This window comes from Gossypium hirsutum, chromosome D01 (genome assembly GCF_007990345.1).
Source record: "Gossypium hirsutum isolate 1008001.06 chromosome D01, Gossypium_hirsutum_v2.1, whole genome shotgun sequence".
NCBI lineage: Eukaryota > Viridiplantae > Streptophyta > Magnoliopsida > Malvales > Malvaceae > Gossypium > Gossypium hirsutum.
Genome location: NC_053437.1, coordinates 63,214,357 through 63,285,075, shown reverse-complemented (window position 1 = coordinate 63,285,075; position 70,719 = coordinate 63,214,357). Strand labels below are relative to the sequence as shown.

The following is a 70,719-nucleotide window of genomic DNA, read 5'->3' as shown; positions in this document are numbered from 1 at the left end:
GTATTTTAGTCTGACTCAAACCCTAGCAGTTAAATTCGTTTGGTTAAAATCAATTACTAGTCTTTTGCTAGGCGAACTGTTGTAGAATTAGTTTATCTTCTCCGATTTGAAATTCCAAGTTCTTTATATCTTCGAATTTTGAAATTTCAATTTTGTTGCAAATGACTATTAACTGGGTTTTTGGTGAGTACTATATGAAAATAACAAGCTAACATGGCATGAGACGTATGATAATATGTTTGTCCCATCAAATTTTGGAAATAACCAAACTTAATGAATTTAACAATTATTGTTTTTTGAGGACTGAAATTTTAAAATTTTAAAAGTTTAAAAGTAAAAGTACAGGGACTGATATCAGAATTTAACCTTTAACTTTCCTCTTTGTTAGTTTCATCAATTATAGAAGAATTTGAGCATTGAAAATGTGGGTCTAAACTATATTTAGTGAATGAATTATAGGTGCTTTTTCATGGCAGATGTCACAGCAGTTTTTTCTAAACTCGAACTCAATATAAAGAAATTGAAGGTATCGACGACTCCAGTCGGGACGGTGATGAACTTGTTCTTTGTCACTGATACAAGGTTTTGTATTACAAGTTCCTTTTGGTTTATATACGTATTATGTTCGATTTGCTTCAATCAGTTAGGCTTCTTTTAAGTGACTTCAAATGTGGATTAGGAATGCATGTATATGCTTGAACTTCGTATTTTGCAGATTCAGATCGGTTTTACGAAGATACTATCTTTGATAAGCTAATGCATCTTGTATATATTTGATTGTTTTTCTCCTAGGGAACTATTACATACAAAAATGCGGCAGGAGGAGACGTATGAAGCGTTGGTAGAAGTTATGCAGGCTGCTATAATTAGCTGCAATATAGAAAAAGTTGGACCCGAAGTTACCGCATGTTCTCAAGCATCTCCATTTCTCTCATCCGCAATAACCAATGATGTTGTATTACGTACTTCTAACAACGTTTCCGTCACAATGGACAACTCCTTCAGTCCGGCTCACACGCTCGTTCAGATCGTTTGTCAAGACCATAAAGGTCTTCTTTATGACATAATGAGAACTCTGAAGGATTACAACATTCAGGTAAAATTCTTAGCCTATGTAAAACCGAAACACAAGTATCGCCATCTTACTGCCCTTGTTTATATGATGTAAACTAGATCTCATACGGACGGTTTTATCTAAAACAAGGAAGAAAGTGCGAGATCGACTTGTTTATAACACAAGCTGATGGGAAGAAGATCATTGATCCTAGCATGCAACGTGCATTGTCTTCACGGCTACAGATGGAACTGCTTCAACCACTCCGTGTAGCTGTTGTGAGCCGAGGTCCTGATACAGAGCTTCTAGTTGCAAACCCTGTTGAGTTATCGAGCAAGGGTCGACCGCTCGTTTTTCATGACATTACCCTTGCTTTAAACATGCTCAACACTTGCATCTTCTTGGTAAGCATATATGCTTTCTGGTTTTACTCTTGTTTGCTGTTAAAGTGTCGTAGGATATGGTGTACTTGACGGGTATGCCGTGTCCTCAAACATGTATAATATTCGGATTAACGTTTCGCATTCTTTCTTTTCCAGGCGGAGATTGGGAGACACGTGATCGGAGATCAAGAGTGGGAGGTATACCGAGTCCTACTCGATGAAGGAACTAGCTTATCTACTCCAAGACGAAAAATCGAGGAAGGAGTTTGGAAGCTGTTGATGGGTTGGGAACAAATATGATGACAATATCCCGGTTGTATATCATTAAAATTTTGCATCGTGACAAGTCGGTATCGAGGAGATACATGACGATGTTTATTTGAAAGTTGTATCATAGAGGTAAATATCATACGAGTATCTTGTTACGCAAGTAATCTTCGGTGGGTCGGTTTGATTATTACTCGAAAGCAAACCGACTAAATTTCTAAATCAATTTTCGTTTCCTTGTACATAAAAATGCAGAAGATGTTGAAAAGAACGTCGGAATCCGATTTCAGCATATTGCCATGTTGCATGTGAAGATTTCAGTTGTCTTTAGAACACAATAAAATTATAAACAACAATTTGATTTTTTTTGAAATGTTGATAATCAATTTTTTTTCGTTTTTTAAAAAGTTGAGAATAAATTCAACTTAAAAAAAGAATAAAGATTAAATTGATAAAATTATAAACATAGAAGGTTAAATTTGATATTATTCCAAAATATTTTCATAGTTGAACCAAAAGGTTAATAATTTGTTGCTATCCATTCAACATGTTGAACCAAATTATTATGTGTTTCATTTAGGACAAGACTTGATCTGTCTACGATCCGGCAAACCCAATTTTTATGTTTCAGATTAGAGGTGCTCATGGGCCGGGCCGAGCCAGAAAAATTTTGACCCGGGCCCGGCCCGGCCCGAAATATGGGCTTAGAATATGTCCAGGCCCGGTCCGGGAAAAAATTTATAAGCTCGGGCTCGGCCCGGCCCGTTTTTTAAATAAATACCAAAAATTTATTTTAAAAATTAAAAAAATATTTTAAAATTAAAAAAAATTAAAAAAGTATTTTAAAAAAAGTTAAAAATTTTAAAAATTTTAAAAAAGTATTTTTAAAGTATTTTAAAATTAAAAAATTAAAAAATTAAAAAAATTATTATATTCAGGCCGAGCCGGGCCAGGCCCGGGCAAAAAAAGTGGTGCCCGAGGCCCGGCCCGTTTTTTAATCGGGCCTCATTTTTTTGTCCAAGCCCATATTTCGGGCCTATATTTTTACCCAAACCCTCCCATATTTCGGGCGGGCCGTCGGGCCAGCCGAGTCGCCCGGCCCATGAGCACCTCTATTTCAGATTGGTCCGGTTTAATTCAAATTTAATTTAAATAATAAAAATATCTTAAAATTTGAATTTAATTATAAAAATATATAAAATATTTTAATGTTTTAATAATTTTAACAGTGAAATAATTTTTTTGAGTGCACTAAACTGAAAATAAGTTTGGGTTTAAAATATTTTTAAAATCGAACTATAGTTTGATCCGATCCATGAATAGGTTTAGACATGTTATGTGGGTAAAAAGCATAATTATATTAATAAATATATTTATAGAAAATAATATAAATAATAAATGAGATTTTAATTGAGTGATAAATTACGAGAATTTAAAAGAATAAAAATTTTTATTTAAATTATAATAAGGGTTTATATTTTTGTCAAATAAAGACTGATATTATAAATAAACATGCTCATAAAGAATTTGAAAGGTTCTCAAAACAGAAGAACAAACGTTAACAGCAGACAAAACCAGCTGGCCCGCATAGCAATCAATTAGTCCTAGAAAGTAACGATCAAAAAAAATAAAGATGAGCTTCATGAACCTGCAGCAGCACCTTTTCGACACCCAATATCAGCCAGACGAGCTCTCCACAGCATCTGCAACACTCAGCAAGCAACCAAGAGCAACCAACGCTTTGAAACTATTATTGGAGATTCAAGGAACCTTCTCCAACCTCAAAGCGAAACCACATGCAAAATCAGACCCTTTGACTCCAAAGCAACCAGTACTTCTTCACCGCCAGCCTCACGGACTCCGGTACACCATCAGCCCAGTTACCACACACCCTCCTCCTCCGACCTTCTAGCTCCAGGACGTGCGCCGCATTGTTGACCGTCCGGGGCACAAAGTTGTAAGTAACTTCATCAAATAATAAGTGCAATCGTTGTATATGAAAAGTAATCGGCCTAAGAACCGATCTATCAACCCCTTTCTTCTGAACATATTTGATGACTGACAGGGAATCCCCTTCCACCAACAGTCGCCGAAAGCCCATCATGCGTGCAAGGAGTAGCGCCCAATAACAAAAATATTTAAAAAAAATAATATTTTGTAAAATAAAAATATCTGTTAATTGCCTTAATTACCCTCCACTTATCTCACTCACCTTTTTCCTTTTTTTTTCTTTTACCTTAAATTACTTTGTTGATTAATTGTCGGAAAACCACCGCCGTTAGATCAACTGACCACATCCCGGCGAACTCCCTTTTCCGATGACAATCTCCAGTTTCCCGATCAACCAACGGTGACAAAACCGATGAAGTCTCCGTTCTCCTTTCTTTAGATCAATCAACGGTGACCAACATTCCATGCATGCCGATCCATTGAAAGCGCGAAATCACAGCCGTCGAATTCCTAATCTTCATTAGGATTTTGTTAACGTTTATCGTGGGATTCAATATGTTTAAGAAAATTATTAAAGGAGGGCATAAGAAGCATTCGAAATCAGATTCCATTGATGGATCTTTTCACGGGTACGGTTTACCCGGTTCCGGTCATCCGGGTTCGGGTTCGAATTCCTCTGTAGTCGTCAACTATGCTTCCTGGCCCGGACATAACGCAAAATCCTCAAATCCCTGCCCCCGTACGACACTGCCACCGATGTTCGCCGTTGAACCCTTGCCGTTATTCAAAGACGTAGCCGTTTCCGATAGGCAAAACCTGTTCCTGCGGAAATTGCAGATTTGTTGCTTCCGATTGGATTTCTCCAATACCTTGAAATTGGTCCGTGAGAAAGAAATCAAACGGCAAACGTTGCTTGAACTCGTCGATTTCATTCAATCCGGGTCGGGTAAAATCACGGAACGGTGTCAGGAAGAGATGATTAAAATGGTTGTAGTCAACATATTCCGATGTCTCCCGCCGGCGTCTCACGAAAACACGGGGCAAGAAGCCAAGGATCCTGAAGACGAGGAACCTTATTTGGAACCCTCGTGGCCGCATTTACAGCTTGTTTACGAGCTTCTTTTGAGATACATTGTTTCTTCAGATACAGACACCAAAGTTGCCAAAAAACACATTGATCATACCTTTGTTTCCAAGTTAATTGATTTGTTTGGTTCAGAGGATCCCAGGGAAATAAAAATGATTCTTCATAGGATTTACGGTAAATTCATGGTGCATAGACCCTTAATTAGGAAAGCCATAAATAACATTTTCTATAGGTTTATATATGAAACCCAGAGACATAGTGGTATTGGTGAGCTTTTGGAGATTTTAGGAAGTATTGTTCATGGTTTCACTTTGCCCATGAAAGAAGAACATAAGTTGTTCCTTGTCAGAGCATTAATTCCTTTGCATAAGCCGAAAGCTGTTTCGGTATATCACCAGCAATTGTCTTATTGTGTAGTACAGTTTGTTGAGAAAGATTATAAGCTTGCCGATAAAGTTATTAGAGGGTTATTGAAGTATTGGCCAATGATTAATTGTCAAAAGGAAGTTCTTTTCCTTGGAGAACTTGAGGAAGTACTCGAAGCAACGCAGACTGCCGAGTTCCAACGATGTATTGTTCCACTTTTCAGACAGATTGCACGATGCCTCAATAGTGCTCATTTTCAGGTAACTTTAATGGCCTTTCTGTATCTTGAGTTTGACATTATTTATCTACTAATTACCAATAGTTTAAGTAGTCAATCACCTTAGAAACCATTGTGATAGTAATTGAAATTGATGCCAACTGTGTTAAAATGTTGCCTTGTTTTGAACATTATACTTGCACTCATTGAGGACTATAGAATAGCTCAGTGTCCAAGTTGTAAGTTACTAGTTTCTATTTTCTCCCATGGTGTAGTTTATTTATGTTTGTTTGATAGGGCTCTTCTATCATGGTTTTGTGTTGGCTGAGGTTCTGTCAGAAAGAAAACAAGTGGTAAAACTACCATGGAGGCCCCTATACTAGGAGTCAGATTGCATTTTGCTCCCTCTACTCAAAACATGGGTAAATTAGTCCCCGTAACTTAGATTAATGAGCAAATTGGTCACTTCTGTTACAAATTTCATCCATTTGTATAGTTAAAAACTGATGTGTACGATGGAATAACCTGATAGAGACGTGGTCTGCTACATGTACCTCATGTTAATGTATAGGGACCAGTTTTAACAGAAGAAATGGATGAAATTTTTAACAGAGCGATTGATTTGCTCTTTGATCTAATGTATAGGAACTAATTTGACCAATTTTTTTAGTAAGGGGGACAAAATGCAATCTGACTCCTAGTACAGGGGCTTCCATGGTACTTTACCAAACAAAAATAAATTTCTTTTGCTTTATAGAATGTCTTGCGTCATTGACTTTTCCTAGTCTTCCTCTTTGTCCATAGTTAATGTCTTATTGCCAACCAATCACTTATTTTAGAGCTTACAAACCGATATACGATGATCCAAACATCTACTTGTGGTTGCTTAGGAAGTTTTCTGTTGTTTCCTCTTACATGTGTTGATCTTGCATGGCTGCTTGAATCACGAATTCATGACATAATTTCACCAAGATTGGAATATAATTTCTTCTACATATACTGATTTCTAGATATCACACTACTTATTGATTGGCTCAATAAACCTTCTCGGCTGTATATTCTCTAGACCTTGTGGCATCATCATGACTCCCTTAACTATAACTATTCTATCTGATGACTATACCTTAATTGATCGACTCTCCTTCAGTCTTTGTACTTCTTTTCCTTTTTCGTTTGGTTTTTTAGATGACATTTTGCCTTAAATACCATATAGTCAGGACACTGCTTAACCATTTTTTTATGAGCTAAGTTTCATACATGATAGCTTACCTTTTGTCAATAAGGATACAAAGGAATTTTGAGTTGTTTTGGAATTTATGGTTACGAGTTAGCATCTTACTGTGCCGATCAAAATTTAGAATTGAGGGAGGGAGCAGGTTCAAAGGCAGAGTGGGGGTGGGGGAGGTAGAGGCCTTATTGCTCAAAATGGTAAAATTACGACTTAATCCCTTTAGAATTTATGAAATTACAATGATCAAATCGCAGGTTAATCTGAAATTATTGATTTCTTTAAGACTTGCTTTTGGTCTTAGTTATAACATGAGAACTTTTCTTCAGGACTCTTCCTAAAACCCTTTTATATTGCAGGTTTCAGAAAGAGCTCTCTTCTTGTGGAATAATGAGCACATTGTGGGCTTAGTTGCCCGTAATCGGCAGGTGATATTACCGATAATCTTTGAGGCATTGGAACGGAATATCCAACATCATTGGAATGAGGCCATTCATGGGTTAACCGCAAATGTGTTGAAGATGTTCTTGGAAATGGATGCCGAGTTGTTCGACGAGTGTGAGACACGGTTTGAAGAGAAAAAAGCCAAAGCCAGAGATGTGGAAGAGCAACGAGAAATGATATGGGAAAAACTAGCGGATGCAGCAGCGGAAAGAGGTGGAGACCATATGGTTACAGTCTAACCGATTAGTCGGAGTTGGATTCAAGCAGACTCCTCAATTTTAATGGTATTCTTTCTCTTAACCCTCTCTAATAATTATTCTTTTCTTCTCTCCAAATTTTTATTCAATTTGATCATTGAAATATTGCCAGATTAAGGTGGCATTTGAGTCCTTATCATGTCCTAGTTTCATTAGAATGTGATTACCGGGAATCTGATTGCTGTATATTAAAATGTTAGAATCATAAACTTTACAGCAATTAAAGTAGGCATTTGGTACCTTATCATTTCCTCATTTTAATGGAATATGATTACTGATAAGTTGATTGCTGGTTGCTGGATATTAAAAATGTTAGAAACATAACATTTAGGTTGTTTGATAGTTTTCTTTTTGCATGAAGTCAAGGGTTCGATTATGGTTTGTATTTCACTTCCTCTTCCCTTTTAATACCTATAATTTCTGTAAAACGCACTTAAGCGCGTTTAAACTCATATTCTCCCAATTATTGCAATAACAATGGTGTCAGTCTAGTTTAAGGCTCAATTTGAGAATTCTATGGTAGATGTTAAATTTTGCTTTTATGTATAGAAAATATATTGGCTTACTTGTTTATTTTTTTTTATGTGTCTTTATAATTAGAATATTGGTTTATTAATTTAAATTGGACCAACATCAATGACTAGTATATTAAAAAACCATCAATTTATAAAAATATAAGGTCTAAAATCAAAGTTAATTTAATAAATTAGTACTATTGCACATTATTTATCAAAATTAAAATATTATAAAATCATTAATTTATATATGTATTTGTACTAATTACAGTATGAGGAGGGGATTCCTTTGGGTAAGAGGTGTTGGTAATGGTTTTAATTTTTAAATCTAATTTAATATATAATTAGATTATGTAAAGTATGTATAATTTAAATGAATGATACATTATTTAAAAAGAATAGTAATTTAAAAATTATGTAAAAATATATATAGTTCAATTAAATTATGTTTAAAAAAAAAAGAAAGGTAGTTTTTTCAATTAGGATCATTAAGTAAAATATTTACAAGAGCTCAAATTTATGAGGATTTGATTTAAATTACAATATCTGATTCCTTTTTGAAATTAGAAATATCATTATAATTAAATAGAAAAACATGAAGCACTATAAAAATAATGAACATGTTGAAATGAAGAATGGCCTTTTTGAGTTTTTAATTTAACCAAAAAAAATCAATTTTTTGTTTGTATTAGAATATAGGTTAAAATATATCATAAACCTCTGTATTTTTCAAAAAAAAATTGAATTGAATTATTTTTATTTTTAAAAATTGAGTCTTATTTTTCATATTTCAAGATTTGCGTTTAATTGTTAACACTACTGAATTTTTTTTGTTAAAATTAGTTGGTGTAATATTTTGAAATTAAAAAAAATGCACTTGATAGCCATATAATTAGAAAATGACGAAAAAAACAATTGAATTTAAATTTTAAAATTTACAAAATTAAAACTTTAAAAATAAAAATATAAAATTAAATTTCAAATTTTCAAAGATTACATGAACTTCTTGAAATTTTCATTTTTTTAAGTCTTCTCTTTAAAAGGAGAAAAAAGGCAAATTATTCAAATTGAGGTAGCTGGAGATAAAAATAAAAAAAAAACTGACAAGACAGCCATTTTTACAAGAATTTATAACTGTTAGAAATGTTATGTTTGACAGTGCAATGTCATGTTTTGGGAAACAGATTGGACACAAAGACAATTCAATGTAAATACCGATAATGGACATGTTCTTTGAATTTGTCAAAAAGAAAAAAAATAGAGATTTTTCCGGGATTAAATTTGAAATTAATGATTAATTGAATCCGTGGTTGAATAGAAATACTTTGAATTAGTTTGTTAAGTTGGGTTTAATAAAAATAATAGTTTGATAGGGAATAATTTAATCTCTTTGAATTTTGAAAGCGAGTAATTAATGATAATTAATTATGTTATTAGTGTTTTTCATCAATTGTACATAATTTTGATTGACATAATAACAAATTAAGCTCTCAATGTTTGCATATTTTATCAATTTGATCTTGATTCTGAAAAAAATATATTGGAAAATGTATAACAATTTTTAAAAAAAATCAAAAGATTCAATATATATATAAAAAGATAGAATGTGTAAATTTTGAGGGCTAAATTTGTTATTATACCAATTAGGTTTATGTAAATTTGATGAAAATATTAATGTTATTATACAATCAATTTTGTTATTAAGCAAATTGGTCCCTTTCAAAAAATTGGAGCAATTTAATCCTTGTCAATTTCAAAAGTGAGCAACTAGAGGCAATTAATAACGGTATTAATATTTTTGTCACTTGTATATAATTTTAAGGGTAAACTATCAAAATAGTCAATTCTGTTTGCCTCATGTTACATTTTAGTCACTTATATTTGAAATGTTACGTTTTAGTCACTTATGTTATCGTGTTGTAACATATTAATCACTGATCCGTTAATTGTCGTTAACGATGTAATGATGAGATGGCGTGGCACATTTTAGGTTAAATTCTACAATTGGTTCCTACATTTTTTCCATTTTAAGCAATTTAATTTTTTTTCTTTATTTTTCATTCTCTTCTGCTTCTTCCTCTATTTTTCTCCCTTCTTCATTTCTTTTAACATATAGTTTTCTATATTTTCATTTGTTAAAACTAGTTCACAAGCTCACCTCACTCAAAAAAAAAATAAATTGTTCAAAAAAATAAAAGTATAGGGACTAGTTTTAACAAATGGAAAACATAGAAAAATTACATTAAAAGAAATGAAGAAGGGAGGAAAACAGAGAGAAGCAGAATAGAATGGAAAAAGAAAAGAAAAGTTAAAAGAACATAAAAGAAAAAATTAAATATTCTCAAAACAAAAAAATATGGGGACCGATTGTATAAATTAACCTAAAAATTTTGTTTCAAATAATGATTTAATGTGTCACGTCAGCTTACCATTACACCTTTAACGACTCTGACTAAAATATTACAACGCAATAATGCAAGTGACTAAAACGTACATTTCAACATAAGTGATTAAAATGTAATTTGAGGTAAACAAAAGCGACTATTTTGGTAGTTTACCCTAAATTTAATTGGTACAATAGCAAACTTAGCCCTCGATGTTTATATATTCCGTGAAAATGTTGTGAGATAAATTTGTTAAATCAAGACTAAATTGACAGAATATATAAATATTACGGGCTAAATTTATTAAATCATGACCAAATTGACAAAATGTGTAAATTTTGAAGGCTAAATTTATTATTATACCAATAAAAAATGTACAATCGACAAAAGAAAATATTAACAGATTATTTATCCTTAGTTTCTCATTTTTTGAAATTGATACCGTCTAAATTACTCAAATTTTTAAAAGAAACCAAGTTGCTTAATATCGAAATTGAGAGAAACAAAATAAGTTTTTTACCTAATCTTTCTTTTTTTTTGGTAACAAATTAAAAAGAAATATCAATTACGAGCAGCAATGGTTGGACAACAAAAAACATCTATCTAATCGTATCTGGTCAGCAACCATTGAAAAAGCTTCATGAAAGACTCGGGTACCACCTAATCTTTTTAATAGAAGAGAGAGAGAGAGAGAGAGAGAGAGAGGGAGCATTAATTGAGGAAGTTAATTGGTGAATTCAGATAAATGAGAAGGCCAGCCATTTTCTTCTTCTTTGAAAGCTGGTACAACAATTTAGAAGTGAAACCAAGTGATTTTAAACTTGGTCCTCTTTGTCACAACATGGGTGATGTAATAGGTTCAAAACACAACAACAAAAAGCTTGACATTGCAATGAAAAGAGGTAAAAATGCAGTTGAAAACGGTATGTTGCTTCCCGACATGTCATCGGAATAGTCATCGTCTTCGTCTTCACCCGAGCCGAAATCGCTTCCATCGCCGTTGACTCCGCTGCTCCACTTCCCCAAATTGTTGTCCCTGTTTTCATCATTTCATTTCAAAATTTTAGATTTTCATCTACTTATTATTGTTGAAACATGTACATTGTCCTTTTTAGTGCTAAGGCGCCTAAGCTCAAATCATTTCCCACCAACCTTGTTGAGAGTTGGGACTCAAAGATGGTTGATGGGGATGGCCAAGGGACTAGAAAGATAATAAATTATTATGTCTAAAAGGATATTTTATTAATTTCTTAATTGAGTTGGTATTCAATTAATTTGTGTACAATTTGATTATGTACAATTAAGTCGAATTTACCGTCAACTTTTAACAAAACTTTCCTCACCCCTAATACAAGGTTTTGAGAAAAAAGCCGTAACCCCCATCAAAATGTTATGTGGGTTAACCCCTCATGAACCCAAATGCTCAAAATTCAAACAATCCGGGTATCAAATTTTTAAAATTCGAAATAATTTGAACTCGAAAACATACCTGCCGCCAACTCCAAGAACACCGGAGTGCATGGTGAGTTGGTCAATGAGGACAGCTGATTTAGGCTCAACACTATAAGCTTTTTCATACTTAAACTCAACACCTTCACCGGAGGCAACAAAGAAAGCTCCATTCACCATTACATCACCTTCTGATCTCCAATTCCACCCTTTCCAATCTCCTTCATCTGTGTCCACTCTCTTTGTTACCTACACCGCCATCATTACCACTATAAAAATCTTAATAATACTAAATTGCTCATAATGTACAAGGAGAGTAACGTTTAAGGTGAGATCTTAATAGAGTAAGATCCCGAAGGATCTTTTCTAAATCAACTACTATGGTTAAAAAGTCAAAAATGAAGAGACTATAGTCGTTTGATTGAACCATGTCAAAAATTATAAAATTGTGCTGGTGACTTAGCACTTGTTAAATCAAATATCGAGTACGTTGCTTTTTCTTGGAAATCAATTTCTCTACTTCTTTAGTGTAGAAACCAGTTAAATTAGTTAAAAGATAAACTCCGAGATGATTGAAGGTTGATTTAAAAGAATCCTATGGGATCTCACTGTAATGAAAACTTTAAATAGATACCACCTACAAGGACCCATTAAATAATTTAACCAAAAGTTTAAGAAAAAAGAAAAGCAAGATATAGCTACATGGAACCCTTTTGTTTTAATGAACCAAGAAGGATGCTAGTAACTGTTTCATGAAAGACCTTATCTCTCATTGGAAAGTGTAGAAAAGATTCCAAACTATGTCCAAAGTTGCAGCCATGGTTTCCAGCTTTAAATAAATAAAAAATAGACCCTTCAAAACCTTCTCAAGTACTTTCACTTTCAAAAGACCCCACCTTGAAAAACCAACCAAACATAATTTCCCGTAATTACAGGCTTATTTTCAAACATTCCAAAAAAGCAATTAGTGTAAAGGGTTTTTGGGGTTAATATAAGTTTTAGTCCCTGAATTTGGCTATTAGGTCCACTTTGATACTTCTATTTTTTTTTTGCCTACTTTGGTACTTAAACTTGACAACTAGGTTCATTTTCGTCTTTGAATTGAATTCCAATGACGTGTACTTCTACTAAGTTCAAGGACCAAAATGAACTTAATTGTCAAAGTTTAGATAAAAAATATATAAGTATCAAAGTGAACTTAATTTTCTATTATTACAGGTTTATTTTCAAACATAATAAAAAGCAAGTAGTGTAAGGGTTTTTTTTGGGGTTAAATATAAGTTTTAGTCCCTAAATTTGACAATTAAGGTAACTTTGGTACCTACTTTTTTTTAAATCTATTTTTTTACTTGAACTTGGCAACTAGGTCTAGTTTGATCCTTGAACTTGGATTTATCAAAATTTGATGACAAAAAAATACAGATTCCAAAGTGAACTTATTGCCAAATTCAGGGACTAAAACTTATATTAACCCAGTTTTTTACCTGTTTGGCATTGGGATTAGTAGGGGCAGTATAACGGTTCCCTTGGCTATTAATGGTGGGGTTTCCACTACCACCAATAGCATACATCTCCCATTGAGTGAAATCATTATTAACCACATGAATGTACCCTCGTCGGCACCTAGGCATTCTTTGGACCAGCTTTTCACCGAAATGGTTAAAGGCAATGGTGACTTGCATCCCTGAATCAGGCTCATACTCATCACTATGACCCAACAACATCACTTCATTGTGATGAGAGAAGAAATTGTTTGATATGGTGATCCCTGTTGATCCCATCACTGCATCAATCAACCCATCTTTGCAATGTGATAAGGAGCAATGATCTATCCATATGTCTTTTGCTCCAAAGATGGAGATCCCATCACCATCTGATTCTGTTCTCCACCCGAAATGTGTTGGACTTGATCTTACATTTGCCTCACCTGTAATCCAACATTACTCCAACATCAAAGATATTAAAGAAAAAAAAAAGTAAATTACATTAATACTAACTTAACTATTCAATTTTGTCTTATTTGGTCATCCATCTTGAATGAACTTTTAGGTGTTTTTATTTTTACATTAGCCAACTGGCGATAAAAAAGACAAATTAAATAATTGATCGAAGACCCCAAAAAACTCTTATTTAAGTGACTTTCACAGTAATTTACCCTTTTTTTTTTTATCTGGGACCCCTACTTTCAGAAAAGAAAGGGAAAAGATCCCCACAACTTAATTATAGGATATTTTGGTTCAAAAAAGTGAAGGGAAATCAATCATATAATCTACATTAGCAAGTTATTCTATATCCATAAAATGTGTATTAATATTTTATTTCTGGGACTAAAATATTATTCTTAACAATGTGATGTCTAAAATTTGAATCCGAATCCTCTCTAAGGATGTAATGTGTTTTACCATTGATATATTTTAATTTAGTTGTATTAGAAAATCTACATTATCAATGGCACATTACATTTTCAAAGAGGGTTATAAATTCGAATATTAAAAACGATATTAATATAAAAAACAGTCACAAACGTCAAATATAAACCGTAAACAAACTATTTCAAGTACTCTTTTAGCCTAATAACAATAAAAAAAAAGAGCTCCAGAGTTATCTTACTTGGACTCAGGTGAAAGTATCAGATGTGGGTATCTTTAATTTTTTTTTATTTTGAAATTTTTCATGTATTTGAAGAGTTTTCAGAAGAAAATGTCGAGCATGAATATAAAAAACACAAATATTTCTGATAATCAATTTCTACAACCAGCTCTACCAGTGTAATTATTTCATATCAGCAAATTTAATGCAAAAAAAAAAACATTCCATACCTGATTGATAACAATGGTGGATGTGTATATTATGGATAATGACATTGCTGATATATTGCAAAGTAATACACCCACCGCCGGTAATATGCACATTAGCCCCACGTCCATCCAATGTCTTATAGCTATTAAATATAAGTTCTTGTTTGAGCTTAACGTGCATATTACTAGGGAACACAATCCACAATGGCTCTTCTTGTATCACTGCATACCTAAGTGTTCCTGGCTTTGGTGTCACGGCATCGTCATCGGACGAATCCGTCACGATGTAATACTCACCACCTTTGCCTCCCTTAGCGTATTGACCGAAACCGATCGCACAATCGGCTAACCGTTGTCGATTGTTAGGCCAATCAGGGTCACATTTCCAACAATCATCAATGGGGTTACCTGTTAAACAACTGGATATATCTTTTTGGGTTGTTTGTAAGGTTTCCCTCCTTGAAATCGAAGCATTTACTCTCCTACAACAGGTGAAAAAAAACGAAACTATTGTGATGAACATTGATATATCTATACACATACATATGTATATATACATACCTTTGAACTTCTTGAGCAACTTCGTTGGGATTGGGATGTGGGATGGGAAAGGTGAGGTTGAATGTGGATATAGTGAAGGGAAAAAATGAGGAGAGGAGGAAGAACAAGACAATGCAGTTGATGGGCAACATTGTTTGTATTACAACACTAGTGTGTGTTTGGGGATTTTAGGGTTTGTTTTAGTAACAGTGTGGTTCATATGCACTTTGCTTTATAATCATTGTAATAATGGACTTTTTGGGGTTTCATTGAGACTAAAAAGGGGAGGGAAGGGAGAGAAATAAGGCTCACTTCACTCGAGGAAAATGGTGTTGTAGCAAAAAAGCTTTATTGATAATGGTGGGTAATGGAGGGAGTTTTTTTTTGGTCATTTTATTGGAGGATATAGTTGGTTTAAAGTAGAGTGGGTAATAAGTGAAATGGAGGAGCCGTTTATGAGCAGGGAACAGGGAGCAGATCTTTAGAGATTTTGTTTTAAAGTCGAGCTTCTTGCATACTAGCATGAATATTCCTCTATCCATTTCCCATTTCCCACTTCCCACTTCCCACTTCCCAAACTTGTTTTATGCCATGTCTTGTTGTATGGTTGAATTAGTCGTACTATTAATTTCTGGTACAATTCGTTTAGAAAAATAAATTATTAAAAATTTTAAAAATACTATAAAAATTATAAAAGAGTTAAATAACTATTTGAGACTTAAACTTGGCAATTGTTCTCACATTATGCCTAAAAAAAGTTCAAGCCCCAATGTAGGAACAACTGTCAAGCTCAAAGCCTAATTCGAATAAAAGAAAATTTTCAGGCTCCAATGTAGGAAAAGTTACCAAGTCGAAGCCCCAAAAAGTGATTTAACCCATTATAAAAACCAATTCAACTAAATTTTTTTTGTCTCTCTTTAGACATATACCCGAATCGGTCCGGTTTGCTTCAGACAACATTGGTTTCATGTCTAATGCTTCCAAAATTTTTCAATATTGCCCAAACTTTTTGAGCAATACCTAAAATTATCAAAAGCCCCTCCCCAACCTATAAATAGGAAGATAATGCGCTTCAACGCATTCAAACTCATGTACTCCTGCATTGGCAACAATATCCATGCCAGTTGAGTTAAGACTCAATCGGTTATATTCTTCCAAACTTTAAAAACTTAGTCTTTGTGTTTTTAATTTCAAGATAATGTTGTTTAACATATTCATACAACAACCAAGTGAATGGGTTATTCTGGCTTCCTTGAATTCTATGAATATTACCAATTAATCCTCTCTTTTCTATCCGATGGCGTAGAGAGGATTGATTCTGATGATGAAGTGTGGAACAATACTTGAAGGACAACTAAAAATCTACCATAGTATAAACTTCCATCTGACATGTGTAACATTGACATTCGCGTAATGTATGTGTTAGAATTTTCGAAATTGTCTCATTTAAGATTAGGTCACGTGTGAACTCTTCAAATTTCAACATTTTATTTATTAGGATGAAGTTTCCTTCAAAAGAGTCCGTTCTCTCAACAATAAAGTACTACAACACATTAAACAAGAGTCGAGAGTAGTTAAATAGTTAGGATAAATATCAAAACTATGCATGAACTTTAATCCGATGTGTAATATTATACATGAACGTTGATCTTGTATGATTTTATACACAAAATTTCGATTTGATTCAGTTTTTCCAAATCATTAACAATAATATCGAACTAGCACTATTTACGTTGATATATTGCATCCTCAAACAATTATATTAATCCAATATAAAAATAAATGTATGTATTAATTTCTTCAAGTGTGTACAATTGAATAAGATCAAATTTTTATGTATACATATGAACCATAATTCAAGTTCCATATATATAATTGTACCAAATCAAAATTTGTGTATCAAATTATACATTAGACCAAAATTTATGTGTAAATCTAATATTTATCTCTAAATAGTTTGAATTTTTTTTTACATATTTTCGGCTATTTTGAACATTTTTACATGATTATATATATACACACTATACAATGTACATCAAAATATGATATTTTTGCATAGATGACCCTAAAGAGTGCGACATTAATGATGTGCCAAATTTGAGTAAATGGATAAAGAAAAAGATCCTATTGAAATTTCCATTGAAGAAAAAAGAACATTCTAATAAAATTGACTAGCATAGATTCTAGAATCTAGACTTTAAGAAAAATATACAGTCAATTAATTTCGGTTGTGGTTTAGATATTATAAAAAAATAAAAATAAAAATTATATTTAATAAAAATTCTGGTTAAAATATTAATTTTTTAATGATGGTTGGTATGGTAATCAATATGTAAATCTGATCATGGGTCAAGTCATCCGTTCAGGTTTGAAGGTCTATCCAAAAAATGGGAGGGTTTGGATAAAATATAGGTTCGAAAAATGGGCTTGAACCAAAAAATAATACCCGTTTTCTAAATAGATTGGGCATTGGGTAAGATTTTTTGGCTCGAGCTTAACCCGGTTTGAATTTGCCTAAATTCTTTTTGCTATTGTTTAATGTTGTTTTGTTGTTGTTTGCTGGCATCTTGCTATTGGATTGCTACTATTTGTTGTTATTATTTGGATATTGGATAACTCTTGTTTTATTATTAATTTTGCTACCATGTTAGATGCATTTGCTTGCTAAATTACAATTATCTTAGTGTTATTTAAGTATAATGACTTTTTTTAATGTATTTTTAATTTTTGAGAAATATTTATTTTAATATTTTTAGTGCATTTAATTTATTTGTTTAAGCTCTAATATAAAAATAATTATCAAATTTAAGGATAATTTTTAAAAAAATTAAACCCAAATAATGATTTATATAAGTTAAAAGAATACAAAATAGAAGAGAGGCGTGGTCAGCGATGAATCCGGGTCTGTCCTAAAGGGCATTGGGCATTGGCATTGCCTGTTCAATGCTCTTCTTTTTATGGACATGCATGGGGACAAATAAACAAACATTTATTAAAACAAATCATGAATGGATCTAACTGTTAACTGCCATTTTTCTCATACTTTTTTACTCTATGTATCCCTCAAGAAAGTGCAACTCATTCCTCAATTTTGAACTTATGGAACCCTACTATCAATTTAAGTTAAACCCAAGTTCTACTAATAACCAATTAGTTTAAGGGTAGATCATTTGTAAAAGTTTTTAAAATGAAACATAAAAATTAACGTGTTAACAAATTATAGTGACGATACAGTCCACCAAGTACAAGCAGGAAAAACGTCTGATCAAAGAAATACACCATCATGATTAACCGCTAATAATAGCTTGTTCACATTATTCTAATAGTTGGATGTTGTGTCCATGTGGAAGAGAGAGATATACAAAGTAAGGATAATTAAATTGACAACACCGAAAAACTACCAGAAATGAACCATCGTGATCAATCACTAATAATAGCATTTTAGCCCCCGCCACAGTTAGATTGCGCTAATATTGAACTCTGGTTAACAATGACAATGCTAGATGTCACCGCTTTTAGAGAAAATAGAGTAGACTATTGCCACTGTCACCGCTTTTAGAGAAAGCGAAACAAACTTTACTTACACACATGTTTTCGCTTATTACCACCCAGCGAAACTTATCGACCAAAAAATCACTACGAAAGCAATTAATAAAACAAGAAAAAGTAACCCAAAGAAAACAAAACGGAATTTTTTTTTATTTTAAAATCTCATACCAACAATTTTAGTAAATTTTTTCTAATAACGTTAACAATTGAAATTAAATTTTAAAAATAAAAAAAAAAGTAAAAAAACTAAAATTTCTCACTTTACTTTTTAATCCCCTACTAAAATAGAAAAAGATTGTACAACTTGGGAGAAAAAGGAGCGGCGTTAGCCACCATTGCGGCCCTAATGGCTGCTGGATATTTACAAAATCTTATTCTACTTTTGAAGAAAAAAATATATAAATAAAATTTACATTTTAATAAAAGTTTTACTTCACTAACATAATATATATACTTAATCTTACTCTTATTATGGATTTTTTTTTATCATATCTACGTTTTTTATATAATACCTAAAATTACTCATAGTTTTTTCCCGACCCTTAAATGGAATAATAATGCACTTTAACGTACTTAAACCTACGTCCTTTTATATTAATAACAATACTAATATCAATCGAGCTGAAGCTGAATCCGCTACATAATATATATTTTCTTCTTTCGGCTTTGTAATAGCTTGGGGGTCCTCAATAGCATGCATTAATCGTAGTGAAGACTATATAAAAGAATTTAAGCACTCGTTTATCCAAAAGTCAAAAGCTATATCCAATATAGGAAATAGGTCTAACATGCATCTATCTATGCTTTTTTAAACTATATATATGGTATAAATTGTATATTTAGTCCTTATATTTTAATTTAGATTTTTTTAAAATTTTAAAATTTTAAAATTTAATTAAGATTAAATGATAACTACTAAATTTATTAAATTTTACTATTTTTAAATTTTGATGTGACAAATTTATTATTATACATGTAATGTTATACCAGTTTACTATTTTCACATATTATTTAAAAAAAACTAGTTAATAAATTTAACGACAGTTGTTTGCACTAAAATTGAAATTTTGAAAATTCGAAAAATATAGCGACTAAGAACGACCAAATCTACAATTTTAAGCATATAATACGAAATTACTAATAAAATCTAATCAAATAAATTTAACCATTATCACTGAATCAAGTCTAAAATTTCAAAATTAAAATCAATCAAACTAAATTATAGCTGATGTGGAATTTCACCCATATATATGGCTTGTGATAAATTTGTCAAAGTGGTTGATGTAATATACTTTGGATTCAGAAAAAGAAAAAAGAAAAATCCAAAAAATTGGCAAAGCACCGAATACTATCAAATCATGGATAACGAAATTCTTCCTTTGAATATTATTATTGTTTTTTGATAAACAAACTGTTTTCATTTTCTTTTCCTCATCAATATGTAAAGCAACCACTCAAGTAGACCTAAAACCACAAACATAAATTAAATCTCACGTGATAGTATGATGGTCAAAGGTATTTATCATTTCAATGTGGTCTGGATTTGAGTAGTATTAATTGCGTTTGTTGTTCGGGTTTTACCCTATTATTCTAATGAAAAAGAATAATTTCACAAATAAGATTCAAATACGCATTCCTGAAAAGAAAATGTAGGTTTAACCTTAAAGACGACGTCATTAAGAAGAACAGTCACAAACTTTAAACATGAATCTTAAACCAGGTAGGTATTCAAGGTAATCACTTAAATCTTATTTTGCTAAAGAATGAATTATACCCATTTTTTAAAGAATGGACTGGGGACATGATTTTGTGTTTTATAAAATTATTTAGTAAATGGACCCACTTGTTTAAAGAAAAATACATGAGGGACCACTGAAAGATTACTTTATTGACTCTTTTGATTAATATTTGGCAGGGTGAGGTCCCATAACTTTGAAAATTTATGACACTATTTCAAATGTTTGCATGTCAGATATACATTATAATACTCTACTTTTTTTTTGTAATTATATAAGCATTCTTCTTCTTCTTCTTCTTTTATGGACAATCTAAGTCAAGATGTAGTCAGTAAATTTTATTGGACTTTTATATATAGTTTAAATATACTCTTGTAACTAATTATATTGAAAATTAGTGAATAAATAAGAATGGAAATACAAAAATAGTATAACAATAAGTAATCAATAAAGGTTGAATTCTTTTTTTTTCGGAACAAAGGAATAACATAAAGCGAAAACATCAACCGGTTAAAATTTAACTCGACATCAATACAACTCGATCAGCAAACAATAAGCCTTTCGCCGTAACTGGGGGATCGTTGAACATCTGCAAAAACTTGAACTTCTGGTTGCAGTACACTTAGCCATTTGATCGATAACCCCATTATGATTCCTCGGTATATGGTGAATTCTTACTTTCCACCTCCTTCTCTGATGCAACAAACGTAACTTGACCAAATTGCTATTATCTCCCCCACCGGCCAAAAGCAAGTCCACCAGTAATGCATTATCACATTCAACCTTTACGTGTCTAAATCCCTTTTCTCAAGCTATGAGAAATTCTTTTAAAATCGCTCTTGACTCTACTTTAAAATTAGTATCCTTACCGAATATCATCGAGTATCTATATAGCCAATTTACCTCTGAATCTCTAAGCGCACCTCCAATAAATGCAGTAAGAATTTATTTTATATTTAAGACTTAATTAATAAATAAAATTTAGGGTAACTAGTGTATCTTCATCTAACTTAGGGAATAAATAATAATTTTCAATCTCTACTTAATAATTTGTATTTCGTTTAGACAAAAAATATTGCAATATCTTTATGCTTTTGCCTTTGGAGCTGCCCAATCATAATTCATAAGGCATAAATTGATTAAAATATGATTTTATATGGGTGTGATTAGAGGTGATCATGGGTTGGGTTACCCGGTCCAGCCCGACGGTCCGCTCGAAAAATGAGAGGGATCGGATAAAAATATAGGCCCGAACTATGGGTTTGGGCAAAAAACGAGGCCCGTTTAGAAAACGGGATGGGCTCGGGTAAAACTTTTTGGCCCGGCCCGACCTGAATTATATATTAAATATATATTTATTTTTAATCAAATATACTTTTTAATCAAATATATATATTAAATATATACTTTTTTGGTGTTGTAAAATTTAATGAGTCGGGCTGAGCCGAGCTCGGGCTTAGCAATTTTTTTCGGGCCGGGCTTGGACAAATTTTTAGGCTCATATTTCGAGTCGAGCTCAGGCCTAAAATTTTTTCTGGGCCGGGCTCAAACCCGGCCCGACCCATGATCACCTCTAGGTGTGATGTTAAATATAAACTTTTTAGTAATAGTTGGTGAAAAGGATTCGCCATGGTGAAATGTGGGATAAGAGTAGCATCATAATTTATCTATCAATTTGGAGACCCTTGTAGACAGTGGCCGAGCGTAGTTGAAACTTAGGTTCTATGATTCCAAAATGGTAAAATTTTAATTTAAGCATTTTATAATTTATAAAATTTTAAATTAATAATGGTAAAATTATATTTTGGTCCCTAAAAATGATAAAAATTTGATTTAAAATTTTCAAAATTATAAATATATAGGCTATTAAAATGATGAAATTGTATTTTTACTATCTTAAAAAATATACAATTTAATTCCGACTCTTTCAAAAAAAATTTCTGACTCCGCCATTGTTTATAGATATGGTAACCTATAAATAATCAAAATTATATTGTTTATTCATTTGCTTTTTGTTGGGGAGAAATATCAATGGCCCTACTAAGAGGTCTAAAGTTCAGTTTAAGGCCCATAAAATAAAGCCCACTAAAGTTTACTCTTATCCCATAATATGGTGTACCCAATGGCTCAATCAAACACCCCACGTCGTATGGGCATGCCCCCAACCCTAGCGGGTTTGGACTTGCACCCCTTTGCGTGTGAGTTAGGGTTTCAAGCTTAATCAATCAATAACTTTTAAGTAAGTTCGGATATATATACATATTTCATACTTGGTATTTAACCAATGTGGGATCTAATATTTTCTTTTTCTCAACAATTTACAAGTGGCTTACTTTGAGCATTAATTTCTCATTTATCACTCATTTATTTTGAGCATATGGTATACCGTTATAAAGGTCTCATATATAAATTTTAAAATTTAGATATAACATGTTGATTCAGTCTTAGCTCGATTGGCATGCGCAGGAGGACATGAGTTCGAGTGCATTAAAGCACATTATCCTCCTATTTATGGATTGGGTGTGGCTATGGGTAGTTCTAGGCATTGTGTCAAAAAGAACAAATATGATCATTCACAAGTGGCTTACTTTAAGCATCGATTTAATTATTTTTCAGATATGATGTTTTAAATAAATAAATAAAAATATTTATTTAATTTGTTTTGTTTAGATTTGGTGTTTTACATAAATATAAATATTTGTTTATATTATTTGTTCAGATCTTGTATTTAATATTTATATTTATATTTATATTTGTTCGCTAACGTGTTTTGACCAACAGTTATAAGAAAGTAAAGTGCTTAATGGTTGTGAAACGAAACCTAAAGTGTTAAGTGTTGTGATGAATTGTGACTAAAGTGAATATGTGAAATAAAAATATAGTAAATGTATTTATGTGATTCAAAGTAAATAATTTATATGATACAAAGTGATATCTGTATGACATATCAAGCATATTATATGAAAGTGATATGTGAATAAATGCCTTAATGAACTCAGAGAAAATATGATATATGATAATAAATAATTTCGGAGTTGAGAGGGGTTGGGGATTTGGATGGGAATGGGGTTGGTGATACGGGGATTCTGATAGGATTAGGAGAGTAGTATTGGGTTATGTGATATGTTTACTAGAGTTCTCGTAATTTTTTTTTTTTGGAGTTCTTGTTATCAGAGTTTTGTTTTAGGCCAGGAGTTTGTGTTTAGCCTGAATCTCTACAATGCATCGAAATTATTAACTCCTCTACGATTCACTAAGGACTGCAAAACATATATGTAAAAGTAAAAATAATGTTTTAATGATATATGGGTTCCAGTAATACACACGAATTAAATGTTAAATGAAATATGTGAATTAAGTGTTTATGTTATGTTTGTGGCATAGGAAAAATATTTTGATATATGAATATGAAAGTTGATTAGTGACTATATGTGTTAAAGTAAATTTAATTTAGTTATAAATGGTAATATTGAATTCAGTTGAGTACTTACTAAGCTATTCACATAGTCTAACACATTTATTTTAAATGCATAGGTAAAAGTAGATAAAAGATACGTGAAGTACATTTTCATAAGGATCATATCAACTCTCAAAGTTTTAAGTTCTTTTTGGTGTATATATAAATTTTAGAATTTATATGAAACATACGATTCAGTTTTAGCTCGATTGGCATGCGCATTGTTGCCAGTGTAGGAGGACGTGAATTCAATCTTATCCTCCTATTTATGGGTTGGGATGGAGCTATGGGTAGTTCTAGGCATTATGTCAAAAAGAACAAATATGATTAGAATCTATAATGAGATTGTTAAAAAAAGAAAGAACTAGAGATAATATGTAGCATAAATGAATAACACAATGATCATAAAATGAAATAAGTGGAAATAAATTATGACAAGTTTTAATATATTTTTTTGAATAATCTCATTATAGATTCTGATTATGTCTGTTTTTTGACACAATGCTTAAAAACAATCCAGAGTCTCTCCGTAACCTATAATTAGGAGGATAATGAGCTTCAGCGAACTTGAACTCACGTTCTCCTGTATTGGCAACAATGTCCATACCATTTAAGTTAAGACTCAATTGACAAGTTTTAATGTTTATTTAATTCAATAACATAAATACAGCTAATAGCTAGGAAACCAAGTTGTGCAACCGTACAAAAAAAATTTACATTAATGGTCTACTTTGTGCATCAAACCTTCATCCATTATTCGAGCAATCTAGGATAAACCTCTACATTTACGAAGTTAGGTCCTTCACCTGGACCGGCAAGTACAAATAGCCAGGATAGCTTCAACAAGGATGCCTCTGCCTTTGTCTCTGCATCGACCTCCACCTCCACCTCGACCCCGACCCAGACCTCGACCTCTACCTTGATCCTTGCCATTTTGCTAAGTTTTTATGACAAACTCGAAAACAAAAGATGTCGACTTCTTCTTAATTCTCAGTTAAAATTAAGATTATAATTTATGTTATCTGGTGATTTCAAGTTTAAGGTTATCAACCATTTCAACATTAAATTATATTGTTACAATGTAATTTTAAATTATACATCTTCAACTTAATATTAACTCGTGTTAAGGTGTTATAATAATATCATTATAATTACCCTAATTTCAAGGGGACATGGACAACATAGCCACGTTACCATGCAAAATTGGAATCAAAATATTTCTTTAAAAAAATGTGTCCTCAAAAATTAAAGTGTCCAACACACCTATAATAATAATAATTAATAATTAATAATTGAAAAAAAAAGTAAATAATATAAAATTTCTTATTAACTTAGTGAAAACAACCAGCAATAAGTGGGTTTCTTATGGTCCATTCAAATTAATAGCAAAGGTTGGTTACGCATGAAAATCGTAAAAATTTTCTTAATAAATTCGAATCTTTGCTGAGAAAAAAAAGAAAAGAAAATCGTAGAAAATTTCTCCACTCTGTTTTCCCCCAACAAAAAAGAAAAGAAAACCGTTGATTTTTTGGCATTGAAAGATCAAAACATGAAGAACCAAACCAAACCAGCTTTTATTCATGTTTTACTTATCTTTTCGGCCCTGTTTCACTCCTATTCCACCTCAGTTTCAGCTCAAGAAGTTGGTAATGTCAAAACCAAACAACATGTTCTGTTTTGTTTTTTATTTGCATGCATTGTACATTTTGATGTATGTATATATATGGATATGAATTGAATGCACAGAGGATGAACAAGAATTTAGTTACTCGGAGGAAAGTGGGAAAGGACCCAATCAATGGGGAAATATCAAGAAAGAATGGTCTGATTGCAAAACTGGAAAAAATCAATCACCAATTGATATTCCGAGTCGTAAGACGAAGGTAATAAAGAATCCTGGAAGGCTAGATATGTTATATAAGCCCACAGAATTTATTGTTAAGAACCGAGGCCACGATATTTTGGTAAGAAATCGAAGGTTATTGTATTCATTATATGGATTGTAAAACAGATATAAAAGATATTAAATATTTTCTTTTGATAGTTGAAAATTCATTGGCTGAAGAGTGCGGGTTCAATCAAAATCAATGGCACAGAATACTTTCTTCAACAGGCACATTGGCACTCTCCTTCTGAACATGCCATTGATGGCAGAAGGTCCCTTTTCTCTCTTCTCATTTAAACAAACACTTAAAATGTCTATGTATCAGTCTACTGAGGTTAATTTAGTTGGTACGATTATTATTGTAGCATTCAAAGTTCAAATTCGATTGAGGAAAGATTATTTCATTATACCAAACTCACCATGTTGACATATTTATGGTTTTGGACAATAACTAGATACGCTTTGGAGGTACATTTGGTGCACCAAGCCAAGGACCCTAAAGTGAAGCACAATCTAGCTGTTGTTGGGCTACTTTACAAGTATGGAAAACCCGATGCTTTCCTCTCCAAGGTAAACAAAAAAACATCAAGTTCCAAAATAATTAGACAAACATGAGATATTGATGATGCCTTCCAAATTCAAATCAATTTGTGGAGCTAGTGTACGTTTCCATCGTACTTGAACGACTTCGTCAAATCAATCATTACGCACGGAAATTTTGCTTGATTAACATCATCCTACCTCGCCAAATGCTACATGGCTACTGACACATGACCTACGCATGGCCTTATACAGCCCACACTTGTCCCATGGGACTTGGGAGCTATATAAGCTATCCTTTTGACACAAAAAGCAAATCCTCATTCTCAACATAAAAGAAAACTAGGAGAAAAGGATAGCCCTTCTCCGCTACTCCAAAAACTCTTCCAACCCTATCCACCTATGCCGCTTTTGGTCTTCGAGTGAACCACCATCAACTATCAAACATGTATTTCCCCATCAATAGGTTTTATCATTAATTGCTTATGAAAATTTTGCCTTGTCAATATTGAGGATGACCTCAACGGCATCCCACCTCACAAACTGCTACATTGTGCTCATCCTTAACCTAAAAGAAAACTAGGAGAAAGGATAGCTCTTCTCCGCTACTCCAGAAACTCCCCAAATTCTTACCCATCTTTCGTTTTTCGAGTGAACTGATAAACCGTCAAACCTGTATTTTGTCATCAACAGTTTATATCATTAATTTTGCTTATGATTTTCTTTTGCAGCTCTTAGGCAAGATTAGTGCCACGAATGATGAAATCCATGAAAAGCCATTGGGGTTTGTTGATCCAACCCATATTGATACAAGGATGGGTGGCAAGGCGTATTACAGATACATTGGTTCTTTGACCGTCCCTCCTTGCACTGAAGGTGTCATTTGGTCAGTCCAGAAGCAGGTATAATATCTAATAGACCCTTAAGGAAAACCTAAATTACATTACAAGTTCCTTACTATAAACTTAGAAGTAAACTAGTACCTCTAATATTAGTAAAAAAAAGTAATTTTGGGTTTTTTTTAAGTTTAAAGTAATCATTGATTCAATGTACGAAAATTAATTTACTCATTTGGTTGTTTTAATCTATATTACGTAGGTAAAACAAGTTTCAAAGGAGCAAGTTCATGCAATCCGTGTACTTGTGCATGATGTGAGTAAAGATGCTTATTAATTTGATATTCTAACATCAATTTAGCTTAAGAATGGTCGACATTCTCGAAAGGATTAATACTTGTTTTGGATTTTGTACTATAATGAAAGTCTTCTCATGTTGGCATTTTCTATTATTTTTCTGCTCATGTTAGCCCCTTCATCATCTCTGTTTAAAAAAACTTCTCATGTGTTTGCCCGTTAACTTGTAGTGAAGTTCTCACTTTAATCTTTCACGAGATCATTTTTAATAAAAATGGTAAAAAGGTTATAGTGAGAATTTCACTAGGGGCAAAAATAGGTATTAAGCCTTCTTGAAATGAGCAATTTCTAAGCAAATCTAACCTTTATTTTTGTTGTTGTACGATCCCTTTTTTTTTCAGAAAGCAGAAGAAAATGCAAGACCAGTGCAGCCACTAAATCAAAGAGAAGTAGAACTTTACAGTCCCATATGAAATCTAGAAGCTTATACTGAATTTTTCCCTTAAATTCTTTTATTTTTTTAATCATTTATGTTATAAAAATGTCCATACATTTTGTATGTCATATATTATTTATAGTTTTTTTTTGATATTATAGAAAATGATACAGTTAAGTGCGTTTTAACCCACAGTTTCGCTATTGCAATACCGACTGAATTAAAATTCAATCAATCTATTTATATTACTTTTAAAATCTTAATTTAATTACTTTTCTATATCTTGTAATATTCACTTTTTTAACGAAAAGAATTTGCTTAATGCTAAGAGTTAATAGCAATTAAGTTTTAGGATGCTTAAAATAAAATTTTATGAGTTTTGATTAGGTACAATTAAAAATTGGGTATTAATTTATTCCATTAATATTTTTCTCCTAAGAAAATAAAATAAATTTAAGTTTTTTAAAACAATGAATTGGGTAAATTACATCAAAATGATTACTCAACTTATCAATTTTATTTTTTTTGGTCCATTTCCATTAAATGCCATTAATTGAAACATGACGTGATAGTTTCAAAATTTTCGTAATAACACTTTTAACCTTCAATGTTTCCATATTGTGCCAACTCGGTATTGGTTCTGAAAGTTTTAACACTTAGTGTTTACACGTTGTGTAATTTAATCTCGATTCTCAAAAATTGTAACAAAGACATTTGTATATCCTATCCTAATTATATATATCTTGATGCAATGCTTAATTCTACTCATAAACCCCCTTCAACCTTTAAATCAGAGGAAAACACACACTTAAGCGCCCTCAAATCCACATTCTTCTAATTGTTTCAATAACAATGGTGCCATTAAGACTTTATTACATTAATTTTTTTTCTCTCATAAAAAACCAATTGAATAAAAGTTTTTTAAATAATGAATTAGGGTACACTACATCGATAGTCACCTAATTGGATGGGTTGAGTTGATTATGGATTAGGTCAATCTTGGCTTCATCAGTTCTGATTCTAAAATTTTCAAACAATTCCTAGTTAGGATAATTTAGAATTCGGGTTATCATTAGTTCAGGTCATTTCAAGTTCATGTTATTCTAGGTTCGGTTCATTCAAGTTGTCAATTGAGTTTTATGAGTTGGGTCATTTAGAATTCAAGTGATTTTGGGTTAAAGTCTTTTCTTTTTTAAGAAAATATTTCCATTATAATAGGAACCATGAACAATAAGAATACAAAGACATGACTCATATGACATTACAAAATTGATGCACAAATGCCACATCCATTTAATAATCCCAAAAGAGGAGAAAGACAAGTTGGTAGTAACTACAACACTGCAAGAATTTGGAGATGCATCATCTAGATCAAACTGATGAAAATTGCATCCTAACCTCACCATTATTAGATCAACTTAACTATATACTCCAATCACCAAAGAAACCACTGCCAAGAGTCCTAAGAGACCTATTGCATCATTGTGCTCTATCATGCTAAAGCCTTCTGAGAACGGTTCTCAATAGGTTTGGCGGCACCCTTACCTTGACAAATCTCATATATATTCCAGAACATGATTAAAAATTTAAAACTTAAATTAAAACCACCACTATCTTCAGAAAAACAGAATGGGCAAAACAAAAACCACGAAAATGTAAACAAAAACCTATGATAAAGTGGACTAAAAAAACAAAAGAAAATGAGAGAATACTATTAACGAAGCACGTGTACATTTCTCTTGTAAAACACATATTTCTCACTTTTCAACATGGAATAACAGCAAGCATAATGGTGTCAAGTTTTAATATAGTAGTATTTTTTTCAATGAAATGCTCTTGTAAGCATTCCAAGGATTTGTCTCCACAAGGATTGATAGATGACTACGAGCTAGTTTTACAACTTACTAGCTAGCCAACTAATAACTTGATTTAAGGATTATTAGTGCAATTATTAATTGAGCTAACATACGTGATTAGATTGTCTTGATTTCCATTCCTAAATGAAAATCTCCTCTCAATCTCAATCACACTTAATAATTATCACCTAGGATCTCCTCTTACTCTCAATTAGTATAGTTCACTTTTCGTTCTCAGTATTTAGTATGATCATGTTAAGGTTTTACACGATAGACTCTTTGCTTAATCTCATCTACCTATTTTTTCAACTAGAGCCACCAATTCTAGCTTACTAAGCATATTAATACAATCAAACAACCATCAAACATGAATCTCAACCACAATTAACAACTGGCATCCCAATCAACCATCAAAGATTTCCATCACATCATGATATTCAAAGCACATGCAACCATTCTAAAGATTAAAAGAATGGAAATGAATCAAAGAAAAGAGTCTAGAATTGCTCGTTCATAAAGAAGAATCCACAATCAGAGCTGGAGCTTGCTTTGATATCCATAATCACATTGCCATCCACAAGAAAGAGTTGAAAATGGAAACCTCAACAAACTTCAAGAATTGTTCTATTCTTTCTAATTCTCAAAAGTCTTTAAAAGCTTCTCCCTTTTTCTCCAGAAGTCCTTTATTTCTGATACAAACCATATATCTATAGCAGGAGGCTAAAAAATATTAAATGTCCATTTTCCCTATTAAACATTGCGACCCCCACCCTCACAACGTTGTGACATTGTCGAAAGACTCCTCATTGGCTAATGTTTGGTATCGACTTCGCGACTTCATGGAGCATAATGTCACAACATTGCGGCCCAAAGTTGAGACCTCAACATCACGCCTTCGATCAACTCATGTCATGATGTCAGGCTTGAGAATCAACTCCTCATTTTCGACAATCTTTCAAGTCGCGACCTCATCTCCTAGCATTCCAAAACAGTAACTTAAGTTGCAACATTGACCAATGTCAAGTCGAGACATTGTCTTGTTTCACCAAAATCTCTCAAGCCTTGCTTGTCATGATCCTCCTAGCTCTCCTACATAACCAATTTAAGCACGACAAACTACCATTTTCTACATAAAACTAGAATAGTACTAAAAACACTAAAAACGACATAAAAACGCAATTAATGCTAAATGGAACTTCTCTAATTACCAACAACTAAAAGACACAATTTCAATAAAAAAAAAACAAGCTAAAGTAGGCATAAAAATGGCCTAATTGCATATGAAAAATTATAGCACATCATTGAGCAACTAGATTTTTTTCCTATGAAAAGATGGAGCAAATTTTGAAGTTTATTCAAGCCAATTTTAAGTTCGAGTTGTTTCTGGTTTGAATCGTTTTTAAGTTTGAATTGAGCAAATTTGGATAGTTGACTTTTAAAGATTCAATCATATTGGAACAAGTTTAAATTCTAATATTTATATTTATATTAAAATTTACAGGTCTATTGTATTGTATTTACTCATGTCCCATTGTGGTAAATTAAAATAGAAACTCTATCATGCCACTAGTTCACTACCATAACTTAATCGAATTTCAAGTTGATATCGTTTATACATTCCATTTTAATTTTTCCGATTAAATAGAATCAAATACAACCAAAAGTGAAATCAGATTTTGATCTAACAAAAAATTTAAAAATTGAAAACAGAAATAGAATAAAATGAAAAAGATAGAAAATCAATAAAAGAAGGTGGGTAGAAAAACTTATTAGACACCAGAATCTGACATAAAGATTTAAAATTCAATCTCTATGTATATAATTGCTTGCTTGTACTAAAATAAAATTGAATAAAATAAAAACAAAATCAAACAACCTCTTATCTTATTTAAAGTTTTCTCTATTAATAGTAAGTGGAATTTTTTTATTTAGGTACTTTTAAATTTTAAGAAATTTTAAATTAATAAAAATAAAATTACACTTTGGCCCCTCTAAAAATAATAAAAATTTAATTTAATACTTTAAAAATTATAAAAATATAGATATTAAAATAATAAAATTACATTTCTATCTTTGGCCATGGTAACAACCATGTGTATCTTTTTGGCAAATGTTTTTCCTATGTTCATTAAGGTCCACTCAAATCAATAACAATAATTGGTTACCATGAAACTCCTAGGAAAATTCACCTGTTACTTTCCCAAGAAAACTATAAATATCCTTCATAATCATTCCCCACAAACCATCTTCCCCAACATTTTCAGAGAATCAATGGGTTTTGTAGCCTCAAAAAGATCAAGCATGAAAGGCCAAAAACAACCCGTTTTCATTCCACTTTTTCTCATATTTTCAGTTCTGTTTCTCTGCTTCTCTGCTTCTGTTGCCAGCAACGACGAAGAAGTAGGTAATGTCAAAAACATACTACATTTATCTTCTTCTTCTTTTCTTTTTCTGGATTGCATACATTGTGTATATATATGAGAATGAAATGAATTGCAGAGGATGAGAGGGAATTCGATTACAATGAGAAAGGTGAGAAAGGGCCACATCATTGGGGAGATCTTAAGAAAGAATGGGCTGCTTGCAAAACTGGTGCTATGCAGTCCCCAATCGATTTAACAAATGATAGAGTGAAAATAATAGCGAAATCTGTAAATCTAGAGAAGAATTACAAGCCTGCAGAATCAATTATCAAAAACAGGGGCCATGATATTTCGGTAACAAATTCAACAATCCAACACACACACACAATAAACTATATATGTCATTGTTTCCATGTTTCTAGAAATGGTCAAATTCTGGTTTTAGTCCCTACTATATTCGTTTTAAGGATTTAGTCTCTATATTTCCTATGTAATTTATAATGTGAAATTAGGTAAAAGTATCATGAAAGCCTCTGCATTAAGAGTTAGATTGCATTTTACCTCCTTTACTAAAAAAAAATGAGACCTATGTATCTTAGATCAAAGCGCAAACTGGTTTTCCATGTTAAACATTTCATCCACTCTTATTGTTAAAAACTAGTCTAGTTGAACGTGCCATGTTTTAGCAGTAAAAATGAATGATTAGTTTGCTTTTTGAATTAATTTGTCAATTTTTAGGGGCCTCCATTGATACCTTTACCTGTGAAATGTATATCAAAATATTATTTTCTACCAATTTATCATTTTAAAAGAAATTTAATTAATTATTTGATTTGAACTAAAGCATAACAGAATTAATATAACTCTGTGAAATATATTTTTTTTCAATTTTGTTCTTTGAATATGTAGCTTCAATGGCCGGATCATAAAGCGGGTTCAATTACAATCGATGGAATCGAATATGTTCTCCTACAAGTTCATTGGCACTCACCTTCTGAACATACCATTAATGGCAAAAGGTCACTGCCCCTAATTGGCAACTTTCCCATACTTTGTTTATGAATTTTTTTCCATATTAATCTTTAAATTTGATTAAAAAAAAGTTCAATTTTGATCCTTATGATGATGTAACATTCAAAGATTATGCTATATCATTACTTAAATCGTTTTAGAAAAATATTTTTTTATGTGATAATGTGGCACAATTTTCATATAACTCACAAAGTTCATATGGTTCATATATATATATGTGTGTGTATAACTAGGTATGCGTTGGAGGCACATATGGTGCATAAAGCCGCGGACCCTAATGTGAAGAGCGGATTAGCTGTTTCTGCACTACTTTACGAACATGGTTCACCTAATGATTTCCTATCCCAGGTGAAAAAAAAATCCATGATGATTATAGAGAATTAGTAGATCATGGAAATATGATTTTATCCTTAATTTGATTATGAAAAATTTTGCAGCTCATAAGCAACATTACAGATATGACTGATGAGGTCCAAGAAAGATCAATGGGGGTGACTGATCCAAACCTTATAGAAATTGATGGCGTGGAGTATTATAGATACATTGGTTCTTTGACTGTCCCTCCTTGCACTGAAGGTGTCATTTGGATTATTAACAAGAAGGTAAAAGCATTGTTTCGAGACTTAGATTGGATTAGTTGATCAAATCAGTTGGATCGAGAATCTGTTGATGTATTGATTTGAAATAAGATAAAATATCAGCTGATTTGTGAACAATACAATCGACTAAATTGATGGTTAAATTAGACAAACCAATCAAATCAATCAGACTGAAAATTGATAGTCTAATTGATTCGACCATTAGATAAAAGTACTATGAATATAGAAGCAAATTGGACCCCTAGGGTTTAGCCTATGAGTTAAGGGTGTACACTCTTAAGAATCATGTTTTAGAGCCTTTTTTTTGTCATGTTTGGTTTTCTTTTTTAATTTATTGTCTGAAAATGCGATCCTATAATACCAGATAGCAACTGTTTCGAAGGAACAAGTACATGCAATCCGAGAGGCTGTTCATGATGTAAGTTTGCATGAATTTAACTTAAACCATGATGAACATGATCTGAAATTCTAACTTTTATTTTTATTTTTATTTTCAGTATGCAGAACAAAATGCAAGACCAGTGCAGACACACAATGAACGAGAGATGGAACTTCATAGTCCCCACAGCTGAAAATCTAAAACGCTGTATTTACTACACCATTTTACGTATCTTATATGCTATATGAGTGTTGGTATATTTGAGTATTAAATTCTAATTAAATAATGTTTTATAATATTTATTTCTACCCATAATTCCGCATCGAAGGAAAATATGTAATTCAAACGTGCTCGAATTTACGTCCTCATTTTTACAATAAAAATGTTACCAATTGAGTTAAGGTTCAATTAGCTTATTTATGTTTCTTTTCTTTTCACCTTACTATACAAGTTTTAGCAATGGCGAAGCTTCCTTTACCCGTGATTTTTATCCTCTTTGGAGGAGTTTTTCGCGTAAAATTTGTGTGTTTGATCTTTTTAACTTTTCTTATTCGTTGTTTATACGAGTTGATCCCCAACATACATATTAATTTTTTTTATCTTTCATATCTATTTTATGGTCCATAAAAACTCATTTATTTCAAGTTCATAATTACCTCTTCAAATAATATTACAACTCAACTTCTACCTTTCCACTACAATTTCATCCCATCTTCCCAAAGCTAAATTCATTATCACTCCCTCACAAATCCAAGTCATTGGGTCATCACTCCATGTGAAAATAGAGTAAGAGTCACCCTCAAATAAAGTTGTCTTTTTCTCCCATTATCTTTCCCCATTATATATATAAATACATACCTTTTTTGTACCATTATTGTGTACATATTGTTAAATATTTAAAACTTGGGGAAGAATGGCCTATCCTTCATTGAAAGTGTCCCAACAACATTGTGTGATAAAAGACATTTATTTTGTAACAGCCACACCATACTATATGAGATTTTTTATGTACACTAGGCTCCATAATCCACCTTGATCATCCTTTTCAAGGACAATGGCCCTTCCCAATTTAAGGTCACCTTTATACCATATCCCACCCTTTTGCTTCAAGTAATTAAAAAAAGGAATCAAAAGGGGTACTATACCAAGGTGTCAAATGTCCCCTAAAGGCTACTTTAAAGCTTTTAGGGTTAGGAGATAAAGATTGTTTACTTTATTAGGCACTAAAAATAGGACCCAATGCTTTTGTTGAATTTTATTCAAACTTAGTAATCCACTATGAAATTGTATTGGTAGGTGTCAAAGAGTATAATTGTGTATATTCTTGTGTTATAATCGTTTTTAAAGTTAGTATAGTGTTAAAGCATTTTGCACCTCTAAAGAAAGAACATAGGTTGTTGAAAGGAGGCAGCAGCAGCAAATCTTAAATATAAACTGTAAAATTAAAATATGGATTTCGTGCTAGGAAAGATGCAAAGCATAAGGGTTAAATTATTTTATGAATCTCCGTATTATAAGATTATGAATAAATTAAATTCACCATTACAAAAATGAACAATTTAATGGTTATGTATTTAATTTTAAAGTAAATAGATAAAATCATAAATGGTAAGGAAATTAAGCATATATAATGACTTGTCATGACATAGAAAAAGTTAATAAGTTAATCTTTCATACTTTTTAATGGTTAATTTTACAGTAATTTAAAAATCTTGTTGAGGAGGTTATTTCTTTTAAGAGAAATCTTTGAAGTGTTATCTGCTGGACGGTTTATTAAACCCCCAATAATGAAAGGTATTGTCTTTATGTCAAGATTTTGTCTCCTGCATTTGCCTCGAGCCTTGTAGTAGGGTCACAAAGGGAAAGCGCCTTAGTTTATAAGATATAGAGATACGACTTACAAAGCTCACGGTGGAGGTGTTAGTATAGTACATAACATTAATTAAAAAAAACCACCTACATATTGGGGGTAGAGATAGGGAGATACAATCTACAAGGCTCACCGGAGATCTGTCAATATAGTGCTTAGCATTAATTATGTAATCACGTATGTATGGGGTATAGACCACATGATTCAAATCCCCCTACACACATGTGACTACAAAATTAATATTATGCACTAAATTGATAGGTCATATCTTTATATCTCCACCAATCAAGGTACTCTCCCTCTTTAAACCCTACAAGGCTCTCTGTAGAGGCAGGAGACGAATCCCCCACCACGGGAATAGTACCTACCATTGTTGAAGTTTCAACCTACTATTCAACAAATGACACTTCGAATACTTGTCTTGAAAAAGTAAATTCCTAATACACTTTATAACTTTTTTTAATACAATTTCTACCATTATCTATCATTCCTCAAACTTAAATTAAAACGCGCTCGAATTCATATTTTTAATTATTGCACCAACAGCAATACAAACTAATCTTTCAATCTATAGTAATAAAAATCCAAATAATTTAACAGTGTGATAGTAAAAGTTGAATTAGTGATTATAGTTCTCTCAACTTTTCGGGTTTGAAAACAAGTAGTCCCGAAAAAGTGGCATGAAAATGGCAGCAACGTGACAAACAAAATTGGGTCCTCTCCTCTGGTAACAAAGTAAATTCAGTAAAATGGGGCGTTGGTCCAGATTTTTCTGAAGCTTTCACGTGCCTTGTTGCATTTGCCCTCTCATTATTGAGACCCAAAGAATCTCTATGTCCTCAATGTTCACCATTATGTGGGACACACTTAGCATCAATCCACAATTGTATTTATAAGGTAAATTATAAATTTAAATTATATTTTAGTTACTAAATTTTAATTTATTATATTTTAATCATTAATATTATCAATTCGTAACATTTTAATTACGGTTATCTGACAATGTTAGTGGTGTAACGGAAGTCTAACGTGACACAAATTGTACCATTAAATACTAGTGTGTCATTCGCGTCATCACCACATAATTTAAATACATATTTTTAAAAAAAACAAACTTCTTTCCGTTTTTATTTCATTCCCTTTTTCTTATTTTGCCTTTTTTTCTTTTTCCTATTCTTTCCATTCTTCTTGTGGTTCTCTTGTCTCTTCCAACTCACCCTCTCGAAACACACTTCCTCTCTCAAGCTTCATCTACATTTTTAATGGATATGATTTTGGAATAGTGTTAATTACAGTTTAAAATATCATTCATTATGAGTTAACAGAGTTAATATTTTTAATATTTTTATGGTTTTGTAAATGTAATTAAAGGTCTGTTTGATTGCCAGTAAAATGTTTTCCGTAAAATGATTTCTGGAAAATGTTTTACTTTTCTGTGAAATGATGTACTAGAAAATATTTTCTGCTGTTAGACAGATTTCCTGAAAATATTTTCCGGAAAAATTATTTTTACATATATTAATATATATTAATAAATTTTTATATTTTAAATTGTTTTTACATATATTGCAATGATTTATTTATAATAATACACAATTATTAAGCTACAATATTAATCGTTATAAATTAAAAAAAACTAATATCAAATAAATTATTTGTAATTGTGTTAAAAAATAAGTATTGAATAATTAAAAAAATAAATTACTGGAAAATTGATAAACAGAAGCAGTTTTCTACCGAAAATGAAGGAAGGAATGAAGGAGGCGATAGAGAAGAGAGCACAAAAAATGTCTTACAGAAATTGAAAGGGTAAGACATTTTCCCGATCAAATGCCGGAAAAGTTAGAAATGATTTTTCAGAAAATCAATTCCGTCAATCGAACACCCTAAATTAAAATGAAAAATATATATCTTAAAAAAACAAAAAACAAAAATAGAAACGACCAACACAAATTAAAACATTTACGGCCGAGGTTTTTTTTTTTCATAAATAAATATTATCACTCAAATACCAGTTTTTTTTTCCAAATTGAAAATACCATCAGCCATGCACGATGATCATTGATAGAAGATTATAATAATAAAAGTAAACAAGATCAACGGCCAGAAATTAAACACAAAAGAAAGCTCAACAAAAATTAAATACACCGGAAATTTTATTGACTAATGATGAGGGAGTTGTTCATGGGTCTGGTTAATGAAGATGAACTCATAGACGAGACCAGCGAGCCCACCACCAATAAGTGGTCCAGCCCAGTAGACCCAGTGGTTTTCCCAGGACCAGCTAACCAAGGCTGGTCCAAATGAAACGGCTGGGTTCATTGAGGCTCCGTCGAATGCCCCACCGGCTAAAATATTGGCTCCCACGATTAAACCGATCGCCAACGGTGCGATCACTCCCAAGTTGCCTCTTTTAGGATCGACGGCTGTGGCGTAGACGGTGTAGACCAGTCCGAAAGTCATCACGATCTCGAAAACGAACGCGTTTAATGCTCCCACGCCGGATGATAGTCCGAAAGCTGGTACTCCCTGCGAATCACCATAACAAAACGCAAATGAATTAATAAATACGAACTGGTATTTTGCGAAAGATAATGACTGAATCAGTAAAAGAAACTGATTGAAATCATATTTTAATTTGAAATCTGATTAAGTCTTTTTGTTGATTTAGTTGTCAAAATATCATCTCAAATTTATTTTATTTTTTTGAAATTAGTGTATTTATTATCGATAACAATGATCATCCTGGAGGTGCTTATCGAAGAGATAAACTAGCATAAAATATATTCTATTTTCACGAGCGAAGATTGAACTAATAAATATTTCTGAAAATGTCAGATCTAACGAGAAGTCCTGATCGAAACAATACTTTAGTTTGTGTATTCTGAAATTTAAGGACTAAATTAGAATTTAACTCATAGTTTGAGAGCATATGATGAAATTAACCCTAAACTAAATTAAATAGTAACGAAATGGCGTAGGATTTGGAGGGAAAGGTAGTTATGATAAACTTACCAGGCCACTAGTGGCGAACTTAAGTAACAGGCAAGCGACGGTTGAGCCAAGGAGTTGAGCAATCCAATAAAGGATACCACGTAAAAGAGTAATGTTCCCGCCAACGAAAGCACCGAATGTAACGGCGGGATTGACATGGCCACCGGAGATGTTAGCGCCGACGGATACAGCGACGAAAAGCGCAAATCCGTGAGCTAGAGAGGCGGCAACGAGACCAGCCGGAGTTGTTGCACCGCCGTCGGTCAGCTTATTAAAAGCCATGCCTGAACCAGATCCAGCAAAAACGAAGATTAACGTTGATATGAACTCAGCTAAAGCTGCTTTAAGAGCATCTGGGTGAGTAGCTTCTTCAGGCCGGCCAACGGCTATGTTTCTGATCGGCATGATTACCGTCTGATCAAAATCAAGCGGTCGGGGTGGGAGAGTGAAGATACGAGAGTATTTCTGGTTTTCCACTTCTCACTTTAAGGCCTTACTTATATTTGGAAGGAGTGGTCCTTGGTCACCGGGAATATCCCGTTACCGGTTAAAATAACTGTGGCTAGTGAAGGTGCTAGATGTTCGGTAAATCAATTTTTTTAAAATATTTTATAAAATCCACGTGTGTATTTACAGTATTATATAGGATATAATATTTTAAATAATAAAAATTAGTTTTAAAAAAATTTTAAATAAATGAATACAACATATTAAAAAAAATTACATTTTAACCTGACAAAAAAATTACAATTTAATTCTGACCCCTAAATGGTATTGTCATTTTTCTTGAGTTAGTATCGAATTAACTTGTGACACTAACTTAATCAACGACATTATCAATAATTCAATATATATACAAACAATGCGGGTGAAACAATTTGTGTAATAATATTAGTATCTGATTGACTCATAATACCAATTCAATAAATGGTTTAAATAATAATATAGATATTTTATATATTATTTTTAAATTATTTTAATTAATTTAAATATAAAAAATAAAATATTAAATAATTACATTTAAGTGATAATTAAACCCAAATTAAATTAAATACTAAAATTGGAATATTTTTATTTTGGAAGGTTTTGGTGGGTGACAGGCTGTGAAATAATTATTTTTTGGAATTTTCGGGAAATACGTTTTACCTGAGGTAACGGTCATCCCCATATGACAGCGAGGAGGGAGAGTTTCAGGTAAATGATTACCTGCCACGTGTCAAACATGGGTACACTCGAAATTATTCCTTTTTTAGCATTTTAAAAAATTAGAATTTTGAAAATTAGAAGGGCATGATTGTGACACGTGGAATGAGGACCCAGTGATTGTGTGATCTTAACGGCTGAGCAATGTTGGGTTTGCAAAAACATTCTCTTCATAAAATGTTGAAGCTTTTTTTTTTTTTTTATCTTTTAGGCAATAAATGAACATAAATAGAAAGGGATGGAATTGAAATTAATTGTTTGTTTGAAAATTATTAGTTTTGAGTTTTATTTTATTTTTCAATTTGGTATTTGAGTTTAGTTTCAACGTTCAATTTAGTATTTATATCAAATTGTATCATGTGGTCTAATGAATATTTGACATGTGTGCTCTGATAAAAAAATATAGGTACTTAATTAGGATAAAAAAAATTCAGTGACCAAATTGAACATTAAAACCAAACTCAGGTACTTAATTGGGAGAAAAAAATTAAAGTATCAAATTGGAAAAACTTAGATACCAAAATGAATATTGAAGCCAAACTCAGGTATCAAATTAGACATTGATGTCAAACTTAAATATCGAATAATATATTAACCCAAAATTAACTTCAATTTTTCTAGTTTGGATAGGAATCTATTTGGTTGGACGATAGACTTATGTGACCAAACAAATTATATTTATGTTTTTTTATACACAGAAGCATATTTTTACTCATAACTCCTCTCTTTCCTTAAATTAGAAAAAAAGACGTACTTAAGTACACTCAAACTTACACCCTTTTGATTATTGTGGTTCCGGTGATGCCTACTAAACTAAGGTTCAATCGACCAAAAAAATTGTGTTTAATATTGTAACAAACTCGAGTTATTAAAATTCAAATTTTATTTTCAATGAAGACTTGATTGAAATCAAAAGATAGAGATTTTAAAAATTTCGATATAACCATCATATGTAAATATAATGTGGCTTTTAGCCCGTATGTGTTTTCTACTAATTTGATTCTAATTATAATTATTTAAATATATATTATTTATGATTGCATATATACTTCTTCTAGCAAATTCTTTTTAAAAAAATTAATATTTTTATAGTCATGATAACAATGTTTAAAATATTTTAAACATAAAAACAGTTTAATTTCAATACGAACTTATCTTTTCTTTTTTTTTTCAATGGAGAAATAAACGTTTAATATATCATTCGGTATTTGTTATTTTTTTAATGTGATACTTGTATTATTTGAAGTCTCCGATATATATATATTTGACAAAAAGTTATATATTTTGGTATCTTTTTAGTGTTTAATATGGATTTTAGAAGTAATTTTTATGAAAGTTAATTACTGATATTATTATGTTTAAATTTTTCATGATTTTGTTTAATAGAACAAATTTAGTTTTAATTGTGATTTTGTTTAATTTTGCGTTTAATTTGTCAAATACAGTACGATGGATGTGATTAAATTCAATTTTTAGCCTTTTAGGGTTGATTTGATCAAAGCTAGAGGTGCTCATGGGCCGGGCGGCCCGGCCCGACGGCTCACCCGAAATATGAGAGGGTCCAGGTAAAAATATAGGCTTGAAATAAAGGTTTGGGCAAAAAACGAAGCCTGTTTAGAAAACAGGCCGAGCCTCCGGTACCACTTTTTTGGCCCGAGCCCGGCTCGAATATATAATAAATATATTTTTTTATTTTTAAATTTTAAAATATTTTTAAAATACTTTTTTTATTTTTTTATTTTTAAAATAAATTGTTGGTGTTTATTAAAAAAATAAACCGGGTCGGGCTGGGCTCGGGCTTAAGAATTTTTTCTCGAACCAGGCCTGGACAAAATTTTAGGCCCATATTTTGGGCCGGGCCCGGTCCTAGGACGCAGGCCAAAATCTTTTTCTGGGCCCAGCCTGGCCCATGAGCACCTCTAATCAAAGCTAATTGGTAATATTATTAGCAAACTATGAATCTTCAAATCAACTTTAAAACTTAAATTAAAAAGTTAACGCTAGTACCTTTAAGTACCAAAATATATAACTTTTGTCAAATATAAGTTTTATATTTAAAAAATACAAATACCACATTACTTTCTTTTTTTAGTAGTTACTATTTTAATTTTATATATAATATTTAAAAATAATTATTTGGTACATTAACGATAGAATTTTTTTAAAAATTTCACTAATAAGGTTAAGAAGTCATTATATATCCTTAATTAATATTTAAAAAATAAAATATATGATAAATTTTTAACTCAAAAAATTTCACCATAAATATACCAAATAATAATCTTATAAAAATATAAAATAAAAACACAATAAAAGAATTATCGAATATATTTATCATAAATTCATTTTTTTAGCCATGAAAATCCAAGAAATAAATTAGGCCTCGGTAGGGTAGCATTAATTGAAATGTAAGTGTAATTGTCGATTTCAGTTTGGATTGTATCAGTTTTTAGTTCATTTGTGTTGTAATAATTTAGATTCTACTTGGTGGTTATTCGAACAGTTTATTTGTAATAGTTTGATACTTGTGATTACCTGTTACACTTCAAAAAAATAATTAGAAATTTTAATGAATACTTTTTTAACGTATCGTAGAATTTCGCCCGAAGAAAACTTCAAATAAATCAATCAGAAATTTTGATGACCACTTTTTTAACAACACAATACAAACATTTATTTCTTTATTATTTTAGGGTGAGTTTGAATGGACGGTGTGTTTACCTGCAGTTAGTGAAAAACCAGCAGTGACGATGAGATTAGACATTGTAACGATGTTGTAGCAGCGTAAGACAAAAGGTAAGCAAAATGCACTGCACCGCTCATCCAAACCCACCCTTAATTAATAGGGTTTAAGTGTGAGACACTTAAAAAAGTGACAACCTCCAAACTTACTTAACCAAATTGTATACTATAAGTTCTAGAGGGTGTCCAATCTTGATATTTAATAACAACCGTCCAAGAAATGTCTATTTTAAATCATAATTTTAATACCCAAATACTTATCACTAAAGAAAAATGAAAATATTACAATAAGTCGATTCTTGTAAATTCCATGTGATATTATGCAACCAAACAAAAGAAAAATAGGCACTATACTTTAAATAATACATAATAATTTGCGGCTGAGATTGAAAAACACATCTACATAATAATTTAGTCAAACAACTCGGCTTTGTAAGTGATTGTTAGCCAATCACCATGCAATTGAAGCTTCAAGAGATGATGTTTTATGAGTAGTTGTTTTTCAGAATCTACTGTCCAAGGATTAAAGAGTAAATTGGTTATTTTATTAAAAATTATTTGTATATCTACTGTTAAGTGATTATGTATTACTGTCTAGTTGCTTGGATTAGTCCATCCATATTAAAAGTTTCATCCTTTTTTTGCTTAAATTAGCCCCTCTATGTTAACATGAGGTACATGTGAAATGTTAAGCGTTAATGTCTAGTTGCTCCGTTAGTCACCTTAACACTTAATAGTAAAAACGAATGGACTTTCTAATAGAATGATCGGTTTGCTCTTTGATCTAATGTAGAAAGATTAGTTTGTCTATTTTTTTAGTAGAAAGGGTAAAATGCAATCTAACTCTTAATATAGGACCTTCATGATATTTTTACTGACAAAGGTATTTTTTTTTTCAAACTCACATTAATTATAGTTTTTGTATTTGTCATATAGCACATTAATTCGAAGTGATCTAGTGTGATTGATTATAATGCTTAGTTAGTCTAAATAGGTAGCAGCGTTAATTAAAACATTGACATGGATTTTTCTTAAAAACCACTACTTCCATCATACAATGATTCATTTGAACACTATGTGTTAGAAAGAGTGTTTTTAAAAGTGTTTTTGGGATCTGAACTTGACAATTTTTCTCACATTGGGGTGTGGACTCTTTTTTATTTAAGTTAAACTTTAAACTTGACAATTGTTTCCACATTGGGGCTTGAACTTTTTTCATTCAAGTTAGGCCTGAACTTGGTAATTATTCTCATATCGAGGCTTGAAATTTTTTTTATCAAAGTTAGTCCTTGAAAGCCTTAAAGTTTAAGCCCAAATGTGAGAATATTTGCCAAGTTCAGGCCCAAATATGGGAACAATTGCCAAGTTCAAAGACTAACTTGAACAAAAAAAAAGTTCAAGCATCAGTGTGGGAATAATTGTTCAGTTCAGGCCCCAATACGGAAACAATTGCCAAGTGTAGAGCCTAACTTGAACTAAAAAAAATTTAAATCCCAATATGAGAATAGTTACAAGTTTAGACCTCAAATAATGATTTAACCCAAAAATAAAATGTTGTGAATGACCAAATGAGACAAAGGACAAATAAGACAAGTGAAAATTAAGCAAACCAAATCCATACAGGAGTATTAAGTAGGACTAAAATATACTTGTTCATGGATCGGACTATTCGTCCAGGTCCAAAAGCCCGCTCAATATTTGAGAGGGTTTGGGAAAAAATAGGTCCATTTAAAATATGAGTCGGGCCCGGTCTTGAACATTTAGGGCTCGAGCTCAGCCCAACTCGATTTTAAGTTTATAATATTTTATATTATGTTATTTTTATATTTTATGTAATCTATAACACTTTAAAAAAACCTATACTAAATATAAAATACTACTCTAATGTAAACATTAAAATAATGTTAAGATGAATATATAAAAAAATTCAATAAATAAAAAAATTATTAATATTAATATAAATTTTTAAAAAAATATTTAAAATATAATATGGACGGTTCTAAAATGGGCTTGAGTTAATATTTTACAAATATGAATGGGTTTAGACAAAATTTTAAGCTCATATTTCGGGCCGAACCGAACTTAAACAAACATAAAATAAATTAATATCATACTTAAACTCGACCCAACCCGACCCATAAATACTAAACTCAAATACTGCATTGAGTTGACTCCCAACCCAACTCAACAATATCTGTTGTAATGAAGTAATTTTATATATATATAACAAATAATCTTCCCCTCTCTCTATGTATGTGCTCCTAAATTAAATTCCCATTAGTGCTCCATGAAACTTCCCTTAATGAAGGAGATTTCTTATTAGTCTTGCACCACCATCTCATCAATAATTCACTTCAATTAATATCACATCAATCATGTTGTTTCATCAATAAATTAAGGGTTCTATAAATACCATAGGCTGTTACACTCTTTTTAAAGCATTCTCCTATTTATTACCATATAAATATTAAAAAAACCCAGAGTTGTATCTATTGATCGGATGTTCATCTTTTTCATGAATAATATGGATTTGAGTCATGGTTGTATTATTTTAAAAAAAAAAAGTCAAATTATGCTATTATCCCATGTACTATATGTAAAATATGTATTTAGTCCTTATATTTTAATTCGATTAGTTTTAGTCCCTGTATTTTTCAAATCGATCAATTTTATCTTTTGTACTTTTCAAAATTTAAAATTTTAGTCATGGCTCGAATGATAGCAATTATATATGTTTGGTTAAATTCTGCTATTAGTCTTGGTATTGTGCGTAGAGTTGTAGGTTGAGTTCACGTTATCCAATTAGATCATTCTTAGTCCCTATATTTTTCGAATTTTGAAATTTTAATTTTGACACAAATGACAACCGTGTAGCTGACTTTTTTGAGAGTAATATGTGGAAATAACAAACTAACATGGCATTATACATATGATAATATGTTTGTTACATTAGATTTTAGAAATAGCAAAACTTAATGAATTTAATAGCTACCATTTAATTAAGACTACAATTTCAAAATTCGAAAATTACAATGACTAAAAATAACAAAATTAAAATAAAAGGACTAAATCCCCAACTTACATGTAATACAATGACTAATAGAAAATAATAATAATTAAAAATATTTAACTTGTTTATATTTAAAAATAATAATAAATATCAAATGAAAATAACATGTATATATTTATAAAAAAATTAAAACAATACCATTAGGTTTATGTAAATTTAGATTAATTATTTATAAATATGAAAAAATTTAAGTAGAATTTAAAGACTCGTATTTTGAATCTAAGTGGACCTAAATAATTATATATATTATCAATACTAAATATTAGCTTGATCCAACCAGTGGCAAAGCGTAGTGGAGACATGACCCGTACTAAAATGGTAAAATTTTAATTTAGATCTTTTATAATTTATAAAATTTTAAATTAATAATAGTAAAATTACACATTGCTCTCCAAATGATAAAATTTTGATTAAACCCTTTAAAAATTATGAAGATATAGGCTATTAAAATGATGAAATTATATTTTTACTATAATAAAAATATACAATTTAATGCCTTCCCCAAAAGAAATTTCAGACTCCTCCTCTAAATCCAACTCATAAACACTTAACCCTACCAAAGAAGTTGATATTCAACTTTGTTATATATATATATATATGTTAGATGAGGTCCTTAAATGTTTTCTTAGTCTTACACATGAGGTGTAATCATACTACTAAAAACTAAATAAATATATTGACTAATCAATAAATATGGTGTAGTATTTCATACATCACCAGCTAGGAAGACTTGTTATCCATTTTTCTCAAAACTTAAATATATATTAAACAAATTGCATTATTTTAACCCTAATTCTCTATTTTTTTTATATTTCAAACCCAAATTCATATTGCAAGTTAAAGGAAGTGGAGAAGTAGTAGTAGTAGAAGAAGAAAACAGCATATCAAAGCAAAGCAAAGCACAAAATTAAAGAAAAAGAAATTCCATTATTTTTTAAGCACTTCACCAAACATTTCCCACAATAATAAATAATAAAATTAAGAATGTATATTTTTTGAACAATCTTATGATGGGTTTTGATCATAGTTGCTCTTTTTTGATACAATATTTAGAATTACCTATAGTTCCTCCCCAACCTATAAATAGGAGGATAATGCACTTCGGCGCACTCGAACTCACATCTTCTTGCATTTACAACAATATTCATGCCAATTGAGTTAAGACTCAACCGGCAAGTTAAAAATGTATTTGATTGTGAATGTTTGATCAGAGTTGTTGGAAATCGGACCAAATCGATTGATTAAACTGGGAACCGACTAATACATCAATCTAAAGAAAGATGTCGAATTGATTGACCAATAAATCGATACGAGCTGGTTGAGCTAAACTAAAAAACTAATTGAACCAACAATTAAATTGGGTTTTTCTACTTTTATGATTTTTTAAATTTATTTAATCAAACCGAAACAATCGAACCAATCAACCACCAATTCAATTACAAAAACATTATTTTGATGCTTTACTTTAGGTCAGTGACTACTGGCGATGCTGGCGTTTGCCCTTACGTGCCTCTTTCAATCCCTTCTCAATTCCCTCATTCCAAAAATATTAATTTTCCTTACGCCAAGGATCTCTCCCATTACTTCCAAATCTATTCATTTCACATTACACTTACTCATAATGTTATAATATTTGTGTTTAAAATCTTACATATTTATATAAATTTTGATAAATTAATAATCTTTTTTATATATTTAGATATTCATTTTGTATTGTATGTATTAGTTAATTTTTTTGTGTGGTGTTTATATCGTATAATTGTATTATTTCATGCCGATTGAATCTTAACTCAATTGGTATGGATATTGTTGTTAATACAGGAAGACGTGAATTCAAGTGCGCTGAAACTACCCCATTATCCTCCTATTTATGAGTAGGGAAGAGGTTATATATACATATATATATATAACGGGATTTGAACCCAAGACATCATGATACATAATTTTTATGCTAATTTTTTTTTAAAATTTATTAAATGATTTTTTCATCTATGCCATAATCTATTCTTTATTTCTTCAGATTCAAAAGGATTTTCTCAAAATAACTTGCATAAATTATATTCACAATGAAAGGGTATTTTTCGAGTAAGACATGTGATTATGCATATCTTCTTTCATATTCATATCTTGTTTAATATGCCAAAAATTATACGTATTTGGATCTTTAAATAATAATAATAAAAGCAAATTAACACTAGGTTTAGTATTAAAAAAATGAATAATGTCTAATGCATGGGTTTTTATTTTTATTTTTTTAAAATTCATGATTTTGTTTACATTGCTAAGGTCAACTAGTCCATTTTGAACAATTGGGACATGCCATTTCACACTATATATACTCTACATAGATTGGTATATGTGTTAGTTTAATGCAATTTTAAAATTGTATTAATTATCAATAAATTAAAAAAAATCAATCGGTTCACATATACCAACTCTTAAGTGCTAATGATTGAGTGAAGGGATTATGAAATTCATAGAATATTATTGGATCATATTGATGGCGTGATTAAGGGTTTATAGTCTTCAAACAATCACAATTTGGGGTGGGTCAACTTCACATGAACTTGCTTCATTATGTGGCTTAACTCAACATCATTAGTCCAAAACCCCTATTTAATTAATAATTCTCTTCGCTATTTAATTAATCATTGAGCTATTTTTTTAAAAACCTTCATTACAGGTTTTGTTTTTTTTTGACATAATGCTTAGAATTACCCATAGTCTTTTTCTAACCTAAATGGAGAATAATGTACTTCAACGCACTTCCTATATTAACAACAATGTCCTTACCAATCAAACTAAGACTCATTCGACATTAAACTATGCTTTTAAATCAACATTAATATTAAGAGAACCTTAGTGTAGGGAGGTTTACCTACTAATTTATAGTTGACATTCTTTTTACCATATATGAAGCATGGGAATGAGTGCGAAATTTTAGATTTTGATTGTTTTCCTCCCTTCCCAATTTTAATCCAATTTAGCAATAAAAAAAATCATTAAAATAACCTTTCTAACGAGAAATGATTAAAACATGCAATGAGTTAAACTTAGACCGGATTGAAGTCAAAATGATTTGATCCTAAAATATCAAAAATTAAAATGATTCAAATTCGTTATAATTCAATTTAAAAGACTAGAAGGATTTGAACTCAAAACAATCATACTTGAAATTCGCTTAATTCAAAATGAGATAAAAAATTTAAAATTCAAATTAATGAACTAGATTAATCCAATCCAAAATAATCCCAATGTCGATAAAGCCTTGGCAGTTGACATTGTTGGCAAAGGCTGACGCTTTGGGTCCTGAGTTTCATCATGCGCAATTGTGTTTGTGGGTAGAGGTGACAAAATAGGCCCCAGCTCGAGAACCCAACTCAAAAATCTTGATCTCGAACCCATTTCAAACTTGACTTGACCAAAAAATCAAACTTGAGCTCAAAAAGATCCGAACTTGAAAAAAGCAGGAAACTAACTTGAACCCAAATTTAGTAATAAAAAAATCAAACATCATTACATATTTTTATAAAATCTTTAATTATTAATTTTATTCAAATATTTTTCCTTAATAAATACATTATTTATTTTATATATAATGAATGGTTTTTTTTTTGAGAAAATGAGATTACCACTATTACACAAACACCAAAAACTCTATAGTATTAGTACATAATTTTGATGTTCTTTTTCATTGTATTTAGCTTCTAATTTTTAGAATGTAAATTTGTATTTGATAATTTAATTACTAATTTGGATATTTAGATCTAAGAAATATTTATATATTAGAGAAATTATAAAAATTAAAAGTCATATTAGAGTTTAAACTTGTGTTATTTAATGGAAAAAATAGAGTTTTTCTAAAGAATTAGGGTTTAAACTTTTGTCGGTCCGAACAAATAACTTTTTTTATAGTTAACAAAATTTTAATTTTAAATTTTTATACTTAAAACATATCATTTATGTCATGAAATATGAATACATGAAAGTATCAAGTATTTGGGAATTTTTATACTTAAAACATATAATTACATTGAATGTAGAATAAACCCGAACTTGAGATTGAACTCAAAATAACTCGAATTCGAAAAGCCCAAACTTAAAAAAGCCTGAACACGAAAAAACCTAAACCTAAAAAGACTCAAACTCAAAAAACCAAACACCGAAATAACCTGACCTAAACTCACTCGAACCTGCCCGACTGCCACCTCTATGTGTGGGTCTCTAGTTCCAGACCTGGTGCGTATGCCATGTATGAGTTTTGTCTAGTTCTTGTTAGTTTTCTGTTCGTTATGTTTTATATTGGTCTGCTTCTACCTTGCATATGCTCAAAAATATATTTATACTTGTATTCAAGGGCGTAGACAAGGAATTGCAAGCGGTGGCCTTTCCTCCAAAAATAGTAAAATTGTATTGTAGCTCTTTTAAAATTTTAAAATTTTAAAAATTAATATAATGATAAACGACCTCTCAAAAATTTATGATTCAATTCTGATCCCCTAAAGCATTTTTTTTAAACAATCTCATTGTAGATTCTGATCATATTTGTTCTTTTTGACACAGTGCCTAAAACTACTCAGCCTTTCCCCAATCCATAAATAGGAAGATAATGCGCTTCAACATACTCAAACTCACGTTCTCCTACGTTGACAACAATACTCATGTCAATCAAATTAACACTCATTGATAATTTTTTTGGCTTTATGGCTGCTTGTATTATATTTGTAAATGTAACGTGTATATATCAGTGAAATAAAAGTGTGGAGAGGCGCAAATTATGTGGTTCCAGGCTTGCAATCCAATCCTCTCCCACTCTAATGCAAGGAATCGTCGCTAAAAAGTAATGGGTTTGCTTCAAAGCCAACCGAATCTCACTCCTTTCTTACCCTTCTCTGACTCACATATTAAAAACATTGTATCTTCTCCCCATTTTTAGTTATTTATTCATTTTAATGTTATATACATACACCTATATATATATGGTCAATGGCTTCCATGGTTGGAAACTCATAACTGTCACCAAAACCCAATACCAGCCTCAGTGTTTCACAAACCCTTTTCATGGATATGATGATGATGATGATGATGATGATGGAGGGTCAAGACGATGATGTTGTTTGTTGAAAAGATGATGATCATCAGTTGCAGATAATCAAAGGTAAACGTACCAAACGTCCAAGAGCACCGCCGTCGTCTCCTCCTCTCACTTCGGTGGTGGCTTCAACCACCACCACCACCACTTCTAGTGGAGGTGGTGGCGGAGCTGTTGGTGTTTCTCCGACAATTACATCATCTTTTGATTTAGCAGAAAGCAGTACAGAAGAAGAAGAACGAGAACAAGATATGGCGAATTGTTTACTTCTTTTATCTCAAGGTCAAACAAGGAAAGTGAAACCACCATCACCGCCACCATCGGAACCGTACACGGCGGCGGCGGCGGAGACGGATGTTCATCAGTGCAAGACATGTAACCGGTGTTTCCCTTCATTCCAAGCACTCGGTGGGCATCGAGCGAGCCACAAAAAATTCAAGGTAGTTAACGATCAAGATATTAATAACAATCGCAACAAAGAAGATCATCGTCATTATGATCAATTCAACGAAAAGGCTACGACACTTTCGCTTCATATTACAAGTAAAAAATCGAGGGTTCATGAATGTTCGATATGTGGTGCCGAGTTCTCGTCCGGACAAGCTCTCGGAGGTCATATGAGAAGGCATAGGACATTAACTAATGCTCCAACCATGACGACACCGGCAACGGCAACAACAACGTTAGACACCGTCGTCCGGACAAGCGAACAGCGGAAGAAACCAAGGACTGTTCTGCAATTGGATCTTAACCTTCCAGCCCCAGAAGATGATCTTCACAAGGAACCTAATAATAAAGTACTATCACTTGCTTCCGAGGGAAAACTACTGGGTTTTTCAGCATCTTCTTTAGTTGATTGTCATTATTAAATTCAATGTGCAACATTAATTATTTTTTCCACTAAATTTGTTCATAATTCTTTTAAATTGAACTTTGTTCTATGTTAATGAGGAAAGAAAATTCTTTGGTGAAGTATGTTACCATTTGTATTTTCCTGGTGTCGTTTGATCCGTATGAAATTTCTTTTTCTTTTTTTTTTGGGGGGTTAGGTTCTAGGGGCCAGCTTTTATTCCTTGATGAATTGGAGAAGCATGTGATAACTAATGTAATAGGAAGAAAGAGACAGATAATAATAATAATAATAATAGAAGAGTAATTAGCAGATAAGTCAAGAAGAAAGAATGGTGTACTGTATAATTAAGGTGTTTTTTTGAGAAATTATTTTATGGACCCTCCAATCAAATTGTTTATGGTTCTTTTCTAATTATTTAATGATATTTTAATAATTTTTTCTGTGTAATTGACACATAATTTTGATAATTTATTTTTCCCTAAGACTCAAACCCCAAACCATAAACCCCTAACCTCTAATATTGAACCTTGAATCTTGAACCTTGAATTTGGATTTAAGATTTGAGGTTTAAGTTTATGGTTTAGAGTTTAGGTTAGGATTTTGAGGTCAGGGATTTGAGTTTTAGGGTTTAAGATTCAATGTATGGGGTTTGAAGTTTGAGATTTGAGTTTTAAGATTCAGGGTTTGGGGTCAAGTTCGGGTTTTAGGGTAAAACAAATTACCAAAATTATGTGTCAATGACATGGAAAAAATTGCTAAAATGTCATTAAATAATTGGAAAGTGATAATAAATGATGTAATGGAAATGATCCATAAAATAATTTCTCCTTTTAAATTTATTTTACAATTTATGAAAGTCATTATTTTAAAGTTCGCGATTGCATCGTTTAAGTATTTTTTTAATATTCAAATTAAAATTTTTTTTAAAGGTATTTACATGAGGTAGCGACCATCAATTTCACAACCAACAATGTTGGGATTAGATTCTTTGGTTCACAAGAAAGCTAAAGTTGTAAGCTTGAGTTCAATTACATATAATAGCTCCACCTCCATCCATGCAGTTCAGCTTTAAAACCATATAGCTAATCTAGTGATTCCCCATGTGGAAGGGAACAAATTGGCCACTTAATTTAGATAATTCCTGGGTTTTTTCATATTTATTTTTAATTTAAATTGTATCACATGTAAGGCTTTATCTAAAGTATTTTAGTTTAAATTGAATATCAATATTATTTAAAACCTCACCCAAAAAAATTCAAACAATTAAAGACAACATATTACATTAAATAGCTTGATACGTGACAGGTTTTTACGGTAAAAGATGATGACAATAGAAACTCTTACATATATATATATAATTTTAAATTACTTGTTTCGCAAGTATTTGGATCAACTCTTACCTGCTAATTTCGATTCGAATAAGACTAGGCTCGGATTATAAAACAGATAAAGATACCATGTGATTATAAAAAAATACGAGGATAAATGAGCTCATTTGGTGATAGTGAGGAGCCAAGCTATGTGACCCACTTTGGTTGAAGACTATTGGATTCAAAATCAAAGAATAGAGAGAGTAGATGGAGAGAAATAAAAGGATGGTTTGATATGGCATTGGCACATGTATGGTGGTCTCAACACCTCTCACCTTATTGGAAATACAATCCCAATCTTAAAGTGTTTAATATTCATGGCTCATAGGAGGTCTACATTTACATGTACAAATTAGATTATAGTTAATGTCTTTTGTTGGTTGTTGAGGGCAAAAGGAGTTTTTCTGCATGCTGGCCACTCAATCAATAAACCTCTCCTTCAAAATTCGAAATTTCAATCCCATAAATTCGAATTCAAAACGAATTTAATCTCGTATAATCATAAAGAAATTTACGATTTAAATTTAAATTGATTAAAAATTATATTAATCTAAATTCAAAATAATTTAAACCTTTAATTATTTAAAAAATCGTGAATAAACTTTAAATAAAATCAATTATAAGACGTAAGGTTTCTCAGAAATTTGTGAATAAACTTTGATGATTTAATTCGCTCCATCAACATAAATTATAGCTTTCCCACGTTATCAAGGCTCAAAAGATAGCTACAATGATCACCACCAAATTCTAATAATTAAAGTCGATTAATCGAATAAACTGGTAAACTTAAATCGATTTAGTTACATTAATTCTTGAATTTTAAGTTGATTGGATCGATTTTATAAATTATAATCAAATAAATTAATTTAATAAAAAATCGATTCAACCAATTGAAAAAATCAAATACTCTTCGCTAACCAAATTAAAAAAAAACAAGGAGCTGATTAAATGTCAGGTTATTTTTCCGTTATGACCGTAAAAGAAAATGGTTAGTAGGACTGATTTTAAAATTAAGTAACTGAATCGAAAGTTGAGGGAATATTTTTTTTTGTAGAGATTAAAATTGAGTGAACGATGCTGTAATTTACCTAAATATTAATATAAAAATAAAAGTATAAAAACTAAGGGTAGACCTAAGTTGATTCCCCGTATAAGCCAAAGCAAAGGAAAAAAATAAAGTACAAACAGAGAAATCAAAAGAAAGAAAAAACAATGGCGGTTCCTGGCAGACGCAATGGATTGCTCGAAGATGACGAAGACGATGAAAACCCTCTTTTTGAAGAAAACGTTCTCGACATGGACCTTGAAGCTGATACCCCTCCTCACCTCCGCGACCTCGCCGCCGCCGCCCAGCTCGGCGATCTCAACGCTCTTCGCCTCGCCCTAGGTTTTCTTTCCCCTCTTTTCACTAACTTATCTTCTTTGGAACTTAAAATGTTTAATTTTTTGGGGTTTTTTTTTATCGACTTCAGGATGACCCATTTCTCCGATTATCAATTCAGTGTCTTTGCCCTTTGTTCTGTGGGTCAATGATGGAAACATTTATAGGAAAATAGATGAAGTAAAGAAGCATCTTTGATGTTGATTCAAGTTTGTGAATGTTATATTCTTAGTGGCTTAGAAATGAAAGTTTTGCAAATATGATTGATTGCTTATTGCTTGTAATACATATATGAAAAGTGGAAGAAGCTGAAGTTGAGACAAATTCTAAGCATATCTAATGTTTATTTAAGTGTCTTACTAGTTTGTATGATGATTTGTTGTTTGAATTATGGTTTATTTCCAGGGGCGAAGCCAAAAAAATTTTATTGGCTTACATCTTTATAGTTTTCAAAAGGACTAAATCAAAATTTTAGCATTTGGGGGGAGACTATAATTTTTACCATATATTAACTTATGATTTTATGAATTTTGGTGGGTCTAAAGTGGAAATTTCCCAATGTTTTTCTCGATGACAGAATTGTATCCTCGCATGTAGATTTCACTTGAGATGGAAGTGTTTATGCTCTTTGATTGGTACTGAACATGTTCTTGGAATGGAAAACCTGATATGTTGTTCTCTTTTGTCGATTTAGTTGGACTCACTTGGACACTAAGATGTCGTTGTCTAACTTATCTTCTAATAATACGTCTCATTGTTCACTTGATTGTATAGACAACATTAATGGCAGCATTGATGAACCTGTAGAAGATGGTGACACAGCTCTCCATCTTACCTGCCTTTATGGTTATCTGCCTTGTGTTCAGGTTGGTTGTCTGTCCGGTATTGTCGTTTTCTTTGTTCGAACCCGAAAGCTTTATCATTGATGAATTAATCCCTTGCAGCTACTTTTGGAAAGGGGGGCTAATTTGGAGGCCAAGGATGAAGATGGGGCGGTTCCTCTGCATGATGCTTGTGCCGGGGGTAAGCTATCCACTTTTGTGTAGCATCTTCCGTCTCTGATTGCGTACTGACTTTTGTTTCTTTCCTTTACTATTGATGTTTTCAGGGTTTATTGAGATAGTACAGCTTCTACTCGACAGAGCCAGCAACAGTGGATGTCTTAAAAGGATGCTAGATTCAGTCGACGCCGAAGATGATACTGTGAGTACTGATACTAGTGGCACTTCACCCATTTTTATTCGGTTTTATTTGGCATCCATTTGTATTAATTCTGTTTTATTTGGCTCATTCATCTGCACATTGGTCAAAGTTCGGAAAAGTACTGTGGAGGCCCTTGTTTTAGGAGTCAAATTGCATTTTGGCCCCTCTACTAAAAAATGGGCAAATTAGTTTCTGTACGTTAAATCAAAGAGTAAATAAGTCATTTTTGTTAAAAAATTCATCTTAAAAATTGCTGTGGTTGATGGAATAACTAGATGTATGGGGACCATATTTTAATAGTAGAAATGGATGTAATTTTTAACAAAATGATCAATTTGCTCTTTGATCTAACATATAGGCACTAATTTGTTCATTTTTTTAGTAGAGGGGATAAAATGTAATTCGACTCTTAGTACAGAGGCTTATATAGTATTCTTACCATCAGCTTTTATTTATTAAATGGAAACGCAAATGTTTTAGCACTCAACAAACCAAAACCTGTCCAGCTCAAATCGAAATTGGCCCTGACCCAAAACGACCCGAACCATAAAATCCAAACCTGAATACTCAACCAACCCAAATAACCTGAATCTGAAATGACCAGAACTGAAATGACCCTTAAATTGACTCGATTGTTGTTCTCTTTTACATACTACATAGTCTCGTTTACGATTACTTTGTGTTCTTTCGTCAGCCTCTTCATCATGCAGCACGAGGTGAACATGCGGAAGTGATACAATTGTTACTAGCAAACGGAGCTTCTCCTACAAAGACCAACACATACGGAAAGGTTAGCCATCACACTAGGTTTTATATCTCACATGTTCCTTTCGATAACGTGTCCCTAACTTGAAAAACCCATGCAGATCCCACAGGAGCTGGCTGAACCCGAAACAGAGGCTTGGAGAGTTTTTGAAGCAGCTGCTAGTGCTCAGACCACCCGGTAAAGCTACAAAGTAAACCTAATGGTTCTTGAAAATTGGTTAGCCGGTGTTTTAGGGCAGTTGAGAGCAATGGTTTTTTGAGGCTAAGGATCAAAATGCTTTTTTCTCATTGAATTTAATAGGCTAGTTATCTGGGGAGAGGGGGGGGGGGTTCTATAAATTCAGATATTCAATTATCTACCCCTTTATTGCAAGGAACAAAATCTCATACAGAAAAACAGATTTTATGTGGTGCAGTTACTTGTTTTTAGTGATTTGGATGATGTTTTACTAGAATCATGCAACAAAAGCTAAGTCACAAACACTAGCATTAACAAGGGTGTTTACCTCGAACTCACGTAGTGAGATCGAAGAATCATAAGAATTACTTGAAAAAAAAAAGTTAAACTACATAGTGGGGTTTTGTATTTTAGTGCAAACTAGATTTGATGTGTTAAAATAAAAAATTAGGGTTTTCTTTTCGCACGTCAAGTTTAAGATATTCATACATGGTAGTACCTCGAGCTAATGGTAAGGTTAATGGAATGGCGGAATGACTGAATGGGGAGATTGATACAATATTAATACTTTTAAATTTTAATTAGAAAGTTATGAAATTTAAAATTAATTGAAAATTTCGAATCATGATATTGAGAAATCTTGTGCAATTAACCCATTTAATTTTGAACCATATAGTAAAAATACTTATTTGCATGTTATAAAGTACCATGAGAAAAAAGAACAATCAAGTCTTCATTGTGTTTTTAGAAATACTGGATTGGACTTTACTGTAGTTACATTGGCTAAGTTATGTATTTTATTACCCAGTCATTGCTTGTAGTGGGTATTGACGTGATTTATACTAAAATATATATTAAATTGATTTTTTTTTCATTTTAACTTAAAGGTGGCCTCATTGTAATATCTTATAAGATCTTTTAAATTAACAATCCACCATTGACCATTGACCATGTCACATAAGATTTGCATTAAGAAATATGAGTTTACTTTTTAACCAATTCAACTGGTTTCAATACTAAAGGAGAGAAATTGATTTTTAGTGAAGAGCAAGATATTTGAGAATTGACTTAACAGATTTCAGGTTACTTTTGAACGTAGCTTAATCTTGATTTATAATATTACCATCTTACTTCAAATGATTAAATTATTATTTTTTATATCAAAATTTACAAGTTGAAATCAATTTTCTTTCCCCACCTCAAATAATGTAATGATAAAAATATATATATTCTTTATAAGACTAATTTGGTCGTCGGTCTGCCCATAAGATAGTTTAACCCACAAAAAATGTCAACAGTGGCTTTAGTCTAAGCTCCAAAGAAGAACTATTATTAGATCAGATCATGTTTACCGGGTTATCTTTCTATTGCTTTTCCACTAGTTTGAAAAAGTCGCGAAAGAATAGAACAAAGCATCGAACATGTATTCCAATAGTACATATACATACATATATCATACAAGAAACAAAAACAATGGAAGGCAACTATACTCACTATAAACATAATCACTAAAAATCGGCACCTAAGAACAACAAAGTATTTCAGCAATATCACCATAGAGAGTATTGCAAATGGTGTCTCCTATGGGTCCTAATCACTCAATTTTTTTTAACTCACAGTAAGACAATATGGACCCAACACATTTTTCATCAGGTTTTCATGGAATTCAGAGGAAATACCTTCTGAATGAATTGCAAGAACCGTTCCGAGTAAAACGTAGGGTCGACGGCAGATATGGATAGTGAATCGAACTGAAGAGATTTATAGGCATGTTCAATCTTCTTAGTCATGTTATACTCTTGTAAAATGTCAATGATTCCCAGATATAACACAACATCATATGATTCATGGAACATGTTTTCTTCTTTACCTGGAATCTGTTCGGCCCTTGCTGGCATGTTCACTCCGAGCTGGATTTGGAGTCTGTTCGAGAAAAATAAACAAAAGAAGAAATAAATTACCCCTAAGGATAAAGAATCAAAGCTAACATGCTACATGAGATTCACAATAGCCTATTTGGGCATATGTATGTACTCACTACTATCCCTTTTTCTCTTAGTTTAGACTTAAGAAATTATGGCTATTTATAGATATAAATGTGGATTAGGCAGTAAAATACCATGAAAGCCCTAGGAGTCAGATTGCAATTTGCCCTCTCTACTCAAAAAGTGGGAAAATTAGTCTCTATACGTTGAATCAAAGACCGAATTGATCCTTTTTATTAAAAATTTTATATATTTGTACTATTAAAAATTGACATGACTAACAAAATATCTAGATGGTAACACGCGGCGTGTTATGTGTACCTCATGCTAATGTATAGTGACGAGTTTTTAACAGTAGAAATTGATGAAATTTTTAACGGAAGAACCAGTTTGTTCTTTGATCTAATGTATAGGGGTTAATTTACTAATTTTTTTGAATAAAAAAGGCAAAATGCAATCTAACTCCTAATATAAGGGCCTCTATGATACTTTTACCTGGATTAGACATCTGTAATTTTTTTATCTAAATCCGAGACTGCATAATTGCTTTAAATTTGAATATGTTTAATATTAGCATTAGATTTTAGAATTAAAATTCAAATCCAAGTTAAATAATATATTCCATCAGATTTTCAAATGCAATCTCAAGCCAAGTTTAGAAAATGATACTCGATTGAGCTCAAGCTAAGTATTGAGCTGTGAGTTTCGAATCAAGCTCAAGGGTCGCGTTTATGCCATTCGAGCTCAGCTCGAGTCCATTGCAGCCCAACTATGGCAACAATCAAGAAATTTATTCATGGTCATCTGATATTGCAAGAACGGGAAAAGCCGGCATGACATGTTTAGTTATCATACCTTGCCGTGCCAGGGAGAAGCAGGTCTACTTCTTCATCACCTACAGCTGATGCACGCAAAAGTCGACCTCGTATATGAGGACCTGCAACAACACTATTGTCATCTGTTCCACGAGGGACCAATACAAGGCCTTGTGGATAGTTGGTGATTTCATCTTCCTCTGAAATATAAACACCAATAGATTACAAAACCAGTCCACTGTCCTTTAGGATGTTGCAAAAGTAGGCATTCAAGAAGTTGGATCAGAATCAGATAACTATTGCATAGACCAATTATTTGGATGTAGGCTATGTAACATGCATGATATATATGTACCAATTATTTGCCATAGTTTGTTGTTAGTTTGCCATCTCATCTTTCTGTTTTTATTTTTTTGTCTAACAAACTACATCTTAAATATTTGGGTTAAATTACTTTTTAGGAGTTGAACTTGACAACTATACCCACATTGGGGCCTGAACTTGGCAATTGTTCCTATACTGGGGCCTGAACTTTTTTTTTCCAAACTAGGCCTTAAACTTTTCAATTGTTTCCACATTGGGGCTTAAACTTTTTTTGGCCAAGTTAGTCCTTGATATTTCCTTAAGAACCCTAAAGTTCAAGCCCCAATGAAGGAATAGTTACCAAGTTTAGACCTCAATATGTGAATAATTGCCAAGTTCAGGGATTAACTTGGAAAAAAAAGTTCAAGCCCAATGTGAGAATAGCTGCCTAGTTCAAACACCAATGTAGGAACAATTGCCAAGTTCAAGACCTAATATAGACCAAAAGAAAGTTCGGGCCCCAATATGGAAATAGTTGCCAAGTTCAGCCCGATATAGTGATTTAATCTTAAATATTTTTTCTATCAATATGTAGTAATTATTTTCTCTTTGCGCAGATTCGGCTACCTCTTATGTATGTCAACAGATGAGAATTCTTGAAAGACACTTAACTCATAAAATCTGTGAAAAGAATTAAAAGGAGCTGGAAGAAACTGCCAATGGAAGATCAAATTTTCATAATACACACCTTCCTCTGCAACACTCCCTAGGCCGTCCGTTCTGTTGTAGGACATGAGAGACCTCAAATGCTGGGGTGCCCGGTAATGCACACCAAGCAAAAGGCTATAATCCATAATGCATTGTGCTTCCAAAAATTTACGATCAATCTCTATTTGCCTGCAAAAATATAATATAAATGCAATAAAATCATGCATTGAGAGGTAAACCAATTATATAAGAATGCTCTTTCAATAGGATAGAAAAGAAACAAATTTGTTTAGTTAAACCAAATCTTGAACTAACTACTGTGAAAGTATGGCATAAAATTTGCGAACCTTAATAAAGCATCTCGCCAAGAAGGTTCCAAATAAAAGCAGTAATTGAGATCCAGATCTTTAAGCGTTGTGTTCTCATCAATTTCAACATTGTCAGCAGAACGCCCTTGTGATGATCCTTTCAAGTCATATCTTCTATGAATCCTTAACTCGGTGCAAAACATATTTCCCATTACTACAAAGCGAAACTGCAAAAAAAAAGGACGTGGTTCATGGTTGTTAGTTCAAAAGGCATTCCAGTCTTTGAAGGAACCTTGTATGAATTGAGGTAAAATGCGCTCTGGCATATGAAAGAACATTACTGTTATTACCTTTTGACCACTAGATGGTTTGATTCTGTGAAGCCCAAAGAACTTTGTGATGAGTGTGTTCTCATATGATCTCACGTGATGATGATAGTTGGGAAGCATTCTTAGAAGAACCTATATGCAAGAATTTAGTCAATAAAACCTTTACTTCAAGCTAGTTTCCTAGAGAATATAAATAAATAAATAAAAAGAAAAAACGGAGATTCCCCACCTTTACTTCAGATTTCCGGAGTGTCTTAATCATGAAACGATCATCTTGAGACAGAAAGAAGATACTACCACTTTTCCCAGGAGAAGAAAGCTCCCTGAGAGCATCATTTCCACAAATGGACATCATGTAGTCGGCAGCATCAATCTTGAACATCTCCCTTAGATTCCTACAAGAAGTTATACTTGTTTCAACATGGGAAATAAAAACTTCGTAAAATATCATACAAGATACATTAGGCCATGGAGTTTTAAATAGTAGATCGACTGAACCTTCAAACTGAATCATAGGGCCTCACTGAAACTAGGAAGGTCTTAAGAAATTCCTAGTGAATATATTAGAAACATATATAGCATACAGAAATTCTCCATATAACATAAAAGTGGAAGTATCCTAACCTGAAAACCATTGGGCAGTAATCTTTCCACTTAAAATCATCAGACTGATGGGTAGGTGTCAATTGTGATCCCACTTTAGGAAAATTCATCCAAAAGCTTGCTCGGGGGCCAAAGTCTGATGCTCTAACCTCTCGTCGTTGCACAGGTGTAATTTTCCCCACAGTGTATCTGGCAATATCTAGCCATGTTCAGCGTTAGATTACCAAAAACAACATAACTGCAAATTTAGCGGACCAGATATGGATTCTTTATCATGATAAATGAGTGTATCTTTCTATGCATTCTTTACAGAGGATTTCAAAATAGCAAGTAAACATAAATAGTTAATCTACTATCCCAAAGAGAGAAGACCATTTAGATGCATTGTTAATACTGATTTTGTCAACATTTCGGACTTATCTTCCATTTTTCTAATACTATTTATAAGGATTAGATTACAATAGCTTTCCAGACTCCAGTCTGAAAATTCCATGCAATGCTAAACAAAAGCAATACTTACATACGGAAGGGAAAATAATTGGCTGATATAAGGAGAAAGGTAAATCAGAATTAGAGTTAGAAACAAAGGACAGACCTGATTCCAAGCTGCAAACTGAGCATTAAATCATAACTCCTGTGACCTTTAATGATTGCTTCTCCGGGCCTCTTAACCTCTTTTGCTAACTTTTTCTGTCTCCGCTTCGCTCTTCTAGATGATGGTGAAAAACTATTATTCAACACAAGCTCACTAATTAAGACACCTTGCATGTATTCACGTTCTAAGATTGGCGCATTTGTTTCACTTCCGTTTTCTCTCCCTTCCTTAAAAGAATCAGATAACTCTAATGACGAATCGTGCCCAATCACTTTCTCAATGGATACCTCCAGACTCCAACGTCTTTCCAAGGAAACATTTCTGTTGCGAGACTGCTGTAGATTTAATAAGTTTCCTTCTGATAGCTTATCAGAATTACGATTAGATACCCGGTTGCCACCAACCTTGACACTTCCCATGTCCACAGAAGCAGCATGGTGGATATGAGAATGATTCTGTTTTCTCAAATCTGGTAACAATCCTCTTTTTCTGAGAGCATTGAGGTAAACTTCTTGTGAGGCCGGAAGCCGGTTGCCTTGGGGATAAAATGATCCTTTTCCATCCTTTAAACCCCGTGTCCAAGTTCCTACATAGCAACCACCATCTCTCCAAGTATACACTCCAAATCCGTGCATCATTCCATTTAACCAGCTTCCTTCAAAGGAGTCTCCATTTGTCCAAGTGAGAGTTCCTTTGCCCGACATTTTTCCACCCTTCATATTCCCTAGATAAACATTTCCATTGGCCCAAGTATATTTTCCAGGACCTTCCGGTGTTCCCTGCATCCAGGAGCCTTCAAACCCATCTCCATTAGGATAAACTTGGTATCCTAAACCATGTTTGAGACTCAACTTCCATCTCCCCTTATAAGTCAATTTATTAGAGCCAATATATGTCCCAGTACCATGCATATATCCACCTGAGAATTCACCATCATAAACAGTTCCAGAAGGCCATTGTATTTTGCCAATCCCATGCCTCATCCCACGTCTCCATTCTCCTTCATACACACAACCACCTTGCCAAACATACTTCCCTTGACCCTCTGGCATGTTTCCGAGCAATGACCCGGAATAAGAGTCCCCATTCGGCAGCAAGAGTTCTCCAACTCTAAATCCAGCTGTTTCGGAACTATGGTTAGCATCACCATTAGTTAGTATACATCCGTTGTCCTTGTCAATGATGGCATCAAGAGATTTAGTTCTTTCTGCGCGAGAAAGTCCTTCTTCCACGTTACCAACAGTGACCACAAGGCCAGACATGCATAATGCCCCGAAAGGTTACAGTTTCTTACAAGATCAAATTAAGCCAATTCCAAGGTGCTTCCACAATGTAGAATACTATGAAAAGACTCCTTACAATGAGATCCGATGATAATTCCTCTGAAAACTCTCTTTCCTTTGATCTACAAATCGAATCATGAATCCAGACTATTCATTAGTATCAGAAAAAACTTATCTCAACACTGTAAAATGACCTCGCATCATAAAAACATTAGAAACAAAAACCGAGTGCTTGATTGCAGCATCTATCATACTATAGCACATTCTTCGTGGAAATTAAACTCTAAAATCAAATAAATACACAAAATAAAACATGATAAATTCAAATTAACTAAATTTCCACACATACGAAGCTTATAAATTCTTCGATTCATTAACCGCGAAATAAATCCAATGAAAAAAACAAATTCCTAGCACAATATCTTTAAATCACCACCTGATCTTTTAGCTCGTTTTTCTTCTCCACTCATTTAAATCGAATAATAATCCTTCTAAATCCAGTTACTGTTCTTTCAAAATCTCTCACATAGAAAAAAAATTAAATAAAAACTAAAACTACTTAAACGACAAGACGAAAACAAACATATATACAGAAATCAACAAATTTCACCAGTTTTTTTCAACCGTATATAAATCAACTCAACTGAAACTCAAACATTGAAGCATCATTATCAATATAAACATCTCTATGCAGTATATTTCAACAAAAACGAAGCTTATAAATTCTTCAATTCATTAACCGCAAAATTAATCCAACGAAAAAAAATCAAATTCCTAGCTTAGAATCTTCAAAACACTACCTGATCTTTTAGCTCATTTTTCTTCTCCACTCTTTTAAATTGAATAATAAATCTTCTAAATCCAGTTACTGTTCTTTCAAAATCTATCACACAGCAAAAAAAAAATCAAATAAAAACTAAAACTACTTAAACAAAAAGACAAAAACAAACATATATCCAGAAATCAACAAATCTCACCAGTTTTTTTCTACCGTATATAAATCAACTCAACTGAAACTCAAACACTGAAGCATCATTGTAAATATCAATATCTCTATGCAGTATACTCAACATATACGTACAAAAAGTGATGAAAAGATAAGACAGAGAGTATCTTTAAACACTGTGCGAATCAGCGACGAAAAGCAGAAGTCGTCGCTGCAAAAAAAAAAAAACAACCTGAAGACGAACAAGAAGAAGAAGCTTCGTTGCAATTTTAAAAAAGCTGACAATCGAAACCGCTATTCCTCTGTGTGTGTATTGTGCTTTATCTCTGGCGTTTCGCTTTTTTGAAAATCAATCTTCTCGATGGTGACGATTTTTTTTTTTTTTGTGAAAGGAATATCCAAAGCTAAAACATACAAGAACCAAAAAAACTGAAAAAAAGTTCAGTATAAAAAAAATGCAAATAATATTTTAAATAAAAATGAAATCTTAAGCATGCGAGTACGACATACTGAAAAGACGAGTTTACCCAATTACTTGCCCTTTTTGAAATTTTTTGACAGTTAACGGTAATAATTAATTGGTTGATTAATTTTTCATTTGTTTAGTTAATCTTAATTAATTACATGGAAAATTAGTTTAGTTTTAATTAAAGAAGACGATGAAAAACATCGCTTGCGGATCTGCTGTAGCTCGCGTGTGAATTGAGGTTTACAGCCGCGGGGGGGTTGACTTGGGAGTGGCTGCTGTTTGATGGTAACACCATTTAAGTGAGTACCATAATATTTTAAAAGATAAATTATCAAAATGGTCACTTTTGTTTACCTCAAGTTATGTTTTAGTTATTTATGTTTTAAATGTTACATTTTAGTCAGTGAGCCATTAATTGTTATTAATGGTATAGCGATAAGCTGACGTGATATGTTAAATCATCATTTCAAACAAAAATTTTAGGTTAAATTATACAATTGATCCCAATATTTTTTTGTTTTGAAGAATTTATTTTTTTTCCTTTTATGTTCTTTTTACTTTCCTTTTTTTTTCTTCTTTTTTTTCATTCTCTTCTACTTCTTCCTCTCTTTTAATGTAGTTTTTTTAGGTTTTATTTGTTAAAACTAAAGGGGAAGAAGAAAAGAAAAAAATTTAAATTGTTCAAAAAGATAAAAGTATAGGGACTAGTTTTAACAAATAGAAAATATAGAAGAACTCCGTTAAAAGATATGGAGAAGGGAGGAAAACTAAGGGAGAAGCAGAAGAAAATGGAAAATAAAGAAGAAAGTTAAAAGAACATAAAGGAATAAAATTAAATTGCTCAAAATGAAAAAATACGATGACTAATTGTATAATTTAACCTAAAAGTTTTGTTTGAAATGATGATTTAACGTGCCACGTCAGCTTACCGTTACACTGTTAACGACAATTAACGACTCAGTGACTAAAATGTTACAACACGTTAACATAAGTGACTAAAACGTAATATTTCAAACATAAGGGATTAAAATGTAATCTGAGGTAAACAAAAATGACTATTTTGATAATTTACCTTATTTTAAGTTAAGTTTTAATTTAGTTTTCTTGTAGGGGAAAAAGCTCTTAAATTTAAAAAATTTTGACGGTTTGTAGTGATCGTTAGGTAAAAATATCATAAAGGTTCCTTTTACTTAAAAAATAAGTAAATTAGTCTCTATAGTTAAATTAAAAAGTAAACTAATCTTTTCTGATAAAAATTTCTTTTATTTCTATTGTTAAAAACTAGTGCGGCTAATTGAATAATCAAATAGTTACGCATAACGTGCCATGTGTACCTCATGTTGATGTATATGAACCAATTTTTAATGGTAGAAACGGATGGAATTTATAGAATGACCAATTTGCTATTTGATCAGATGTTCAATGATTAATTTGTCCTTTTTAGTAGATAGACAAAATACAATCTTACTCTTAGTACAAGAGTCTCTATGATACTTTTATCGCTGTCGATATTATTGGCAAAGGTTGAGGTTCCAAACTTTGAATATCCAAATTCAAATCTCACTACTTGCAATTACGATATGTAGATCTTCCTGTCACCATATGCGTATGCTTTGTATGGGTATTGTCTCATTCTTTCCAGATTAGCCTAGTTTTTATCCAATTCTTCGTCCACTGTGTGCATTGTATTAATTGAATTCTACGTTGTAATTGGTCGGACATATATTTACACTTCTCTCGTACTTGTTATTATACATTAGATTTAGGTATGATGAACCCTAACCATTCAATATCTTGATTTGGTTTGATAAATTAAAAAATAACTTATATATATATATTAGAAGTTGTAATATTAAAAAGAAATTAACACTAGAATTCTCTTCTGCTTCTCCCTCTATTTTCCTTCCTTCTTCATTTCTTTTAACGTGGTTTTTTCATGTTTTCCATTTGTTAAAACTAGTCCACAAGCTTGCCTCACTCGAAAAAAATAAATTGTTCAAAAAAATAAAAGTATAGGGACTAGCTTTAACAAATGAAAAACATAGAAAAACTATGTTAAAATAAATGGAGAAGGGAGGAAAACAGAGGGAGAAGTAGAAGAGAATGGAAAAAAATTGAAAAAAAAGGGGGGGAAGTTAAAAGAACATAAAAGAAAAAAATTAAATTGCTCAAAATGAAAAAATATGGAGACCAATTATATAAATTAACCCTTTTTTAAAAAAATGATGACTTAACGTGCCACATTAGCTTACCGTTACACCATTAACAGAAATTAACAGCTTAGTGATTAAAATGTAACATTTCAAACATAAGTGACTAAAATATAACTTAAAATAAATAAAAGTGAATATTTTAATAGTTTACCCTATAAAAAACTATGGTGTACTAAATAATAATAAACAAATAATAGGATTAAAATTATGTGAAGACAAATCTTCTCTTATTATAATAATGTTATTACAAAATAAAATAGAATAAACTCAAAGATAGATGCATGCATGCATGCATGTAGGGTTTCATGTTTTTTTATCACATTTAAATATATATATATACAGTATGAATTATTATAAATTATATAATATTAATGTATATTAACCCCATTGTGGTAATCTTGTCAAAACATGTCATATTTATTATAAATTTGATAAATCTAACAATAGATTGTATTTGTAGGGGAAATTTTAAATACTAGGGCTGCTAACTATAACTAGACAATCATAATTGGATTATTAGGTGGAAAATTGATGTAAGCCAATTAGGGGACTTGATGGATTCCCCCTCTTACAGGGGAAGTCAAGATTAAATTATTTATATATTTCTAATTTTTAAAGTATTAAATTAAATTTTTATTATTTTTAAGGGATTAAAGTATAATTTTAATTTTATTAATTTAAACTTTTTAAAAATTTAAAAGGCGAAATGGTAAACTTTCTATTTTAGGGGACTTGAGCCCCTTGCCAACCCTCCCTAAATCCGCCTCTGCTCTCTTACACAATTCATTAATTAATTTAATAATATTATATTTTCAACACAACTTAGTATATAAGTCTCCAATAAATTAATTTTGTTTAATAATGTTTTTACTACTTACATGATTTATTTTCAGTAAAGGGAAGAAAATTGTTTATAGGAGTGCTACTAAGGGGGCTAGCAGGAGCTTTGTTCCTTTAAAATGAAAAATTTTATTTTTGATCATTTTTAAATTAGTATATGGTAAAATTATATATTGACCCTAAAAATATTAAAATTTTGATTTAATCTTTTCAAAACTATAAATATATAAACTATTAAAATAGTAAAATTATATTTTAGCTCTCGTAAAAATATACAACTAAAATCTGACCCCCAAGAAAAAAGTTTCTAGCTTTGCCCTTTAATTTACCAGAGTTTTCCTCTTTCTTTTTCAATTTCAAGTTTTAATTTACACTAATTATTCTTTATATTACGACAAACTATTTTAATATTTATGTAATAATTCAGTTTTTTTTTTGTGTTTATACATTAAATAATGTAATTAACCTAAGGGTTAGTATTCGGTATCTTGATAGTGAAATATTTTTAAGATTAAATAATATAAATATTGTCAATGAAGTTTTGCCACAGTTGTAAAAGTTGAGATCTTGAATCTTGAAAACTTGGGTTCAAATATCACATTGTGTAAAGCATATGTGGGTCTTTGTTCAGAGCTATTCTGATAAAATTTTTGTTATTACCGATTGATTTGATTATAATAGTACAAATCTTAATTTTTAAAAATAAAACTAGGCACTGGTTATATAAAAGCTAGTAAGGAATATGAGATGTCAATAATAATAATATAAAGGGTCGTTGATTAAGGCTTAATTCAATTGATATAAGTATTGTTGTCAATACAGGATGATGCGGATTCGATATCTTCTTATTTATGGGTTGGGGAGGAATTATGGGTAATTTTAAACATTATTAGAAAGAACAGATATGATCGGCACCTATAATGAAATTGTTAAAATAATAATAATAATATAAAAGGGGTTGGTTGGTGGAAACTTGAAAAAAAAATGTTGGTCAACAATTATCTTTTATTTTAACCAACAAAATAGGACCTATCATAATTGGTTATAATATATTAGTCAAAAAATAGTTAATGACAACTAGGAATAAAGTTTTATAGTGGATTTGGTACTTGTCCGTTGATACAGTGGGTGTTACTGTTCGTAAACAGTAAAATTCCAATGTTCACTTTTATATCATAACTTTGGTAAAATTATCACCAAGGTCCTTATATTAGGAGTCAAATTATATTTTTTCTCTCTATTCGGAAAATAAGCAAATTAGTTCCTATATGTTAAATCAAATACTGAATTGGTCATTCTACTAAAAATTTTATTTATTTCTATTGTTAAAAATTGGTTCCTGTGCGTTAACATGAGGTTTATTTTGCCTGTCGCGCCAGTTTTTAATAGTACAAATGGATGAAAATTTTAATAGAAATAGTCAATTTGCTTTTTGATCTAATATATAGGGACTAATTTGCCTATTTTTAATAAAAGGGATAAAATGCAATCTAACCCCTAGTACAAAGGTCTCCATGATACTTTTTTACCTCATAACTTTTTACAATTTAACCAAAAATATTTTTTAATTAAATTTATTTATTAAAATTAATTAATAAATATTAGTATTTTTAATATTAAATCAATCCCACACACAAACATTATGGACAAGGGCCCGACCCTCTTAAAATAGAAAATTTTTTATTTTGACCTTTTAAAATTTTTAAAATTTTAAATTGGTAAAGGTAAAATTACACTTTGGCCCCCTAAAAATGATACAATTTTGATTTAATCCTTTTAAAAATTATATTTTTATTATCGTAAAAATTACAATTTAATTTCAGTCCCTATAAAATTTCTAAGATTATGAATACCTAAATTGGTAAAATTATGATATGATGAAAAATAAGACATGCAAATTTATATATTTTTTAATTCAATTATATATGATGTTATTTTGTGTTTCTCTTTATATATAAAATTTATATAAACCACTAGATTTAAATTTAAATAAGAATTAAAAAGAAAAAAGAAAAAAAGAGGCTTTGAAAATTTATGGACAAAAAGGAAGGAAAAAAGAGCAGACATATTATGTAGGTTTCTTTTAATTTGTGTTGCACATAATATCTTTTTGAGAAATGGCCAAATCCTAAAAAGTAGTGAACAATAATTTCAAGTTTTTAGAGAAAAAAAATGGAATGTATGAGGGAAAAAAAATATATATATATATATATATATATAAAGTGGAAAGGCACTTTAGATACTATATATAGTGCATGTCAATTTTGGTCTCCTGATTTGATCAATGTAATCCACGTAACACAAATTTGCTTTATAATCGTTTAAATTGTATTTTATTGTATTTTTTTAAAGTTTCACAAATATAAATATTGTATAATTACCGGTACGATATATGTATGATCAACTACAACGTAAAATTCAGTAAGTACAAAATATAAAGGGTGAAGAATCAGATAAAGTTGGATTAATATTCTGAAAAGAATCGGACAAAACTCACGTATAGCTTATGCATATAGTGAGAGTGAAACTCATATATTGCAATTGTTGGATGATGAGACCGAAACTCAAGCTAGGGGTGGCAACGGGTTCCTTTTACATCCTTAACTCAAATTTTTCAAAAGAAAATCAAGCCTAATGGATTGATGAGTTGAAACCATTGAGTTAGGGTTTCTTTTACATCCTTAACTCGAATTTTTA

The 70,719-nt window shown here is 31.5% G+C and overlaps 9 protein-coding genes across 13 annotated transcripts in view; 6 read left to right on the top strand and 3 right to left on the bottom strand.

Moving 5' to 3' along the window:
* The window catches only part of LOC107905324 (ACT domain-containing protein ACR10), a 2,763-nt gene extending 746 nt beyond the window's left edge, over positions 1–2,017 (top strand). For both annotated transcript variants that reach the window (XM_016831956.2, XM_016831955.2), the window contains exons 3-6: positions 477–582; positions 793–1,096; positions 1,174–1,458; positions 1,594–2,017. In XM_016831956.2, the coding sequence (XP_016687445.2) occupies positions 477–582; positions 793–1,096; positions 1,174–1,458; positions 1,594–1,737 (839 nt within the window). In that variant the 3' untranslated portion in view covers positions 1,738–2,017. The remainder of the gene's footprint in view (positions 1–476; positions 583–792; positions 1,097–1,173; positions 1,459–1,593) is intronic.
* A 1,174-nt stretch (positions 2,018–3,191) lies between these two features.
* On the top strand, positions 3,192–7,757 carry LOC107905322 (serine/threonine protein phosphatase 2A 57 kDa regulatory subunit B' beta isoform). The gene is made up of 3 exons (XM_016831953.2): positions 3,192–3,661; positions 3,770–5,367; positions 6,912–7,757. Exons 2-3 carry the CDS (start codon positions 4,210–4,212, stop codon positions 7,233–7,235), a joined length of 1,482 nt encoding a protein of 493 aa, XP_016687442.1. The 5' UTR covers positions 3,192–3,661; positions 3,770–4,209; the 3' UTR covers positions 7,236–7,757.
* A 3,110-nt stretch (positions 7,758–10,867) lies between these two features.
* On the bottom strand, positions 10,868–15,399 carry LOC107905323 (probable pectate lyase 12). Its single transcript, XM_016831954.2, has 5 exons — positions 14,961–15,399; positions 14,421–14,881; positions 13,086–13,528; positions 11,642–11,850; positions 10,868–11,188 (listed from the first exon to the last, which is right to left on the bottom strand). The coding sequence occupies exons 1-5, from the start codon at positions 15,089–15,091 to the stop codon at positions 10,987–10,989; spliced, it is 1,446 nt and encodes a 481-aa protein (XP_016687443.1). The 5' UTR covers positions 15,092–15,399; the 3' UTR covers positions 10,868–10,986.
* Positions 15,400–25,143: 9,744 nt separating this feature from the next.
* Positions 25,144–27,869, top strand: LOC107903159 (alpha carbonic anhydrase 7). The gene is made up of 7 exons (XM_016829202.2): positions 25,144–25,327; positions 25,428–25,645; positions 25,726–25,838; positions 26,022–26,136; positions 26,838–27,008; positions 27,205–27,258; positions 27,641–27,869. The coding sequence occupies exons 1-7, from the start codon at positions 25,231–25,233 to the stop codon at positions 27,710–27,712; spliced, it is 840 nt and encodes a 279-aa protein (XP_016684691.1). The 5' UTR covers positions 25,144–25,230; the 3' UTR covers positions 27,713–27,869.
* A 3,797-nt stretch (positions 27,870–31,666) lies between these two features.
* Positions 31,667–34,312, top strand: LOC121214039 (alpha carbonic anhydrase 7). The gene is made up of 7 exons (XM_041087658.1): positions 31,667–31,935; positions 32,031–32,248; positions 32,804–32,913; positions 33,160–33,274; positions 33,364–33,528; positions 33,890–33,943; positions 34,023–34,312. Exons 1-7 carry the CDS (start codon positions 31,698–31,700, stop codon positions 34,095–34,097), a joined length of 975 nt encoding a protein of 324 aa, XP_040943592.1. The 5' UTR covers positions 31,667–31,697; the 3' UTR covers positions 34,098–34,312.
* A 3,596-nt stretch (positions 34,313–37,908) lies between these two features.
* On the bottom strand, positions 37,909–39,288 carry LOC121214038 (aquaporin TIP1-1). Its single transcript, XM_041087657.1, has 2 exons — positions 38,790–39,288; positions 37,909–38,303 (listed from the first exon to the last, which is right to left on the bottom strand). The coding sequence occupies exons 1-2, from the start codon at positions 39,171–39,173 to the stop codon at positions 37,938–37,940; spliced, it is 750 nt and encodes a 249-aa protein (XP_040943591.1). The 5' UTR covers positions 39,174–39,288; the 3' UTR covers positions 37,909–37,937.
* Positions 39,289–50,567: 11,279 nt separating this feature from the next.
* LOC121214037 (zinc finger protein ZAT5) lies at positions 50,568–51,847 on the top strand. Its single transcript, XM_041087656.1, has one exon. It carries the CDS (start codon positions 51,127–51,129, stop codon positions 51,742–51,744), a length of 618 nt encoding a protein of 205 aa, XP_040943590.1. The 5' UTR covers positions 50,568–51,126; the 3' UTR covers positions 51,745–51,847.
* Positions 51,848–54,225: 2,378 nt separating this feature from the next.
* Positions 54,226–56,880, top strand: LOC107905329 (poly [ADP-ribose] polymerase tankyrase). The gene is made up of 6 exons (XM_016831960.2): positions 54,226–54,485; positions 55,254–55,345; positions 55,424–55,502; positions 55,588–55,682; positions 56,377–56,472; positions 56,549–56,880. The coding sequence occupies exons 1-6, from the start codon at positions 54,311–54,313 to the stop codon at positions 56,627–56,629; spliced, it is 618 nt and encodes a 205-aa protein (XP_016687449.1). The 5' UTR covers positions 54,226–54,310; the 3' UTR covers positions 56,630–56,880.
* A 1,148-nt stretch (positions 56,881–58,028) lies between these two features.
* On the bottom strand, positions 58,029–65,233 carry LOC107905327 (phosphatidylinositol 4-phosphate 5-kinase 9). 4 transcript variants are annotated; one of them, XM_016831959.2, is made up of 10 exons: positions 64,532–64,948; positions 64,355–64,437; positions 62,272–63,676; positions 61,698–61,865; positions 61,303–61,468; positions 61,095–61,205; positions 60,784–60,971; positions 60,477–60,625; positions 59,466–59,625; positions 58,029–58,548 (listed from the first exon to the last, which is right to left on the bottom strand). In XM_016831959.2, the coding sequence occupies exons 3-10, from the start codon at positions 63,531–63,533 to the stop codon at positions 58,275–58,277; spliced, it is 2,478 nt and encodes an 825-aa protein (XP_016687448.2). In that variant the 5' UTR covers positions 63,534–63,676; positions 64,355–64,437; positions 64,532–64,948; the 3' UTR covers positions 58,029–58,274. The 4 variants fall into 4 exon arrangements, with proteins under 4 accessions (XP_016687448.2, XP_040943589.1, XP_040943587.1 ...); XM_041087655.1 differs by having other exon boundaries at positions 64,733–64,948; XM_041087653.1 differs by lacking the exon at positions 64,355–64,437 and having other exon boundaries at positions 64,733–65,233.
* Between the last annotated feature and the right edge of the window lie 5,486 nt (positions 65,234–70,719).

Coding starts and splice junctions, on each gene's coding strand:
- LOC121214037 (XM_041087656.1), top strand. CDS start 51,127: ATGGCGAATTGTTTACTTCTTTTATCTCAAGGTCAAACAAGGAAAGTG.
- LOC121214038 (XM_041087657.1), bottom strand. CDS start 39,173: ATGCCGATCAGAAACATAGCCGTTGGCCGGCCTGAAGAAGCTACTCAC. Junction 38,304..38,789: donor AGTTCGCCACTAGTGGCCTG/GTAAGTTTATCA, acceptor GGTGATTCGCAG/GGAGTACCAGCTTTCGGACT.
- LOC107903159 (XM_016829202.2), top strand. CDS start 25,231: ATGAAGAACCAAACCAAACCAGCTTTTATTCATGTTTTACTTATCTTT. Junction 25,328..25,427: donor AGTTTCAGCTCAAGAAGTTG/GTAATGTCAAAA, acceptor TTGAATGCACAG/AGGATGAACAAGAATTTAGT. Junction 27,259..27,640: donor TCCGTGTACTTGTGCATGAT/GTGAGTAAAGAT, acceptor TTTTTTTTTCAG/AAAGCAGAAGAAAATGCAAG.
- LOC107905329 (XM_016831960.2), top strand. CDS start 54,311: ATGGCGGTTCCTGGCAGACGCAATGGATTGCTCGAAGATGACGAAGAC. Junction 54,486..55,253: donor CGCTCTTCGCCTCGCCCTAG/GTTTTCTTTCCC, acceptor TTGATTGTATAG/ACAACATTAATGGCAGCATT. Junction 55,683..56,376: donor TCGACGCCGAAGATGATACT/GTGAGTACTGAT, acceptor TTCTTTCGTCAG/CCTCTTCATCATGCAGCACG.
- LOC107905322 (XM_016831953.2), top strand. CDS start 4,210: ATGTTTAAGAAAATTATTAAAGGAGGGCATAAGAAGCATTCGAAATCA. Junction 5,368..6,911: donor TCAATAGTGCTCATTTTCAG/GTAACTTTAATG, acceptor TTTATATTGCAG/GTTTCAGAAAGAGCTCTCTT.
- LOC107905327 (XM_041087653.1), bottom strand. CDS start 63,533: ATGTCTGGCCTTGTGGTCACTGTTGGTAACGTGGAAGAAGGACTTTCT. Junction 61,206..61,302: donor TCCGGAAATCTGAAGTAAAG/GTGGGGAATCTC, acceptor TCTTGCATATAG/GTTCTTCTAAGAATGCTTCC. Junction 60,972..61,094: donor AACCATCTAGTGGTCAAAAG/GTAATAACAGTA, acceptor TTTTTTTTGCAG/TTTCGCTTTGTAGTAATGGG.
- LOC121214039 (XM_041087658.1), top strand. CDS start 31,698: ATGAAACTCCTAGGAAAATTCACCTGTTACTTTCCCAAGAAAACTATA. Junction 31,936..32,030: donor CAGCAACGACGAAGAAGTAG/GTAATGTCAAAA, acceptor AATGAATTGCAG/AGGATGAGAGGGAATTCGAT. Junction 33,944..34,022: donor TCCGAGAGGCTGTTCATGAT/GTAAGTTTGCAT, acceptor TTTTATTTTCAG/TATGCAGAACAAAATGCAAG.
- LOC107905323 (XM_016831954.2), bottom strand. CDS start 15,091: ATGTTGCCCATCAACTGCATTGTCTTGTTCTTCCTCCTCTCCTCATTT. Junction 14,882..14,960: donor GTTGCTCAAGAAGTTCAAAG/GTATGTATATAT, acceptor CACCTGTTGTAG/GAGAGTAAATGCTTCGATTT. Junction 13,529..14,420: donor CCACCATTGTTATCAATCAG/GTATGGAATGTT, acceptor GTTGGATTACAG/GTGAGGCAAATGTAAGATCA.